General features: G+C 41.6%; 1 long non-coding RNA gene across 1 annotated transcript; it reads right to left on the bottom strand.

The window, feature by feature from the left end:
- Window positions 1–23292: 23292 nt before the first annotated feature.
- LOC129604773 (uncharacterized) lies at window positions 23293–27659 on the bottom strand. The gene is made up of 3 exons (XR_008695968.1): window positions 26205–27659; window positions 26056–26107; window positions 23293–25905 (listed from the first exon to the last, which is right to left on the bottom strand). It is a non-coding gene; the product is annotated as an uncharacterized LOC129604773 (long non-coding RNA).
- Window positions 27660–60948: the final 33289 nt, after the last annotated feature.

The raw sequence follows: 60948 nt of genomic DNA, 5'->3' as shown, positions 1-60948 counted from the left end.
CTGTCTCTAACTCGTCACTACAGCCACAATTTTTACTCTATCAACATAATTACTTCACTAAATCGTAGTCATACTTGTCTTCTTTCTAATGATGTGTCTGGAAATACCCTCAGACCTATACTTTAGTCGCTATCAACCTCAAAGCGCAGAGAGATCCCGAAATTCTCCCATAGACACTAATGATAATTTTCGGCAGACGTCTGGGGAGAAAAACAGAGGAGACATATTTTGAAATTGCCACTGTGGCTACAAGCTTTTATCCTCAAACATAAAATTCACACCATTTGCTCATTGAAGCCTTGGGACTCGTAAAATGAAATAATTTTTGTGATAACTATCATGGTTTAGCTGGAACAAGCCTGTTTATACAGGGTGAAACTCTGCTTTTACAGAGCAGAGTGAGCCTGATTTTCCCGCCTTTCGTCTCCATGGCGACGGCGCAGCTGCAGATTTCACTGACAGGTCAAACTGCTGATGCTCAGTGTAGACAGCAGTTCCATGCTTATTACTGATTACTCAACTACACTATTGGATTGTGTAGTAATTAAGCACACACTTCCTCTAAATCCTTTCAAAATAAAAGCACCAAGCCAAATAATTAGCTTTAATAGCAATATTTCAACTTTTAGATGGGTAATTATGGCTATTTAAAGATAGATTAACAGTTTAGTAATTACCCACACGTGCTTCCTCTACATCCTTTCAAAATAAAAGCACCAATGCCAATTATTAGCTTTAACTGCACTGTTTTTGCCTTTGAATGGGTAATTAAAGACTAATTGACAGTTACGCTATTACCCCCACACATTTCCTCTAAATCCTTTCAAAATAAAAGCACCAATTACAATTTATTACCTTTAATGGCAAGATTAATTAAAAAAAATTGTGGTTCTGAATACTTACCAATCGTTAATGGGACTACTTTAGAGTTCAGTAAATAGCCACTCAAACTTATTAGGGTGCTTTTATTCTGAAAGGGCTAAATCTAAATCTTTTGCTTTAATAGGGCTATTCTTGCTATTGAATGATAAATTATGACTATCTAATGACTATTTTATAGTTTAGTAATCGCCCACACACAACCTCTAAATCCTTTCAAAATAAAAGCACCAATGTAATTTATTACCTTAAATGGCAAGATTTTTGTTTCTGACTGGTAAATTTCTACTAGTTATTAAAATATTACACAGTTAGGTAATTATTTACAAATACTTTCTTCAAATCAAAAAGATAGTCAGCTTATTTATGATTGTCAACAATGCACATTGGTCAACCTTTTAATCTTTGACATCTTTTAACCTTGGTCAACTTTTGAATCATTGTCATCTCTTTAATATTGTCATAGTATGACCTTGGTCATCTTTTTAATCATCATCTTTTTAATCGCCATCTTTTGTCATCGTTTTAATCTTTGTCAACGTTTTCTCGTTTTCATCGTTTTCATCGTTTTGCCGTAGTCAACTTTTTGACGTCAGCAGCTTAATCAGCGTTTGTCATCGTTGCGGCAGCAGATCAGCTCTCCCACGTAATTTCTCGAGAAATTACTTTTTCTAGTTATTATTATTATTCTTATTATTTCGCCCCGTTTTTCGGTCGCTATCTACTTCTCAACGCTTCATCGTAGAATCATCGTTCAACGTTCTAAACGTGCGTCATCGTTAGACGATGCAGGCTATTACTTTTCACGTTTTCAGCTTTTAAACTTTTAACGTTATTCAACGTTTTTCGTCGTTTTTTTATAATGGTCGTCTATGGGAATCATCGTTCAACTTTCTGTCAACTTCACTCTTTTCATCAGCGTCTATCATCGTCATACTTTGGCGTAGAAACGTCATTTCAACGTCAAAATCATCTATCATCTTTCATCGTTCTCCGTGTAAATCAGCGTCCTCGTATCTTTTATAGTTTTCAACTTGTGAGCGTTTAAATATCGTGTGGTTTTTGTTAAATTTTCAGCTTTTCCATTAGTGTGTATTGGCTCTGCTAGAGTGCGTGATGTCACAGCTACAGTGAGAAGGTGCGCTTTTTTAAGACAGAACTTCTGTCTCTAACTCGTCACTACAGCCACAATTTTTACTCTATCAACATAATTCCTTCACTAAATCGTAGTCATACTTGTCCTCTTTCTAATGATGTGTCTGGATATACCCTCAGACCTATACTTTAGTCACTATCGACCTCAAAGTGCAGAGAGATCCTGAAATTCTCCCATTGACTCTAATGATAATTTTTGGCAGACGTCTGAGGAGAAAAACAGAGGAGACATATTTTGAAATTGCCACTGTGGCTACAAGCTTTTGTCCTTAAACATAAAATTCACACCATTTGCTCATTGAAGCCTTGGGACTCGTAAAATGAAATAATTTTTGTGATAACTATCATGGTTTAGCTGAAACAAGCCTGTTTATACAGGGTGAAACTCTGCTTTTTACAGAGCAGAGTGAGCCTGATTTTCCCGCCTTTCGTCTCCATGGCGACAGCGCAGCTGCAGATTTCACTGACAGGTCAAACTTCTGATGCTCAGTGTAGACAGCAGTTCCATGCTTGTTACTGATTACTCAACTACACTATTGGATTGTGTAGTAATTAAGCACGCACTTCCTCTAAATCCTTTCAAAATAAAAGCACCAAGCCAAATAATTAGCTTTAATAGCAATATTTCTGCTTTTAGATGGGTAATTATGACTGTTTAAATATAGATTAACAGTTTAGTAATAACCCACACATGCTTCCTCTACATCCTTTCAAAATAAAAGCACCAATGCCAATTATTAGCTTTAACTGCACTGTTTTTGCCTTTGAATGGGTAATTATGATTATTTAAAGACTAGTTGACAGTTACGCTATTACCCCCACACATTTCCTCTAAATCCTTTCAAAATAAAAGCACCAATTACAATTTTTTACTTTTAATGGCAAGATTGATTAGAAAGTTTGTGGTTCTGAATACTAACCAATCGTTAATGAGACTACTTTAGAGTTCAGTAAATAGCCACTCAAACTTATTAGGGTGCTTTTATTCTGAAAGGGCTAAATCTAAATCTTTTGCTTTAATAGGGCTATTGTTTCTATTGAATGATAAATTATGACTATCTAATGACTATTTTATAATTTAGTAATCACTCACACACAACCTCTAAATCCTTTCAAAATAAAAGCACCAATGTAATTTATTATCTTAAATGGCAAGATTTTTGTTTCTGACTGGTAAATTTTTAATAGTTATAAAACTATTACACAGTTAGGTAATTATTTACAAATACTTTCTTCAAATCAAAAAGATAGTGAGCTTATTTATGATTGTCAACAATGCACTCTGGTCAACTTTTTAATCTTTGACATCTTTTTACCTTGGTCAACTTTTGAGTCATTGTCATATTTTAATCTTGTCTTAGTATGACCTTGGTCATCTTTTTAATCATCATGTTTTTAATCGCCATCTTTTGTCATCGTTTTAATCTTTGTCATCGTTTCCTCGTTTTCATCGTTTTGCCGTAGTCAACTTTTGGATGTAGTCAACTTTTTGACGTCAGCAGCTTAATCAGCGCTTGTCATCGTTGCGGCAGCAGATCAGCTCTCCCACGTAATTTCTCGAGAAATTACTTTTTCTAGTTAGTGGGAGAGCTGAACAGCTCTCACACTATTGAGATCTTCGCTCTTTATTATTATTCTTATTATTTCGCCCCGTTTTTCGGTCGCTATCTACTTCTCAACGCTTCATCGCAGAATCATCGTTCAACGTTCTAAACGTGCGTCATCGTTAGACGATGCAGGCTATTACTTTTCACGTTTTCAGCTTTTCAACTTTTAACGTTATTCAACGTTTTCCGTCGTTTTTTTATAAGGGTCGTCTATGGGAATCATCGTTCAACTTTCTGTCAACTTCCCTCTTTTCATCAGCGTCTATCATCGTCATACTTTGGCGTAGAAACGTCATTTCAACGTCAAAAGCGTCTATCATCTTTCAACGTTCTCCGTGTAAATCAGCGTCCTCGTATCTTTTATAGTTTTCGACTTGTGAGCGTTTAAATATCGTGTGGTTTTTGTTAAATTTTCAGCTTTTCCATTAGTGTGTGTTGGCTCTGCTAGAGTGCGTGATGTCACAGCTACAGTGAGAAGGTGCGCTTTTTTAAGACAGAACTTCTGTCTCTAACTCGTCACTACAGCCACAATTATTACTCTATCAACATAAGTACTTCACTAAATCGTAGTCATACTTGTCTTCTTTCTAATGATGTGTCTGGATATACCCTCAGACCTATACTTTAGTCGCTATCAACCTCAAAGCGCAGAGAGATCCCGAAATTCTCCCATTGACTCTAATGATAATTTTCGGCAGACGTCTGTGGAGAAAAACAGAGGAGACATATTTTGAAATTGCCACTGTGGCTACAAGCTTTTGTCCTCAAACATAAAATTGACACCATTTGCTCATTGAAGCCTTGGGACTCGTAAAATGAAATAATTTTTGTGATAACTATCATGGTTTAGCTGGAACAAGCCTGTTTATACAGGGTGAAACTCTGCTTTTACACAGCAGAGTGAGCCTGATTTTCCCGCCTTTCGTCTCCATGGCGACGGCGCAGCTGCAGATTTCACTGACAGGTCAAACTGCTGATGCTCAGTGTAGACAGCAGTTCCATGCTTATTACTGATTACTCAACTACACTATTGGATTGTGTTTAGTAATTAAGCACACACTTCCTCTAAATCCTTTCAAAATAAAAGCACCAAGCCAAATAATTAGCTTTAATAGCAATATTTCAACTTTTAGATGGGTAATTTTGACTAATTAAAGATAGATTAACAGTTTAGTAATTACCCACACATGCTTCCTCTACATCCTTTCAAAGTAAAAGCACCAATGCCAATTATTAGCTTTAACTGCACTGTTTTTGCCTTTGAATGGGTAATTAAAGACTAATTGACAGTTACACTATTACCCCCACACATTTCCTCTAAATCCTTTCAAAATAAAAGCACCAATTACAATTTATTACCTTTAATGGCAAGATTGATTAAAAAAATTTGTGGTTCTGAGTACTTACCAATCGTTAATGGGACTACTTTAGAGTTCAGTAAATAACCACTCAAACTTATTAGGGTGCTTTTATTCTGAAAGGGCTAAATCTAAATCTTTTGCTTTAATAGGGCTATTCTTGCTATTGAATGATAAATTATGACTATCTAATGACTATTTTATAGTTTAGTAATCGCCCACACACAACCTCTAAATCCTTTCAAAATAAAAGCACCAATGTAATTTATTACCTAAATGGCAAGATTTTTGTTTCTGACTGGTAAATTTCTACTAGTTATTAAAATATTACACAGTTAGGTAATTATTTACAAATACTCTCTTTAAATCAAAAAGATAGTCAGCTTATTTATGATTGTCAACAATGCACATTGGTCAACCTTTTAATCTTTGACATCTTTTAACCTTGGTCAACTTTTGAATCATTGTCATCTCTTTAATATTGTCATAGTATGACCTTGGTCATCTTTTTAATCATCATCTTTTTAATCGCCATCTTTTGTCATCGTTTTAATCTTTGTCAACGTTTTCTCGTTTTCATCGTTTTCATCGTTTTGCCGTAGTCAACTTTTTGACTTCAGCAGCTTAATCAGCGTTTGTCATCGTTGCGGCAGCAGATCAGCTCTCCCACGTAATTTCTCGAGAAATTACTTTTTCTAGTTATTCTTATTATTTCGCCCCGTTTTTCGGTCGCTATCTACTTCTCAACGCTTCATCGCAGAATCATCGTTCAACGTTCTAAACGTGCGTCATCGTTAGACGATGCAGGCTATTACTTTTCACGTTTTCAGCTTTTCAACTTTTACCGTTATTCAACGTTTTCCGTCGTTTTTTTATAATGGTCGTCTATGGGAATCATCGTTCAACTTTCTGTCAACTTGCCTCTTTTCATCAGCGTCTATCATCGTCATACTTTGACGTAGAAACGTCATTTCAACGTCAAAAGCGTCTATCATCTTTCAACGTTCTCCGTGTAAATCAGCGTCCTCGTATCTTTTATAGTTTTCGACTTGTGAGCGTTTAAATATGGTGTGGTTTTTGTTAAATTTTCAGCTTTTCCATTAGTGTGTATTGGGTCAGTTAGAGTGCGTGATGTCACAGCTACAGTGAGAAAGTGCGCTTTTTTAAGACAGAACTTCTGTCTCTAACTTGTCACTACAGCCACAATTTTTACTCTATCAACTTAATTACTTCACTAAATCGTAGTCATACTTGTCTTCTTTCTAATGATGTGTCTGGATATACCCTCAGACCTATACTTTAGTCGCTATCAACCTCAAAGCGCAGAGACATCCTGAAATTCTCCCATTGACTCTAATGATAATTTTCGGCAGACGTCTGGGGAGAAAAACAGAGGAGACATATTTTGAAATTGCCACTGTGGCTACAAGCTTTTATCCTCAAACATAAAATTCACACCATTTGCTCATTGAAGCCTTGGGACTCGTAAAATAAAATAATTTTTATGATAACTATCATGGTTTAGCTGGAACAAGCTTGTTTATACAGGGTGAAACTCTGCTTTTACAGAGCAGAGTGAGCCTGATTTTCCCGCCTTTCGTCTCCATGGCGACGGCGCAGCTGCAGATTTGACTGACAGGTCAAACTGCTGATGCTCAGTGTAGACAGCAGTTCCATGCTTATTACTGATTACTCAACTACACTATTGGATTGTGTAGTAATTAAGCACACACTTCCTCTAAATCCTTTCAAAATAAAAGCACCAAGCCAAATAATTAGCTTTATTAGCAATATTTCAACTTTTAGATGGGTAATTATGACTATTTAAAGATAGATTAACAGTTTAGTAATTACCCACACGTGCTTCCTCTACATCCTTTCAAAATAAAAGCACCAATGCCATTTATTAGCTTTAACTGCACTGTTTTTGCCTTTGAATGGGTAATTATGATTATTTAAAGATTAGTTGACAGTTACGCTATTACCCCCACACATTTCCTCTAAATCCTTTCAAAATAAAAGCACCAATTACAATTTATTACCTTTAATGGCAAGATTGATTAAAAAAATTTGTGGTTCTGAATACTTACCAATCGTTAATGGGACTACTTTAGAGTTCAGTAAATAGCCACTCAAACCTATTAGGGTGCTTTTATTCTGAAAGGGCTAAATCTAAATCTTTTGCTTTAATAGGGCTATTCTTGCTATTGAATGATAAATTATGACTATCTAGTGACTATTTTATAGTTTAGTAATCGCCCACACACAACCTCTAAATCCTTTCAGAATAAAAGCACCAATGTAATTTATTACCTAAATGGCAAGATTTTTGTTTCTGACTGGTAAATTTCTACTAGTTATTAAAATATTACACAGTTAGGTAATTATTTACAAATACTTTCTTCAAATCAAAAAGATAGTCAGCTTATTTATGATTGTCAACAATGCACATTGGTCAACCTTTTAATCTTTGACATCTTTTAACCTTGGTCAACTTTTGAATCATTGTCATCTCTTTAATATTGTCATAGTATGACCTTGGTCATCTTTTTAATCATCATCTTTTTAATCGCCATCTTTTGTCATCGTTTTAATCTTTGTCAACGTTTTCTCGTTTTCATCGTTTTCATCGTTTTGCCGTAGTCAACTTTTTGACGTCAGCAGCTTAATCAGCGTTTGTCATCGTTGCGGCAGCAGATCAGCTCTCCCACGTAATTTCTCGAGAAATTACTTTTTCTAGTTAGTGGGAGAGCTGAACAGCTCTCACACTATTGAGATCTTCGCTCTTTATTATTATTCTTATTATTTCGCCCCGTTTTTCGGTCGCTATCTACTTCTCAACGCTTCATCGCAGAATCATCGTTCAACGTTCTAAACGTGCGTCATCGTTAGACGATGCAGGCTATTACTTTTCACGTTTTCAGCTTTTCAACTTTTAACATTATTCAACGTTTTCCGTCGTTTTTTTATAATGGTCGTCTATGGGAATCATCGTTCAACTTTCTGTCAACTTCCCTCTTTTCATCAGCGTCTATCATCGTCATACTTTGGCGTAGAAACGTCATTTTAACGTCAAAAGCGTCTATCATCTTTCAACGTTCTCCGTGTAAATCAGCATCCTCGTATCTTTTATAGTTTTCGACTTGTGAGCGTTTAAATATCGTGTGGTTTTTGTTAAATTTTCAGCTTTTCCATTAGTGTGTATTGGCTCTGTTAGAGTGCGTGATGTCACAGCTACAGTGAGAAGGTGCGCTTTTTTAAGACAGAACTTCTGTCTCTAACTCGTCACTACAGCCACAATTTTTACTCTATCAACATAAGTACTTCACTAAATCGTAGTCATACTTGTCTTCTTTCTAATGATGTGTCTGGATATACCCTCAGACCTATACTTTAGTCGCTATCAACCTCAAAGCGCAGAGAGATCCCGAAATTCTCCCATTGACTCTAATGATAATTTTCGGCAGACGTCTGGGGAAAAAAACAGAGGAGACATATTTTGAAATTGCGACTGTGGCTACAAGCTTTTGTCCTTAAACATAAAATTCACACCATTTGCTCATTGAAGCCTTGGGACTCGTAAAATGAAATAATTTTTGTGATAACTATCATGGTTTAGCTGGAACAAGCCTGTTTATACAGGGTGAAACTCTGCTTTTACAGAGCAGAGTGAGCCTGATTTTCCCGCCTTTCGTCTCCATGGCGACGGCGCAGCTGCAGATTTGACTGACAGGTCAAACTGCTGATGCTCAGTGTAGACAGCAGTTCCATGCTTATTACTGATTACTCAACTACACTATTGGATTGTGTATTAATTAAGCACACACTTCCTCTAAATCCTTTCAAAATAAAAGCACCAAGCCAAATAATTAGCTTTAATAGCATTATTTCAACTTTTAGATGGGTAATTATGACTATTTAAAGATAGATTAACAGTTTAGTAATTACCCACACGTGCTTCCTCTACATCCTTTCAAAATAAAAGCACCAATGCCAATTATTAGCTTTAACTGCACTGTTTTTGCCTTTGAATGGGTAATTAAAGACTAATTGACAGTTACGCTATTACCCCCACACATTTCCTCTAAATCCTTTCAAAATAAAAGCACCAATTACAATTTATTACCTTTAATGGCAAGATTGATTAAAAAAATTTGTGGTTCTGAATACTTACCAATCGTTAATGGGACTACTTTAGAGTTCAGTAAATAGCCACTCAAACTTATTAGGGTGCTTTTATTCTGAAAGGGCTAAATCTAAATCTTTTGCTTTAATAGGGCTATTCTTGCTATTGAATGATAAATTATGACTATCTAATGACTATTTTATAATTTAGTAATTGCCCACACACAACCTCTAAATCCTTTCAAAATAAAAGCACCAATGTAATTTATTACCTTAAATGGCAAGATTTTTGTTTCTGACTGGTAAATTTCTACTAGTTATTAAAATATTACACAGTTAGGTAATTATTTACAAATACTTTCTTCAAATCAAAAAGATAGTCAGCTTATTTATGATTGTCAACAATGCCCCTTGGTCAACTTTTTAATCTTTGACATCTTTTAACCGTGGTCAACTTTTGAATCATTGTCATCTCTTTAATATTGTCATAGTATGACCTTGGTCATATTTTTAATCATCATTTTTTTAATCGCCATCTTTTGTCATCGTTTTAATCTTTGTCAACGTTTTCTCGTTTTCATCGTTTTCATCGTTTTGCCGTAGTCAACTTTTTGACGTCAGCAGCTTAATCAGCGTTTGTCATCGTTGCGGCAGCAGATCAGCTCTCCCACGTAATTTCTCGAGAAATTACTTTTTCTAGTTATTCTTATTATTTCGCCCCGTTTTTCGGTCGCTTTCATCGTCTCAACGCTTCGTCGTAGAATCGCCAGTCAACTTTCTAAACGTGTGTCGTCTTTAGGGGATGGGGGCTATTACTTTTCACGTTTTCAGCTTTTCAACTTTTAACGTTATTCAACGTTTTTCGTCGTTTTTTTATAATGGTCGTCTATGGGAATCATCGTTCAACTTTTTGTCAACTTGCCTCTTTTCGTCAGCTTCTGTCATCGTCATACTTTGGCGTAGAAACGTCATTTCAACGTCAAAAGCGTCTATCATCTTTCAGCATTCTCCGTGTAAATCAGCGTCCTCGTATCTTTTATAGTTTTCGACTTGTGAGCGTTTAAATATGGTGTGGTTTTTGTTAAATTTTCAGCTTTTCCATTAGTGTGTATTGGGTCAGTTAGAGTGCGTGATGTCACAGCTACAGTGAGAAGGTGCGCCTTTTTAAGACAGAACTTCTGTCTCTAACTCGTCACTACAGCCACAATTTTTACTCTATCAACATAATTACTTCACTAAATCGTAGTCATACTTGTCTTCTTTCTAATGATGTGTCTGGATATACCCTCAGACCTATACTTTAGTCGCTATCAACCTCAAAGCGCAGAGAGATCCCGAAATTCTCCCATAGACTCTAATGATAATTTTCGGCAGACGTCTGGGGAGAAAAACAGAGGAGACATATTTTGAAATTGCCACTGTGGCTACAAGCTTTTGTCCTTAAACATAAAATTCACACCATTTGCTCATTGAAGCCTTGGGACTCGTAAAATGAAATAATTTTTGTGATAACTATCATGGTTTAGCTGGAACAAGCCTGTTTATACAGGGTGAAACTCTGCTTTTACAGAGCAGAGTGAGCCTGATTTTCCCGCCTTTTGTCTCCATGGCGACGGCGCAGCTGCAGATTTGACTGACAGGTCAAACTGCTGATGCTCAGTGTAGACAGCAGTTCCATGCTTATTACTGATTACTCAGCTACACTATTGGATTGTGTAGTAATTAAGCACACACTTCCTCTTAATCCTTTCAAAATAAAAGCACCAAGCCAAATAATTAGCTTTAATAGCAATATTTCAACTTTTAGATGGGTAATTATGACTATTTAAAGATAGAATACCAGTTTAGTAATTACCCACACGTGCTTCCTCTACATCCTTTCAAAATAAAAGCACCAATGCCAATTATTAGCTTTAACTGCACTGTTTTTGCCTTTGAATGGGTAATTATGATTATTAATGGGTAATTAAAGACTAATTGACAGTTACGCTATTACCCCCACACATTTCCTCTAAATCCTTTCAAAATAAAAGCACCAATTACAATTTATTACCTTTAATGGCAAGATTGATTAAAAAAAAATTGTGGTTCTGAATGCTTACCAATCGTTAATGGGACTACTTTAGAGTTCAGTAAATAGCCACTCAAACTTATTAGGGTGCTTTTATTCTGAAAGGGCTAAATCTAAATCTTTTGCTTTAATAGGGCTATTCTTGCTATTGAATGATAAATTATGACTATCTAATGACTATTTTATAGTTTAGTAATCGCCCACACACAACCTCTAAATCCTTTCAAAATAAAAGCACCAATGTAATTTAATACCTAAATGGCAAGATTTTTGTTTCTGACTGGTAAATTTCTACTAGTTATTAAAATATTACACAGTTAGGTAATTATTTACAAATACTTTCTTCAAATCAAAAAGATAGTCAGCTTATTTATGATTGTCAACAATGCACCTTGGTCAACTTTTTAATATTTTAAACGTGGTCAACTTTTGAATCATTGTCATCTCTTTAATATTGTCATAGTATGACCTTGGTCATCTTTTTAATCATCATCTTTTTAATCGCCATCTTTTGTCATCGTTTTAATCTTTGTCAACGTTTTCTCGTTTTCATCGTTTTCATCGTTTTGCCGTAGTCAACTTTTTGACGTCAGCAGCTTAATCAGCGTTTGTCATCGTTGCGGCAGCAGATCAGCTCTCCCACGTAATTTCTCGAGAAATTACTTTTTCTAGTTAAACTATTGTAACACTTAAAATGCAATACAATAATGAGAATACCTAATTTCACCTGGTGGACATAGCCTATATGCATGTTGCACAGATTAAAAAAAGTGAAGAAGGTGGGTATCTGTATTTCAACTTTATACATTCACACAAAGGAAAGTATGGTGATAAATTGAAGTCACTTTGTAACTTGAGAAATTTCCTGGCAAATCTGTAGATCAGGCATTAAACATCGCACAGAAACCAATCTAATATCAAATGATAACATTTTGTCCACAAAATACAATGGCATCAGTTTCATGGCAGTTGAAGGTTCTGCTACATCGGAACCAGAATGTGTGTACAAATGAAGTCTCTTGTTCTCTTAATGAGCACATTCCTCATTTTATGGCTGGTGGTCCCAGTTCTGGGAGAGACAGCTTCTCAGTGATAAATGTGACAGGCTGTCCTTTTGGCATGATAAGCAGAGGTGGAATCCTGTGAGATTTACATGTAGATCAACAAATTGAGCTCATGGTTCTTTGATATGGACATGTGAGATGTTGGCGCCAATTGGTGCCTGTTGTGATAGAAGCCAGTCTCCTGATGTGGAGAAAGATTCAGGCTCCCTTATCTATGGGGACTGGAAGGATGTAGAGGCTCTTCAATGAGGGAGTTAGGTTCACATGTAGGTCAGGTTACTTCAGTCCAGACGTGGATTGCTACACTGACATAACTGAAACTGTGGCGTTAGGGATGGTAGGGATTATGTGGCTGGAGTTATATCAATTAACTTTCATTACATTGTTGAAATCGATCCAATTGATATTGATCTCTTGTGCAAATGATTTTATGATATTATTTTTACTATTGTCGTCTTTATTGCTTCAATTGTTGCCGGTCCAGATTCCCCTAGGTTCTCAGTTCTTTTTACTGATTCTTTGGTATAAATAGATTTAAAAAATTAAACTAAAGATAAAAGATAAAACAAACAGGAAACACGCATCAACATGCAGGATAAAGATCTGCGTTTCTCTGCCTGCTACAGCCTCGGCTGCGTTGGGCTGTTAGTCTCCCTTTTACCTCTACCATATGAAGTTTGTTCAACACAACAAACAAAGTTGATCAGCTGCTTTCAGAATCATAATCGTTTTTATTCCCCAGGTTTGAACAGAGCAAACATTATTTTTATTTACAAAAGAAAATCCCATACAGTTTGCACTGTAACGTCACCAAAAATTATGAAAAAATGACAGTACACCCATGTAGTTTTAACAAATGTGCGATAAAAATATAAACAGAAAACGCTTGAAAGCGTTTCCGTTTTATAATTCTATTTATTTCGTTATTTTCCCTTTCACCTGTACCACATAACAAACAACTTGCTGCAAACAACTTGCTGCATTAATGAGTCGGAGATCTACTGAGTCCTGGCGTTCTGGCATACCACAGAGAGAGTTTATTACAATTTATTTATTTTTATTATATGATATTTTCTACAAGTTAGCAGTGGTAGTCTGTAGTGATGGGAAGTTCCGTTCTTTCAACTGACTCGGATCTTTAAGTCTCGTTCAGTAAAGTGAACGAATCATTTCGAGTCAGTCGTTCATTTTGTTCCTTTACAGTAGGTGGCGCTGTGGCCGTTGTAATAATGGCCGCGGTTCTCAAACACTATATACTATATAGACCACTACCAATTCAAACCATCTGAAAACCTAGCAAATACGCACCACATTAACGTGACTTATGTCCTGCATCTTCCCTGCCATTGTTGTTTAACAGCGCAACAGTCGCTTTTTAGTAAAGCTTTAGTTTAACTGGAGCGCTTGCTGCTCGCTACAGAGCCTGCGCTCGGCTGTCACGTGACAAGTGAACGAACGAATGATCCATAAGAACGAGTCCCCAAAGAACTGTAGTACTTAGTGCTCGCCACAGAGCCTGAGCTGTGAACGATGAACTATGAATGAGAACAATGAACTAAACCGCGCAGCCCGAGCTGCCTTTTACATGACGGCTGGTAAAGTGAAATTAAAACTTATTTTGACAATTAGTGAGACTTTTAAAGCAAAAAGTAACAATAAGTTCCCTAAAATATTTACTTATTTTATCCTAAACGTGACATTATTATTTTTATTATTATTATTATTATTATTATTATTATTATTATTATTATTATTATTATTTTATGGCAAAGTATAACACAATTAACATGTTACTAGAATTTTCAAAAGTATTTACGAACACACTTATCACTCTCTATCACTCTACATTATATACACAATTAAAATTAAACTACACACATTTACAAGATTTAAAGACCACAAAAGAATCCATAGGAACGAATCAGGAACGAACTAGAGCGCTTGCTGCTCTACAGAGCCTACGCAGTCTGGCTGTCACATGACAAATGAACTAATCCTTGAGGAACGACGCTCAGTTGAGTCAATCCTGAACGAATCATTTCTGTTTCCGGTCCTGCTGACTGAGCTTAAGCAGCTGCTGCCATGTGGCGAGAGAAGGTACTGCACATACTGAACGAGTCGTTCACTGAGGGGACTCGTTCCTCCCTAGTCATATAAGAGATTAGTTCATATTGAACGAATCGTTCACGAACGACACATGACTAGTAGTCGGCCAGACTTGTGTTAAATACCATAAGAAGAGCGTGTAAAAAAAGTCAAGTGAAAGGTTTTGACGTCCCACAGCCTACATAGGTGCAGCTGATCACGCTGCCCAATCTCCCATGGAGCTTTTTCTTTGTCTCGGAGCTAAAATATTTTACACCTATTGACCGAGTGGAGACAATATGTTAATGTCTCTGTGCCAATACGTAGTAGGGGATGGGGTTTGAAGTTTGCTTTTGCAACTGAATCAGCGTCAGATGCCGTAACTCGCGCGAAGCGAGTTCCAAATCCACTGTATTGCCTGTGTTATAAAACAACGTTTTCATTTAGTAAAAAACGTTAACATTTATCGTGCATAATAAGCACATGTAAAAACAAACAAGCTGCTGCATTAATGCATTGTTGATCTGCTGAGTCCTGACGCGCCATAGAGAAAGATTTATTACAATGTATTTATTTATATTAAATAAAATCCTCTTACAAATTTTACATGAATGTCCATAATAAATGTGTTTAAAAGCAGTGAAGTGAAAGGTTTTTAATGTCAGGAGTATAAGGAAAAAAAAACATTGGTTTAAAAAGCAAGATGTAGGGGGATAGTGGATCAGATCAGGGGACTCCGCCGGTGTGCGTACCCAGCTGATTCCTTCCGCCTCCAGACAGGCTCTTGCAGCGACATGTTTGGGGTCATTGTCCTGGAAAAACTGATGTCGTGTTTCAATATACCCCACCTAGAAATCATTCCCCAAACGTGGAGTTTGAGGGGATGTTTAGGTCGTGGTTTGGAAACCAAGTGTCCTTTCTTTGCGAAGCTCATTCTGGCAAAATGCTCCAATGACACAGTCGACTCGTTTTTCTCTGAAACGAGAAAACGGGAAACGGCTTTAAATCCATTAATGTGTCTGGTTTTGAAAACACCGTTTTCAGCTTGTTTATTTATTCGTTTTTAATACGCTGCTTTGAATAAATGCAGTTTGTCCTTTTTAAACAAGATGGTGGGGTTTCTCGTTACAATACGAAGTTACTGGGCTTACTGGGAGCCTGTCCAGACACATTAACAGGTCCTCCGGGTTTAAAACGTTCTAAAACAACGTGTTTTCTCGTCTTCCCAAATTTTATTCTGGAGGGGGAAAACAAACTGTTAAAACGTACACGGACCCGACACTAAAACACGAGGACATACTGTATAAAGACAGCAGTGACATCAGCAACTGACAACAAACACTAGCGCGTATTGACAACTTGATCCTAGTCATCTGCCTATGAATAAGTGGCTTCTCAGCACCATCGTTGGAACGTCACACCACTGTCTGCTTCAGACGGTGATGCCACTTCCCCCGATTCTCTTGTTGCCTGCATTTGACAAGCTTACATTTCCGGTTAAGCTCTACCTGGACACATCATCTGTCTCTCAAAACGAAAAATTAGCTTTAAATCCAACTCCGTGCTGTCAGGGCGTTGTAGATGGTGGACCCACATGCACAGCACAACACAGCATTTATGATGTTAAGAGGACAGTTTATTCCAGATACAGAATCCAATCCAGGCAGAGTCATACACGGGAGATCAAACGGGGTTTAAACAGGATCAGGCAGAGACGGCGTCAGGGACAGGCAAAGTCATACACGAGAGATGGGTTACAATTCCAAATCGTCGGGCGTCGGATCATGGTCAGGCAGGCAAGGTCGGTAACAGGCAGCGGTAGATAATCAAGGCAGACAAGGCAGACAGGGACTAGGCAGGCTCGGAATCAGAGGTCTAAACGGGAGGCACGATACACGGCAATACTAGACAACTAACGCTGGAAAGTGGTGATTACACGCAACAATCTGGCGGGTAACAAGTGTGAGAGGTGGAACTTAAATACGGAGCAGACTAATAGCAGATGAGATGCAGGTGTGGGTAATGAAGACCGGTACAGACAGGAAACAGCTGAATATGTGGTGTTTAACAGGAAGTCCTTTCAAAATAAAGGCGGCTATAAAGCCCGGACGTGACAGTACCCCCCCCCAGGGCGTCTACCACGGCGCCCACGGGAAGCCCCCCCCCCGACCAAGGCGGGCGGAGGGTGGCTCAGGAGGAGGGACCGGATCCCGGCGTCGTCCCAGTCGCCGCCCCAGCGACCTCCACACTGATGGAAGTCCCGGATGAGCGAGCGGTCCAGGATGTCCCGGGCCGGGACCCAGGACCTCTCAAACAGACGGTTGGGGGGACATGCAGAAGGTCTGGGGAGACCCTGGGTAGCTTCCTGGACACGTCTCTCCACCGGCCAGGTCACTGCTCCCACCAGGCAACCTGCCGGTAGGATGTGATCCGGTTTCACTGGGGCGTCTAGGTGGTCGTGGAGCCGGGAGAGAGCGTCCGGTTTGGTATTCTTTGAACCTGGGCGGTATGATAGGTGAAAGTGGAAACGGCTGAAGAACAGCGCCCAGCGGGCCTGGTGGGAGTTTAGCCTCTTAGCGGTCTTTATGTACTCCAGGTTCTTGTGGTCAGTGTAGACCAAGAATGGCTGTGCTGTCCCCTCTAGCCAGTGCCTCCATTCCTCCAATGCGGTCTTAACTGCCAGCAGCTCCCGGTTCCCGATATCATAGTTTCGCTCAGCCGAAGATAGTTTGCGGGACATAAATGCACAGGGGTGAAGCCTACCTTCGGCTGGGTCGCGCTGTGAGAGCACCGCTCCTACCCCCGAATCCGAGGCGTCGACCTCCACCACGAACTGGCACTCTGGGTCTGGCATGCGGAGCACGGGTGCGGTGGTGAAACTCCGCTTGAGGTGCTGGAATGCCGATTCTGCCTCATCTGACCACTGGAACGGAGTCTTAGGAGAGGTTAGTCTGTGCAGGGGAGCTACGCTGCTGAACCGTCTGATGAAGCAACGGTAGAAGTTGGCAAAACCCAGGAAGCGTTGCACATCCTTCCGACACTGGGGCGTCGGCCAATCTTCCACCGCCTTGGTTTTTGCCGGGTCCATTTGGATCCGGCCCTGGGACACAATGAACCCTAAAACCCTGACACGGTGCCAACGTGAAACTCACATTTTTCGGCCTTCACAAAGAGTCGGTGTTCTAGTAGCTTCTTTAGAACCTGGCGGACATGGCTCTTGTGTTCCTCCTCCGTACTGGAGAAGATCAAGATGTCATCTAGGTAAACAAACGCAAATCTATTAATCATTGGGCCTAACACTTCATTGACGAAAGACTGGAAGACGGCGGGAGCGTTGGTGGGGCCGAACGGCATCACCAGGTACTCATAGTGGCCGTTCGGGGTGTTGAATGCCGTCTTCCACTCGTCCTCTTCTCGGATGCGAACCAAGTGGTATGCGTTCCGTAGATCCAGCTTTGTGAACCACTTAGCTCCCGACAGCAGCTCAAAAGCGGAGTGGAGGAGGGGGAGAGGGTACGAGTCCCGAATGGTGATGTCGTTGAGTCCTCGATAGTCAATGCACGGTCGAAGGGTGCCATCCTTTTTACCCACGAAGAAAAACCCCGCCCTCGCTGGGGAGGATGATGGCCGGATGATGCCTGTAGCCAAAGCCGAGTCCAGGTACTCCCTCATCGCCTGTCTTTCGGCTGGGGCCAGCTGGAACAGTCTCCCCTTGGGGGGGGGTGGAACCGGGCCGTAGGTTTATGGCACAATCGTGGGTTCTGTGTGGTGGCAGGGACATGGCCTTGGACTTACTGAATACGGCGGCGAGGTCATGGTAGCAGGCCGGCACTCCTGTCAGGTCCACTCTTTCCTGACCCGTCCCAGTCGGGGGGGTCCTCCGCCTTCACCAAGGGCTGAAAACAAGTACTCCTGCAGTCCATGTCCCACTCTCTTACCTCACCGCTTCTCCAATCCAGCCTGGGGTTGTGCCTGCGAAGCCACGTGTGGCCCAACACCACCGGATGGTAGCATGCCTCCACCACCAGGAAATGGATGCGTTCCGTGTGACCGTCTGCAAACTCCATGGGGACGTCCTCTGTGTGGTGGGTCACCCTCCATAGTTTGCGACGTCTAGTGCTGTGGTTTCCACCAGAGCCGCGAGAGGGGAGATGGCGACGCCCATCCTCTCCACCAGCCTGGCGTCCATCAGGCTGGCATCGGCCCCTGAGTCGATGAGAACTGCCTGCTGGAGAGAATGAGTACTTGACGAGAGCGTGACTGTAGGCAGTGAACGGGCGGAGGCACTTCCAAACATGATTCGGCTCACCACGATCCTCCGTGCTAGTGATGAGCCAGGTCTTTTAGCGGACATTTGCTGGCGAAATGTCCGTTCTGTCCACAATACAAACACAACCCCTGGGAGCGGCGTTGTCGCTTCTCTGAATCGGTGAGACGCGCGCGTCCCAGCTGCATGGGTTCCTCTGGTGGCGGCGGCGTACCTGAGCTCTGCGAGGTGGGGGATCCATCGGCGAAACACTGACCTCTGGTGGGGATTTCCGCCCTGCCGCGGTGCGATTCCCTTGATCCTCCCTCTCCGCGGTGCTCTCGTTCGCTGCTCCCCAGTCGTCGGTCAATCTGGATAGCCAGCGCTATTAATGCGTTCAGGTCACTCGGCAGATCCCGCGCCGCCCGACAGTCCTTCACACGCCGCGAGAGGCCGCGGATGAACACGTCGCCCAAGGCGGTCGCGTCCCGTACTGGAGACGTACCCTCCGCTGCCAGGGTCCTAAACTCGATCGCGTACTTGGCCGTGGTCCTCCCTCCTTGTCGAATATTCACGAGCCTCTGCGACGCTTCCCTTCCAGGCGTGATCTCCTGGAAGATCTGCTTCAAAGCCACTGAGAAGGCTCTAAAAGACGACATGCAGGATGAATCGTTCTGCCATTCCGCAGTTGCCCACGCCTCCGCTTCCCCAGTCAGGTGCGAAACCGCATACGCCACCTTGGCTCTCTCGGTGGGAAATGCGGGAGCGTGTAGTTCATAGTGAATCTCACATTGTGTGAGAAATGCCCGACAGTCGCCGGACTCACCGGAGAAACGGGTAGGCGCTCAGAGGCGTGCGTCTGGTGCCGGAGGGAGAATCGGAAGTCGGAATCGGAAGCAAGTCGCCGCGGGCGCACTTGCTGCTGCAGTTGCTGCTGCAGTTGCTGGAACCTGGATCGGCGCGGTGCCATCGGGATTTCCTGGCGCAAGGCGGCCCACCGCCTCCACGAGTCCTGCCACCGCGTTCTCCTGACGGAGTGCACACTCCGCCAGCTTCTGGAGCGCGGAGTTTGTCTTTTCCTCCTGCTCGCTGAGTCGTTGCTCCTGGGCGGAGAGCGCAGCGCGTAGATTCTCTATGCTGTCTGGGTCCGTTTCTGGCCAGATTGTTCTGTCAGGGCGTTGTAGATGGCGGACCCACATGCACAGCACAACACAGCGTTTATGATGTTAAGAGGACAGTTTATTCCAGTTACAGAATCCAATCCAGGCAGAGTCATACACGGGAGATCAAACGGGGTTTAAACAGGATCAGGCAGAGACGGCGTCAGGGACAGGCAAAGTCATACACGAGAGATGGGTTACAATACCAAATCGTCGGGCGTTGGATCGTGGTCAGGCAGGCAAGGTTGGTAACAGGCAGCGTTAGATAATCAAGGCAGACAAGGCAGACAGGGACTAGGCAGGCTCGGAATCAGAGGTCTAAACGGGAGGCACGATACACGGCAATACTAGACAACGAACGCTGGAAAGTGGTGATTACACGCAACAATCTGGCGGGTAACAGGTGTGAGAGGTGGAACTTAAATACGGAGCAGACTAATAGCAGAAGAGATGCAGGTGTGGGTAATGAAGACCGGTACAGACAGGAAACAGCTGAATATGTGGTGTTTAACAGGAAGTCCTTTCAAAATAAAGGCGGCTATAAAGCCCGGACGTGACACGTGCCTTGTGTCGAAAAAACAACAACACTTGAATTCCGTTTATTAAAATTAAGAGTTGAAACAAAGACCAAGTTTGTTTTGTATTTTTTCCTCATGATCAACAAACCAGAAGACGAGTAAAGATATACATATAAAATACATTTATAACACAGATTGATGAATAAATATAGATTCCTATTTTATGTTATTATACTTATATTATTCTATTGGATTGGCTGGAGGAGGGACTGTGTCTCTCGGCTGGCCTGGAAACTGTGTAAAAACATCAGCAGCTTCGGGAATTGATAACACCATCACCATCGACACCTTCACCATCGACCCTGATCTCGCTTTGCCTATGACAATCCAGTGCCGTACGTTGACCAACGCCTGTACCTTGACCTCGCCTCTGCCTGCTCCTTGTCGGATTCTGATTGCTACCAGCACGTGTATGATCTTTGCCTGCCTGACCTTGTTAATTGAACTTCTTATCATAACAAAGCCAACGCTGTGCATTTGGGTCCTTCCTCCATCGTCGGTTTGTGACAAGCTGTACCATATGAAATGTGTTCCTACAAAGTTGATCAGCCGCTTTAAAAATCAGAATTGTTTTTATTCCCAAGGTTTGAACAGGGCAAACATTATTTTTATTTACAAAAAAATTAAAACGTTCACATGTGATTTGCAAATGCTGCACTAAGCTCTTTTGCTTTGACGAGTTTTGTGTCTACATTAAAGCGGGCAGAACACCGTCCGAACCAATGAATACGTTTCCAGATTGACCGGTGATGCTGCACGGGTTGCTCTCAGTTACACAGCTGTGTGAAGCAGGGAAAAGCAAGTTAGCTGTCCTTGTCGATGCCTTAACAGTGTTTTATCATCTGTGTATGGTTTTACAAGGCGTAATATGACGCTTACGTTTGATTGTTGCTCGCATTCCATATAAAAGGGGACGAGGACTGAATAGGTATACTTTTAATTGCTACGATATTCTGTCAATAAAATATAAAATGTTAAACCCCTGAGCCCCGATTTTTATGTCTTCTTTCGATTAAAAAACAAATGTTGAATGTTCTCAAATAATATAATATTACCGTGCCAGTGTTTTTTTCATTGAAAACGTGGGTGTTACCGGGTGGCCGACCTCTGGTCTAGGTCATCCTTATTCACTATTTTAAATTGTAGTAGTGTAACCTTACAGTAGTTAGTATTCCTTTTTATTTTTTAATTTTATGTTTGGGAAACGTGACATTTCAGCTACTGTGATTTTATTTGTCATTAACATTAGTTCCTACCTGCCCTTGTTGACGGGGGACAGGAAAAAGGCGTTGGATAAGAGCGGCGTAAAGAAAAAAGTGTACATGTGCCGTACTGTCTTGTGGTTCATTAAAGAAGCATACCACGTAAAGAAAATTGTAGCCCGTACCAACAGCGAGAAATCAGGGTTACAGTAGCTTGTCTGCCACAAATCGAACGCTGCACGCGGGACGGCGCACCGTTCAGCTTCTTATTTTCGGTTTTAAACTGCCATAATTTGCCATAACTTACTTACGTTCAAAACTATACTAAATACTAAAAACCAGTGGTTCATGGTCTTCGTGATCCATGCACTAAATAATACAACGTTGTCATCCCGTGATCACATGATGATGATGAGACGCTGTTTTTCCAATAATTAAAATTAAAAAATTGCTTCCACTCAGACTCGAACCCCGGATAAAAAGTCTTATGCCATGCATGTTAACCACTAGGCCATCCAAGACCTGATCATTGGTTGTTCTACAAGAGAATATATGACGTAAGCAACTACGACGTTTCAGGACCAAAAGTGGGAGACAATTGCCACCTACAGGCCAAAAGGACGCAACACACTCTTCCCGCAGTGCAAACCGGGCACTGACGCGGCAGATTTGAATCCCAAACACGGTGGGGGTAGACACTTTTACCGGCTGCCTCTGTAGTTACAATGTTGGTAGTTGCATGTTGTATTCTATCACTTCGACTGAGAGGCTCTATACAGAGAGTGTGGTCATCCAGATTTGATTAAACAATGTTTCAGTGTTCAATGGATTCTCAGATTCACTTACTTCGCCAAAGCATACTTGTTTCTGCAAGTTTATGAAATTGGTGCACAAACACACAGTCACAAAACTGATTTTGATATTCAGATAGTATATAAATAGTATTCCATAATTACTGAATCATCTAAGATACCATTACTAATGTCATAATGAAGGAGGGAGTGTCATTTGTGTGAAATTGCATCGCATATAAGTTACACAAATACCGTATTCAGAGCCCTTTACTGTACCTTCCGTTTTTTCAATAAGGTTGTCAAATTAAAATTATGAGATGAGGGGATTTGGGCATGTGAAAAACACAGACATTAGGAGTCCATAGCATAGCATCAGAGTCCATATTGGATGTCCATACCCAGCCAATCCTCTGTAGTCCTATACAGAGACATTGTGTAGTAGGATTTCCTTCATCGATCAGGGAAATGACAAAGAAGCCAACATTACATTTTTCAAGCAGCAGAGACATGAACACTTCCAAAAATTGAAAGAAAAAGCAATGCAAACAAATCTAGAAAAATCCCTGAAGGAAACCTGGATGTGGAGGGATGGATATTGCTTCAGTGTGACACACTGGAGCAGCTTCAGGGCAAATCGCTGATGGCTTTGAAAACCTCAAGTCCTGGCGTAAACTTTATTTTGCATCTGTAGAGATACCAGAAGATGACAGTTCATAATTACCTTCCATGAAATCTGATGGAGGTTGGGAGGATCTGTGAGGAGGAACAAGATAAACCCCCTAATTCCAGGTGTGAAGCTCATGTAGTCAAGAGCGTTCAGAGCTGTGGCTGCTGTAAAGTGTGCCGACATAATATGTTTCATTTTTATTTATTTATTTATTTTTACTCTTAAAAAGTATTTTCTTTCCATGCAGCGTCAAAGTAAAAAATACCCTTTTGCTTATTTGAAACTAAAGCAATCTGGAGAAGTTCATATTGTAGCATATTTTCTAAAACACACAATGAGGCAGAAAAGTAGAGGGGGAGGCAGATATTAGTACATTTATTGTGACTCACAGGCAAAAGAAGCTGTCTCTTCGAGTTAGTGTTATTTCATCTGCTGCACAGCCCTGAGCTCCCTGTGTGTTTCTGTTTGAGTACTCATGCATATGTGACTGTTTGTGTTTACATGCCCGTGTATGGATGCATTCTGTTTTACTAGCTGGCTCCTAAAGCCGCTATTAATGTTTTATTATTTCAGTCTCACGGCACTGGTTGCTACTGTGTTCTGCATTGTCCTTCTCATAAAGCAGCCACTGCCTGAAACCAGGACTGTTGCAAAAAGAACCTCAAGTTCAATATTTGGGCAAATAAGCTTGAGTTAAGAACAAACTGAACGATTCAATCTTAATTTGTCTGATGCACAAGTTAGGGGGGGAGAAGATGTTCAAACAAATGGTTTTATTGTCACAAGGAAGGCGCTGCATACCGCCAGAAAAAAATAAATACAGACACCTAAACAAAGTCGCTGCAAGGCAGGGAAAACTGAGCCTACGTCCAGTAACAAAACTACTTGGTCCTGAAAAACCCCAATATAGCAAGCTACATGATCATGGCAGAGTTACAATCAAAGCACAGTCAACTACTACTCCAATATTGACAGAGAACACTTTGTATTAACACAATGCCTTCTGTGGTCTATACAGTGAGTAACAGTTGAACAAATCAATCTGATATGCAAATATGTGACAAAGACAACTTCTACTGGCACATGTAACCAGGACTGGTTACAAAACAATTCCTACCTGTAACTACCAGGGGCCCGTTTCAAGAAGGTGGTTTTGTGGAAACTCTGAGTTTGTTAACCCCGAAATGAGGAAAACTCAGAGTTTTCGGTTTCAGAAATCGGGGTTACTTAAACCCGTAAAGCGGGGTAAGTTTAAGCCCGTTTCAAGAAGCAAGGTAATCGAAACTCAGTCAGTTACTATGGCAACTTACCCTGTGAACCTAACCTGGTCGCGAGCAGGTTTTATTCGGGAAACCCAGAGTTTCCTTCGGTCTCCGCCCCTTTTTAAAGTGAACAGTGTTTAAATACCTCGTTTGATCTTTCAGTACATTCATAGATTTCACCTGTTTCCTTCGCGCAGAGACCAAAATGTCCGTTTCTAGAGGATCCTGTAGATGAGGACGCTGTATTAATTCACACAGCATTGAATTTACGCCACAAGAGGATTTTAACGCCACAAGTTAATTTTCTGTCATATCGCAGTGCATATTTATTTTGGCGGTACCGTTTTTATCGAGACTCCATACATATATTAATAATCTTATTCACCCATACGTCAAACACATCACCCATCGTGGCCGCGCTTTTACATCCGAACAGATTCTTTGTGTTGCGTTTTTTTTTTTTTGCAAACGGTAGTTTTCTTTATAACATTGGAGATGCTGAGCACATTAGTAAAGCCACTGTATGTAGAATAGTTCGACCTCAAGCGCTTTCCTTGACACAGCCTCCTAAAGCCATTAAGAGGAGGTTCACAGGATTGCAGGTATGTGGTAATTAATTTGTTTGTTGATAAATGTGCAGGTACACTGACTACTCTTTCTAATGGTCACTGTAACTGACATTACATTGTTTACATCACCAAGATCATATGTGATGCTGCACATATCATAAACGTGAACTCATGAATATATTGTGAGTCAACCCTAAGTAACAGGCTGCACTGTGGTAAGTACATGTATGTCCTATACATTTATTTCAATGCATGCACTCACACTCACAGGAACACTTCTATGCAGCACTAAAGTAATGTGAACTTTCTTCTAGGATAGATTGATAGCTTTCTGCTGGAGATAGGGGTTACCCATGAAGGCCCACACTACTGACCCTCTCACCCAGAACCTGAAGCAGGCCCCCAGCAGCGCTTTAACGTGTCACTGCAGAACAAGAGCCCGGGTGGAAATGACCATAGGCCTGTTGAAAGCACGTCTTCAGTGCCTACATCACCTCAGGGAAACACCTCAGAGGCCTGTGACATTATTGGGACATGTGTTGTTCTCCACATTATTGCAATTATTAGAGGGGAATAACACCCTGCCCTAAAAATACAAGACCCTGAGGAGACTCATTCCATCACAGTAATCTGCAGAGTGGATGGACAGTCAGAGATGTGATTTGGCGTGATGTTTTACTAAACCATCACCACCACCACCAATAAAAGAAACTGAATAAATGCAAATTATAATTTATTTGGTTTTCTTCATTTCCTACAAATACAAAGGCAATTGTTAGATTTTATGATTCCTCTAATAATTCATACAATTCACCTTTAACTATACACTCTCCAGCTTGTGTTTGGGAATTTCAATTTCTAGATCTGTCTTTTCAATCTTGTGGTACAAGTGTGATATTTCCTTGAGATTTAGTTTATACAACTCTGTAACCGGTAACTTAAAATACAGAAGATTTATAGTTACAAGACATAGTTCCTCATTACTCTTACAGAATTGAACTCTGGTGTTTACTGAACATACCTGAACTGTGTGCATCTGTGCAGCAGAATGTGACTGACCTCCTCCTGCTGTTCTTTCACACTCTGGGGCAGAGGGGAGATGTATACTTGTATACTTACTTTAGGCTACGCAACACAAACATCAGAAATCATGTGCTGTGTATAAACTGTATTAATATTACACTTTATAATACTGCTTATCATAATTTAAGCTTTATTTAGTACGATACTCACAACATCCTGGGCTTCTGTTGTGACAGGAGGATTCATATATTACCATCAGAATCTGTTAAGACCAACAAAGAACCCAACCCAGACTCTAAGAAATTAATATATCAAAAGTAGCTTATGTAAAAAATCAAATATATAGGTAGGCCTCTTACATTTTACAAATGCACTTGTATCCTGGGGAGTGACTGGTTCTGATGAACTCCCTCCAGGAATTCCTTCAGCCTCTGCTTTCCAGTGTTCATGCCAAGGGCCTTCTCCTCTGCATGCATCAATGGTGGTGGTGCAGGTCCTCCACCAGTTGTTCTAGCCTCTGCCTTCCTTCTGTTGGCTGAGTAGAAGTCAAATGATTTAACTGTGTGAAAACATTACAGCCATGTTGACAATGCTGCTGCACTGCTATACTCTGCATGCTATTTAGTTATTTAATATGTCTAATGTTGTCAGGAAGTAGTCAGGTAGTCTACACCCATGATATGATGGTGCCTTATACCTTTTTGATTTATGTTTTTTCATATTTAATTCTTAGCCACGTTCTTTTATGCCTGCAGGATTGCGCCTACGTAAACACTGAAATTAAATTTATTTATTATTACGTGTTTTGGGTAACTTTAAAACCTAATTAGATTAATGTAATAATTGCTCTCCATAAAACGTATTGGATTATTGAATTATCATTACTTTACAAATCCCACATCAACCACAACAGGAATTTTAAAAATGCATAGACATAACACTGCACTTTTAATTCATACAAACATCAGTATTTTATGCAATTACTGAAGTAACTCCTTAGATGAGTGAAAATTTACTTTACAAGTCCTTACTTTACGAGTGAAATATAACAACAATACTAAAATTATTTAGTATTTAGTTACGCTGAACACTGTATGATTAAAATGTAAACTTACGCATTGACTCGAGCAGCTATTTTCTTCCAAGCTAATTTCATCTCTTTCGCCGCTGCAGCCGTGTTGCTTTTTCTACGGAATATAGACTCGTAGTTGCTATTTGCTTGAGGTATCATATCCATTTCCGGACGTCTTTTGTTGTCCTGTTGCCATGGTGACTCGTAGTATCTTCACTCCATTGATCAGGGCTTTGTATCGTCGCGGTGCACTCGCTTAACTCTGAGTCAGACAACTCAGAGTTGCTTAAATCAACTCTTTTCAGTTGTTTTGGAACCGAAAACTCCAGGTTTGCAAACTCAGAGTAAATTAACTCAGAGTTTAAGTTTGTTAAACCTCCTTCTTGAAACGGGCCCCAGGTGTAGCTGACCATTAAAAACATTACAACAAACCACCAGTATGAAGTGAGAGCAACATGTAACATTCCAATGCTAATGAGAATAACTGTTAAATACAAACAAACAGTCCTTTTGGTGGCACCTGGTTGGGAAGCCGGGAAATGGCGCCGCCCGAGGGACCACAAGTCCTGGAGCAGATCCTTGTCCAGAATAAGCTGGACAGCTCCCAATCGACGAGGTACCGCAGACCCTGTAAACGTCAACAAGAACGCAGGATCCAGTGCACTGTGCAAGCCGGTCCCGCATCCTCCTGCACAGGCTTCAGCTGGGAGAAATGGAACACAGGATAAACAAGTAAGGAAGCCGGTAGTGTGAGCCGGACGGCCACCGGGTTGATAACCCGGTTAACTTTAAAAGGGCCAATAAAGTGGGGAGACAGCCTCTTGGTACAGTAACAGCCTTCAAATTTAGGTTGGCAGTCGATAACCAAACCTTGTCCCCAACCTTGTACACTGGAGTGGGAACCCTTCTCCTGTTAGGGTAACAAGAGGCGTGCTCTTGGTCCCAACACACAAAAGACAGACGACTTTTAATCACTTTCATTATCATTATTAAATCGTTAATTTTGACAGCTCTAGGTCTCTAGATGTGTTGTTCAGATGGGTTCTCATCCAGCAAGCATATGGCATTCAGGCAGTCGATCCGTGAAGGGGCCTTCTCACTAGACACGCATCCCTGTGCAGCAATCAGCCAGCCTGCACCTGGAGCGAGCCCATCTAGCCATTTGGAATTGATTATATAACATAATACGAGTATTAACTTTACACATACAATCATTATACAGTCATAGCACTTAAAAGTGTCAGCTTTTAGTGATCCGTTTCCATTTTCAATTCGAAGTTCGAATCTTGGTGAGAGCAGAAGTTGTAAGTACTGAACAATCAGCGTTGTTATGTCATTTTTATATTTCGGCCTACAAGATAATAACAAATGACTAAAAGGGCTGGCTGCCTGTATTATTTAGCAGACGATTATAGTAGTAGTATTCCCAAGTTATGGCAGTTCAAAACCGAAATAAGCAGCTGTATGCTTAGACAGATCGAGTGTGCACTCCCACGTACAGTCGTAGCACTTAAAGGTGTCAACCTTTACAGCAATCAGCTTTCATTTGCAGCGCGGTATCACCTGGTTTTTAGCGTGTTGGAGCTGTGTTACATCTTTTTGGCCTATAGGTGGCGATCAGCCCCCATACTGGCCCCCTATGACGCTGTCCTATACTCATGTTATGTAGGCCCATGTAAAATTATGTATCAATGCCTCCGTGGTGTAATGGTTTGTGTTTTGTTTAACAGCCTTGATGGGTAAAATTTTTGTCCCGGGTTCGAATCTCAGTGGAGGCAGAAGTTGTAATTACTGAACATTTTTATATTTTGGCATACAAGATAATAACAAATGATTAATAGGGCTGGCTGCCTGTATTATTTAGCAGACGTTTATAGTATTTAGTATAGTAGCCTTCCAAGTTATGGCAGTTCAAAACCGAAATAAGCAGCTGTACTGTATGCTTAGACGGACCAAGTGCGCGCTTCCACGTACAGCGTTCGATTTTATTATGATATTATTCCTGCGGGAGAATCAGATGTCGCAAATAAATCTGAGCGACTCTGGATTTTGCCAACTTTGAAAGCTCCGGTAAATAAATACGTTTTACGAAGCATCCACAGACTGTGGCGTTCTCATGTGCTCTGGGAGAGCGTTCCACAGACTAGGTGCAGCTGAGCGAATTGTCCAATCTCTTTTGAGTTTTGTCTTCGGCTAAATAAGTGTTAAACAGTCCTTGCAGAACCAATATATGCAGAACAAACAACTTGCTGCATTAATGAGTCGAGGATCGGAGAGTCCTGGCGTTCTGGCATACCACAGAGAGAGTTTATTACAATTATTTTATTTTTATTACATAATATTCTCTACAAGTTAGTAGTGCCAGACTTGTGTTAAATACTATAAGAAGAGTGTTTAAAAAAAGTCAAGTGAAAGGTAGGCGCAGCTGGTCATGCTGCCCGATCTCCCATGGAGCTTTTTCTTTGTCTCGGAGCTAAAGTATTTTACACCTATTGACCGAGTGGAGACAATATGTTAATGTCTCTGTGCCAATATGGAGTAGGGGGATGGGATGTGAAGTTTGCTTTTGTGACTGAACCAACATCAGACGCCGTGTTTAGATGCATAGCGAGCCCACACAGAGGCCCCAGGCAGAGATGCAGCAGCCACAGAGACAGCACCCAAGGCCAGGGTGGGCCACCGGGGGTCAACGCTGTCCGCCCCATGAGAACCAGTCCGTAGGGAGCCCGCCAGAAGATGCCCCCGCGCGCAGAGTGGGGCCCGCCCCCAGTCCACCACCCCCATTTCTTGGTATTCTAAGAAATTGGCACTAGTGATTTCATAGTGAGACACTAGTTCTTCAAAAGAGGTAAACTTGTCTCTTGTGAAAACGTGTTTTAGATGTGTTATCCCTTTGATATGCCAAGTTGGAAAGTGTATTGCCTTTTGATTGTATGATGTCTGGATTGTTCCAGAGAGGTGTGTTTTGGCAAAGAGTAAGCGAAGACCCATTAATTTTAAGAAACTCCCACCAGGCTTGCAGAGATGCTTTTATGCTAATGTTCTGGTAACAACTATGATGTTTGATTTTGGTGCTGATAAAGGGCAGATCTGCAACTTTAATATTTCCACAAAATGTTTGTTCAATGTCTATCCAGGAGGAGTCTGCTGGCATGGGTTTTATCCATTTGTGGACATGGTTCAGTCTATTGGCAAGAAAATAGTGGTGGAAGTTAGGTAGGTCTAGGCCGCCGCAGCGTCTGGATTTTTAAGTTTTTAAACTAATTCGTGGTGGCTTGGTTTTCCACAAAAACTGTGAGATGTAGGAGTCTAATGTCTTAAACCACGCCTGGGCTGGCTGAGTTGGAATCATTGAGAATATGTAGTTAATTTTTGGCAGGATCATCATTTTTATGGTGGCAATTCTTCCCATAAGTGAAATGGGTAAGGACTGCCATCTTTTGAGGTTGGCTTCTATTTGTTTTAATAATGGATTGTAGTTTAGATCAATAAGCTCTGATAGCCTAGACGACAATTCAATGCCCAAGTATTTAATGTTCCCTGAATGGAGTGTGGTAGAGGAGATGTTAGTCACCTTAAGGTTAAGTGGTAGCACTATAGATTTGGTCCAGTTAATAGAGTACTCTGAAAGTCCTGAGAATTCATCTATGAGGCTGATAGTTGTAGGAAGAGACGTCTGTGGCTACAGAAGAAACAGTAACACATCGTCAGCATATAAACTTATTTTATGATTTACTGATTTGGTCGATATTCCAGTAATTCCCTTATGCTGTCTTATTGCTGCGGCTAGAGGTTCAATAAATATTGCAAATAGTGATGGGGACAGTGGGCACCCCTGTTTTGTCCCTCTATGCAGATTAAACCTTGGTGAGATCTGGTTGTTTGTTCTGACTGCAGCGTTTGCTGAGCTGTATAATATTTGGATCCAGTCTATAAATGTTTCCCCAATTCCGAATTTGTGCAGAGTGGCTAAAAGAAACTTCCAGTTTACTCTATCGAAAGGTTTTTCTGCATCTAAAGAGACGATGGCTGACTCTAGTTTATGGATGGTGACATAATCAATTAAATTAATTAGTCTGTTCATATTGTTTGTTGACTGTCTACCTTTAATGAAGCCTGTTTGATCAGAGTGAATTATATATGGAGTGATTTTTTCTAATCTTCTAGCAAGTGCTTTACACACTATTTTTAGATCTACATTTATTAGTGAAATTGGTCTATAACTCGATGGGAGTGTAGGGTCTTTCCCTGGTTTTTGGAGCAGGCTTATGAAGGCAGAATTCATATTTGTGGGTAATGAATGTTGTTGTTTAATTTCAGCGACCATTTTGTAAAAGCTGGGTGCCAGCATGGACCAGAACTCTTTATAAAATTCAGTTGGGAATCCATCTGGACCTGGAGCTTTTGGGCATCTCCTGCAGAGCTTCATGTAGTTCTGCCAAAGATAACAATGAGTCTAGAGTTGTAGATTGTTCTTCATTTAGCTTTGGCAGTTCTAGTTTATTCAGAAACGTCTCTATGGCTCAGGTGGGTGGATCTATTTGGGACGTATATAACTCTTGGTAAAAGTTTTTAAAAGGTATCATTTATTTCATGGGGATCACGAGTAATGTTGCCTTTCTTATTAGTTATTGAATGGATGATTTGTTTCTCTTTATTATTTTTTAATTGGTTAGCTAGAAATTTACCACATTTGTTAGCATGGTCAAAGTTCTCCCAGCGTAATTGGTCTTTCTGAAACTGAGTTTTGCAATCAATTATATTATTTAATTTCAGCTTTAGATTCTTTAGGTCTTCTAGGACATCATTGGTTGGAGAGGCAGCATATTTAATCTCTAGAGATTTTATTTTTTGCTCTAATTCTAATTCAAGTAACATGTCCTTTTTTTCTTGTGTGATGAATATGAAATAATTCTACAGTGCATAACTGCCTTCCCAGTCTCCCAAAGAACACAGGGTGAGATTTCCGGTGTATCGTTGATTTCTATAAAGGTTTTCCATTCTCTCCTGACATAACTGATGAAGTCTTGATCGTTGAGTAATCATGTATTAAACCTCCAATTCCTGGTTGATGGTGTGGCTGTCTTAATCAACGAAATGGACACTGGTGCATGATCACTGATTGTGATAGAGTGAATATTGGTGTCAGAGACATCTTGTAAGACTGAGTTATTTACTAAAATAAAATCTATACGGGAATGAGAGTGGTGAACTGGTGAGAAAAAGGTATATTCCCTGGATGTAGGATGAAGAGAACGCCATGTGTCACAGAGACCGAAGTCGTCCATGTACTGTTTTAAGGTCTGTACTGATTGCCAGTTCCTGTTGCTCACAGCTTTGCTTAGCCTGTCCAACTCTGGGTTAAATACTAAATTAAAGTCCCCTCCTACTATAAGTTTGGAACCAGAGTGAGCAGACAGTGATGTGAAGAAGCTGTGAAAGAAAGAGGGGTCGTCAGCATTAGGGCCATACACATCAGCTATGCAATATTCAGTGTTTCATATCAAGATATCAATGATTATATATCTCCCTTCTGGATCTACAATGGTATCGTTATGCGTAAAGTTAATCTTTTTATTTATCAGGATGGCGACCCCTCTTTGTTTAGAATTGTAACCGGCTAAGTAAGCATGTGGGAACTCTGCTGATGCCAGAGTGTAATTTATAATTTTGGGAATATGAGTTTCCTGTAGTAAAACAATGTCTGCTTGTAGGGATTTCAAATGATTAAATATTTTAAATCGTTTCTCCTTCTTATTGATTCCACGTACATTCCAAGTGACAATCTTCAGTGGTGTCATATCTTACTTGACTGCTGTGGATCACTAGTCTTATGTGTATGTAGTGTGACAGACTTTAGGTGTGTGGCTAACCTTAAGTACCTGTTTATTCTGAGTTGTGTGCTATCTATGTATGTGCACGTGTTTCCCCTGTGCAGTAGATGTTTGTGTGTGGCTGCTGGAGGGCTACATAGCTGGCTGACTACGTGGGAGAAGAATAGAGAAAAGAAGGATGTAAACAGTGTGGAGTGAAAGTAGGTGAAGGAAAAAGAGTAAAGGGAAGGAGAATTAAAGTGAAAGGAAAGTGAGTGATTACGTATGGTGAGCGCTTTGCAAAGTGAGTGAGTGAGTGACATTAGATTGACAATAAACATTTACATGAAACATCTGCGAGAGAACGCGTTTGAATACTGGATGTAAAGTTATACCACATAGTTGCATTGCATCTATTATTTTTTTAACAAACCTTATACATTAAACCATTGTTTTTACATACCACCTGCTAGTAGAGCCACGGAGTGTCTTCCCGGTCCCGGTAGAGCTCTCCGTTGACGTTTGTTGACGCCGATGACAGCCCTGCAGCCTTCTGCCATGAACCTCTTACGGATGGGGAACAGTACCTCATGGCTGATATGAGTTGTTTCTTGGTGCTGGGCTTGGCTTCTCTGCAAATAAAGTCTAATAAGCCATACTAGCTCTATGGGGTTCAGATCAAGGGACTCTGCCAGTGTGCGCACTCAGTTGATTCCTTCCGCCTCCAGACGGGGCTCTTGCAGCGACATATTTGGGGTCATTGTCCTGGAAAAAACGATGCCGTGTTTCAAAATACTTTCTAATATATGGCCCCAGTGTGTGTTTGATTATGGACTCCTCGAAAAATTGTCTATCCATAATCCCCTCGAAAATAATCATCGGTCCTGGTGCCCACCTAGAAATCATTCCCCAAATGTGGAGTTTGGGGGATGTTTAGGTCGCGGTTTGGAAACCAAGTGTCCTTTTCTTTGCAAGGCTCATTCTGGCAAAATGCTCTAATGCCACAGTTGACTCGTTTTTCCCCAAAACAGGAAAAGGCTTTAAAGGAGACTGATCATACGTTTCATTTTAAAAAATATTGGACTTTAATGTCTCAGTAAGGTCTCTGTACATTTTCATCCCATAAAACCCTGTAGATCGTCCACACTGCCCCTGTCAATATGTGGTTTTCCCTCCCCATCAGCAAACAGTGTGTTTTCAGGGCGTGTCGCAAGCAAAGCTGCTCGCCACACCTCTGTGCGGAAGCGCATACCTTTTTTGTTGTTTTCTTTTTTTTTAAATTGGCTTCATGGATACGAGCCACCGCACGGTTAGGATACAATAGGTGGCAGTAGTGCGACATTGAGAATGCAATCCACGGCAATCCTCCACAGAAGAAGACGACCCACTACAGGACTGCACGACATTAGCTAGCTGGTCCGGTAGCGTAGTAGAACCATGCGTCTACGATCCCGAATCTGACCCTGAAGCTGAAGAGGAGGCTGTTGAAGTCACCACATTTCGGCTGATGCAAGATGTGTCTCACTGGTAAGCAGTGAAGTGAAAGGTTTTATGTCAGGAGTATAAGAAAAAGACCATTGCTTTTAGAAGCCAGATGTTTTTTTTAATTAGTAGTACACACAAGACACATCATATGAATATTATATTTTTACATGATGGACTACTACTAGTGTAGTGTACAACATCACCATCCGCTATGCCCTCCTTGTCCTCCTTGGAAAAACTTTCTCTAGACCACAAATGAGGATTGCATAGCTTTGCTGTGAGTCTGTTCCTCCAGTAAAACCTCATGGCTGATATTTTTTATTTATTTTTTTTGTTCTGTCCAGCAGTTTAGCAAGCAGCATATATTACGCTGAAGGCCATATTGTGATGGACAGCTTTGCTTTAACAAGAAGAGTATATATAGAATATATATACTCTTCCTGATTTATGGTTTATTTAATGGTTTATTTAGCTAATCCAAAATGTGTGTGATGTTGCTGTGTTGGTGGACAGGTTAGGTTTCTGCTTTAGGGTGTGTATGCGGGAGGGGGGGGGGGGGGTAAGGGGTGCAACCAGCTGCTGAAACCAAGCAAATCTGTTAAGTAAACAATCGGAGCAAAAATAAAGAATAAAAAAAAAATAAGAAGCAGGGATGTACCTTAGGCTAACACATTCATAACTAAACAATTTTTGTACTGTGGTTTGCCTTGGAGATTAATACTAATACCAATAATAGTGCTAAGGTATGTGCACATACTCATACAAACATATACATATAATATACATACATATGTGCATTATTATACATATCCCATACTACTTAATAAAAGTCATGACATACAACACCACAAATTCCATATTCACACATTATTCATATTGGTAGTGATAAGTGTCAATAATACTTACAGTTGGATTTGGAAAGTGTCCCACTACAAGGTTAGTAAAGCTGTAGCTTAACATTATTCACCCAAAGGGTGAGGCAGACGTTGGTGCATGAACAATGCCACTTGTGGAAGCCAGGGTGATGTGAGGGGCTCGGCCACTACGCCCATCCAGCAAGCAGAGGAAGGAATCCCAGCAGCCAGGGAGCCCACACACCTTCAGTTCCAGGAGGGCAGGTGTTGCGACCCAAGCCGCCCACACAGAGCCCCCCAGGCAGAGCTGCAGCAGCCACAGAGACAGCACCCGAGGCCAGAGCGGGCCACCGGGGGTCAACGCTGTTCGCCCCATAAGAACCAGGGGCAAACACTCCCCCCGGCGGGAGGGTCGGCCTGAAAGAGTAGAGCCCGAGGACCCACGGTCCGTAGGGAGCCCGCCAGAAGATGCCCCCGCGCCCAGAGTGGGGCCCGCCCCCAGTCCACCACCCCCACACGAGCGGAGCAGGGCCTACCCCATCGGCCCGACCTCATCCCCTGGCGCCACAGCGGCCTGCAGCACAAGGCCAGCAATTGGTGGGGTCAGCAGAAAAAAGACCACCCAGGTAGACGATCATCGTACCCCGGGCGGAAAATCGGACCCCCCACACTTCAACCGCACCACACGCATAACAACTCACACAAACACAGACGCATACACCCACCCACATGTGCAACACACATCATCACATCAACATACACACACACACCATAGACTCTCTCACAACAAACTAGTCAATCATACATGAACCAATGCACTCTCAGATACATTCTCACACCCACACCATTCGCTTGATCACATTCGTGGGGAGGGCTGTCTTAAAAACTGCAGAGCTTCCCACTTGGAAGGGACGGAACCACTTCCCAGTAGCCCCGATCCCTTCATCAGCAGGACGCCCCTTGCAGACCTAAGTGGATGAATGCGGAGAAATGTAGTTGGGAAGCAGAGCACCAGGGTCCGCAGAGCCAGGTTCCTGACTGGGTCTGCTACCCATCCCACCGCCCCCAACAACCCCCAGCCAGGAAGGGAAAGCTGAGACCCAGGGACCGCAGTACTACTGCCCAGGCACCACACACAGCACAGCCAGAGCCATCCTCACCCTTCTTTCACACTTACCCATTCTCTCGCTCAAGTATGCCCATGCTCGCCCCGTTTAGTGCTACACTCAAACCCACACACATACTGTGCGGTTGTGCATTGAGGGCCAACCTCCGCCCAGGGCCCAATGAAGGTTGTAGCCTGAGTAGTTCGCCAACCCCCCCTGCAACAGGCCCGAGCAGTCACCGGAGGGTTTCGGACTGCAAGGGCAGGCACCGCCCCATCCGAGGCGCTGCCCCTCCCCTGGGGCAGCGGTCCTGGCCCTACTCCGGTACAGGACCGCCAGACCCAGAAGCCACCACACCCCCGCCGCAGGGGACCCATGCGGCCGGCCCAGAGTCCACCAGTCCCGTTGTCCTGGTTCCTTAGGTAGGCAGGCACCCCCAACCACCTGTCACCCCCCCACCGATGCGCCAGACATGACGCAGTACCCGAGCCCCACGCATCCCTACCTGGAAATGGAATCAATCAGAGTATAGTTTTGGTCATTGATTTGATGAAGCAGACAATGTGTCTAAGGTGGTATAATCTAACAAGCTGTTCAGGTACTGAGTAATGCTTATTTTTTTTGTTTTCCAGTTCATGAGGATGATTTTCTTTGCGACACAGAGGGCAGAAAGAAGTGTGTGTGATGAGTTTGTCTCTAGATCAAGCCCACTTAGATCTACTAGAAGACAAAGTGCAGGGGCTGCTGGGATTGGACAGCTTAACTGGGTTGACAGGTGTTCACATACTCTTTGCCAAAATTGCTGCACAGGTGAACATGACCAGAATGCATGTAGGAATCTATCTGCTGTGTTGTCTGTACAGTGAGGGCAAATATTTGAGTTTGTGAGACCCATTTGGAACATCCTTTGTCCTGTATAGTGAGTTCTATGAAGAATTTTGTATTGTATTAGTTGTAAATTTTGTATTTTTTGTCATTCCAGAATGTGTAATTAGTGGTGATATTGAGATCAGCTTCCCATTTAGAGATCGGAAGGCTAACTGTCTGGTCTACATTGGAAATTAAGAAAAAGATTTTGGATACTGTCCTTTTCCCTGATATATCAATAAATCGCTCTATTACTGGTGGTGGTTGCATGTGGATGGGAGTATTCTTACTTTTTGCATTAAGTATTAACTTTAGTTGTTGGTATTCTAAGAAATTGGCACTAGTGATTTCATAGTGGGACACTAGTTCTTCAAAAGTGGTAAACTTGTCTCTTGTGAAAACATGTTTCAGATGTGTTTTCCCTTTGATATGCCAAGTTGGGAAGTGTATTGCCTTTTTGTTTTGTATAATGTCTGGATTGTTCCAGAAAGGTGTGTTTTGGCAAAGAGTAAGCGAAGACCCATTAATTTTAAGAAAATCACACCAAGCTGTAAGAGATGCTTTTATGCTAATGCTCTGGTAACAACTATGATGTTTGATTTTGGTGCTGATAAAGGGCAGATTTGCAACTTTAATATTTCCACAAAATGTTTGTTTAATGTCTATCCAGGAGGAGTCTGCTGGCATGGGTTTTATCCATTTGTGGACATGGTTCAGTCTATTGGCAAGAAAATAGTGGTGGGAGTTAGGTAGTTCTAGGCCGCCGCAGCGTCTGGATTTTTGAAGAGTTTTTAAACTAATTCGTGGTGGCTTGGTTTTCCACAAAAACTGTGAGATGTAGGAGTCTAATGTCTTAAACCACGCATGGGCTGGCTGAGTTGGAATCATTGAGAATATGTAATTAATTTTTGGCAGGATCATCATTTTTATGGTGGCAATTCTTACCATAAGTGAAATGGGTAAGGACTGCCATCTTTTGTGGTTGGCTTCTATTTGTTTTAATAATGGATTATAGTTTAGATCAATAAGCTCTGATAGCCTAGACGATAATTCAATGCCCAAGTATTTAATGTTCCCTGAATGGAGTGTGGTAGAGGAGATGTTAGTCACCTTAAGGTTAAGTGGTAGCACTATGGATTTGGTCCAGTTAATAGAGTATTCTGAAAGTCCTGAGAATTCATCTATGAGGCTGAGAGTTGTAGGAAGAGACGTCTGTGGCTCCAGGAGAAACAGTAACACATCGTCAGCATATAAACTTATTTTATGATTTACTGATTTGGTCGATATTCCAGTAATTTCTTCATGCTGTCTTATTGCTGCGGCTAGAGGTTCAATAAATATTGCAAATAGTGATGGGGAAAGTGGGCAGCCCTGTCTTGTCCCTCTATGCAGATTAAACCTTGGTGAGATCTGGTTGTTTGTTCTGACTGCGGCGTTTGCTGAGCTGTATAATATTTGGATCCAGTCTATGAATGTTTCCCCAATGCCGAATTTGTGCAGAGTGGCTAAAAGAAACTTCCAGTTTACTCTATCGAAAGCTTTTTCTGCATCTAAGGAGACGATGGCTGACTCTAGTTTATGGATGGTGACATAATCAATTAAATTAATTAGTCTGTTCATATTGTTTGTTGACTGTCTACCTTTAATAAAGCCTGTTTGATCAGAGTGAATTATATATGGAGTGATTTTTTTCTAATCTTCTAGCAAGTGCTTTACACACTATTTTTAGATCTACATTTATTAGTGAAAATGGTCTATACCTCGATGGGAGTGTAGGGTCTTTTCCTGGTTTTTGGAGCAGGCTTATGAAGGCAGAATTCATATTTATGGGTAATGAATGTTGTTGTTTAATTTCAGCTACCATTTTGTAAAAGCTTGGTGCCAGCATGGGCCAGAACTCTTTATAAAATTCAGTTGGGAATCCATCTGGTCCTGAAGCTTTTTTATTTGACATCTCCTGCAGAGCTTCATGTAGTTCTGCCAAAAATAACAATGAGTCTAGAGTTGTGGATTGTTCTTCCTTTAGCTTTGGCAGTTCTAGTTTTTTCAGAAATGCCTCTATGGCAGAGGTGGATGGATCTATTTGGGACGTATATAACTCTTGGTAAACGTTTTTTAAGGTATCATTTATTTCATGGGGATCACGAGTAATATTGCCTTCCTTATTAGTTATTGAATGGATGATTTGTTTCTCTTTATTATCTTTTAATTGTTTAGCTAGAAATTTACCACATTTGTTAGCATGGTCAACGTTCTCCCAGCGTAATTGGTCTATCTTAAACTGAGTTTTGCAATCAATTATATTATTTAATTTCAGCTTTAGATTCTTTAGGTCTTTTAGGACATCATTGGTTGGAGAGGCTGCATATTTAATCTCTAGAGATTTTATTTTTTGCTCTAATTCTAATTCAAGTAACATGTCCTTTTTTTTCTTGTGTGATGAATATGAAATAATTCTACCGCGCATAACTGCCTTCCCAGTCTCCCAAAGAACACAGGGTGAGATTTCCGGTGTATCGTTGATTTCTATAAAGGTTTTCCATTCTCTCCTGACATAACTGATGAAGTCTTGATCATTGAGTAATGATGTATTAAACCTCCAATTCCTGGTTGATGGTGTGGCTGTCTTAATCAACGAAATGGACATTGGTGCATGATCACTGATTGTGATAGAGTGAATATTGGTGTCAGAGACATCTTGTAAGACTGAGTTATTTACTAAAATATAATCTATACGGGAGTGAGAGTGGTGAACTGGTGAGAAAAAGGTATATTCCCTGGATGTAGGATGAAGAGAACGCCATGTGTCACAGAGACCAAAGTCATCCATGTACTGTTTTAAGGTCTGTACTGATTGCCAGTTCCTGTTGCTCACAGCTTTGCTTAGCCTGTCCAACTCTGGGTTAAATACTAAATTAAAGTCCCCTCCTACTATAAGTTTGGAACCAGAGTGAGCAGACAGTGATGTGAAGAAGCTGTGAAAGAAAGAGGGGTCGTCAGCATTAGGGCCATACACATTAGCTATGCAATATTCAATGTTTCCTATCAAGATATTAATGATTATATATCTCCCTTCTGGATCTACAATGGTATCGTTATGCGTAAAGTTAATCTTTTTATTTATCAGGATGGCGACCCCTCTTTGTTTAGAATTGTAACCGGCTAAGTAAGCATGTGGGAACTCTGCTGATGCCAGAGTGTAATTTATAATTTTGGGAATATGAGTTTCCTGTAGTAAAACAATGTCTGCTTGTAGGGTTTTCAAATGGTTAAATATTTTAAATCGTTTCTCCTTCTTATTGATTCCACGTACATTCCAAGTGACAATCTTCAGTGGTGTCATATCTTACCTGACTGCTGTGGATCACTAGTCTTGTGTGTATGTAGTGTGACAGACTTTAGGTGTGTGGCTAACCTCAAGTACCTGTGTATTCTGAGTTGTGTGTTACCTATGTATGTGCACGTGTTTCCCCTGTGCAGTAGATGTTTGTGTGTGGCTGTTGGAGGGCTACATAGCTGGCTGACTACGTGGGAGAAGAATAGAGAAAAGGATGTAGACAGTGTGGAGTGAAAGTAGGTGAAGGAAAAAGAGTAAAGGGAAGGAAAATTAAAGTGAAAGGAAAGTGAGTGATTACGTATGGTGAGCGCTTTGCAAAGTGAGTGAGTGAGTGACATTAGAATGACAGTAAACATTTACATGAAACATCTGCGAGAGAACGAGTTTGAATACTGGATGTAAAGTTATAACACATAGTTGCATTGCATCTATTGTTTTTTTTAACAAACCTTTTATATTAAACCATTGTTTTTACATACCACCTGCTAGTACAGCCACGGAGTTGCTTCCCGGTCCCGGTAGAGCTCTCCGTTGACGTACAGTTTGTCGACGCTGATGACAGCCCTGCAGCCTTCTGCCATGAACCTCTTACGGATGGGGAACAGTCGGCGGCGGCGGTCGAGGATCTCCTTGGGGAACTGGTCGTTGACGCTGTAGTCGGTTCCCTTCAGCTGTCTGCCCCGGCTCTTAACCAGTTCCTTCGCCTTAAAGTCATGAAACTTGGCAACGATGGGTCGGGGGCGCTGGCCATCCGGTCGTCTTCCTCCAAGTCTATGCGAACGGTGGAACGCCATCTTGTCGACAACTTCCGCTGGAATCTTCATCTGTTGTTTAATGAAGTTTTTAATTGTGGTTTCCGTGTTTTCCTCCGCCTGTTCTGGAATCCCCGAGAACACCAGGTTGTCCCTCATGCTGCGGGCCTGCAGATCGATGATACCTTCTTTTATTTTTTTATTTTCGGCCGCTAGCTGAGCCACATCCTCCGTCAGGGACTGCACCGTTCCTTTCAGGGCCTCGTTCTCGGTGGCGAGAGAAATCACCTGCTGCTGGCTAAATTCCAGGGAGTCGCGGAGGGCCATAAACTCTTTGTGGAGGAGTTCCACTAGCGCCAGACGTGCGTCGAAACTTGATATTTTTTTCTCGATTGACTCCAGGATGTCCGTGATGTTTTTATCCGCCGAGCTAGCTCCAGGTGACTCAGGTGAGTCAGACGGACGGGAACGCTTGTTTGGAGCCGTCTCCTTTTTCCCCATTACCAGACGCTCGAAGCACTCGTCGATGTACTCGAAACTTTCTTCGGTGTTATCCAGAATGGTAGGGTGGTTGATTATTTTCCGTAAAATAAGGTATTTATTTAAATTGGCGGATAGTTTGTCGCGCTGTTGTTTACTATCGGTGTCGCGCCGCCTTGTTGAATTTCTCGTGCTGTTCTCGCAGAGTCTCGCGTTCTCTCACAGCATCGCGTCTGCCGGACAACAACGGACGGTTGTTTTTATATGTCAGAGCTATAAACGTGGCAAGCGGTCTATAAGATGATAGATGATCTATAAGGTAGACAGGTTTCACATTACAGACATCTGTAATGTATTCATGACAAGTTCAAAATGTAATTAAAGACTAAACTACATTTATTTAATATAAATAAATACATTGTATTAAATCTTTCTCTATGGCGCGTCAGAACGTGAGGACTCAGCAGTGTCAGGTTCTGGCTCTGTTTTCAGTTTTATTTTAAAGGCACCTTGTTGTTCAGTCATATCATCATGTTTTGGGTTCCAGTTTCCACTTCCTGTCTTTATTTTGGTAGTCTCCCGGTTTCTGTTTTCGGTTTCAGCTTTACTTCCGGTCCTCATTAGTCACACATCAGTAATCACTTCTTATATTTAACCACCACCTGTTTCCTTAGTTCCTGGCCAGATCGTCGTATGTACTCTAGTCATCACTTTCCAGCACTTAGTTATCCTGCCTGCATGTTTTTGATCCCGTTTTTGTTTCCTGACGTCTGACTCTCGCCTGTTCCTGATCTGTACTGTTGCCTGGAAGACTCTAGTATACCGAATCTGACCGCCCGACTACGAGACAGCCTGCTCCTAGACGGTACTGTAATCTGTGTTCTCCCGTTACCGAAACTCTGCCTGTTCTTGGACCTGAATCTGCCTGCCCCACTTGTACTGAAGCCTGCGATTCCCCGTGTACGACCCAGACCGTCTGTGATATCGAATACTGTATTAAAACCTGTTTAACCTGTCCTCTACTACCTGTCTGAGGTCTTTGTGCTGTGCATGTGGGTCCTCATCCGTGCGATCGTGACAAGCAGATCAACAACGCATTAATGCAGCAGCTTGTTTATTTTACATGTGCTTATTATGCACTATATGCACTCAGTTCCAAAAGCAAACTTCAAACCCCATCCCCTACTACGTATTGGCACAGAGACATTAACATATTGTCTCCACTCGGTCAATAGGTGTGAAATACTTTAGCTCCGAGACAAAGAAAAACTCCATGGGAGATCGGGCAGCGTGATCAGCTGCACCTACGTAGCTGTGAGACGCCAAAACCTTTCACTTGACTCTTTTAAAACGCTCTTCTTATGGCATTTCACACAAGTCTGGCAGACTACCACTGCTAAGTTGTAAAGAATATTATATAATAAAATAAATAAATTGTAATAAACTCTCTCTGTGGTATGCCAGAACAACGGGACTCAGTAGATCTACGACTCATTAATGCAGCAAGTTGTTTGTTCTGCATATATTGATTCTGCATGAGTAATAAGGACTGTTTTACACTTATTTAGTCGAAGACAAAACTCAAAAGAGAGACACCCATCAAGTTTTAACAAATGTGCAATAAAAATATAAAGAGAAAAAGCGTTTCCGTTTTATATTCCGTTTATGTCGTTATTACTTCTTTCACCTTTACCACATGAAGACATTGCAGAGCTACAGCCGTGTTCCTACAAAGTTAACCAGCTGTTTATTTCGTTATTTCCTCTTTCATGTCCGTCTGGTGAATGAAAGTGGGCGTGGCCATCCACGTCCCAGAGCAGGGACACTGGGGGGAAGGGGAAACACACATCAACACGCAGGACAAAGATCTGTGTTTCTCTGCCTGCTACAACCTCGGCTGCGTTGGGTTGTTAGTCTCCCTTTCCCCTGTTCCATGTAAAATGTGTTCCTACAAAGTTGATCAGCCGCTTTCAGAATCAGAATCGTTTTTATTCCCCAGGTTTAAACAGGGCAAACATTATTTTTATTTACAAAAAAAAAAAAATTAAAACGTTCATATGTGATTTGCCCGCTTTGTCCTGTAGCAAAGGTAAGTGCTGACTGTGGGGGCTGGGCGCATGAACATACAGGACAAAGACCTGTGGTCCTCTTCTACAGCCTCCTCTTTCAGCCTGTTGTAATTGCAAATGCTGCACTGAGCTCTCTTTTACTTTGATGAGTTTTGTGTCTAAATGAAAGCGGGCAGAACAACGTCCATGCGTGTGTCACGCTGAAACAGCTGGTGAACCTCTTGGGAACATGGCTCTAGCTCTTCAATGACTTTATGTGGTACAGGTGAAAGGGAAAATAACAAAATAAACGGAATATAAAACGGAAACGCTTTCAAGCGTTTTCTGTTTATATTTTTATTGCACATTTATTAAAACTGTACTGTTGTTTTTTCGTAATTTTTAGTGAAGTTACAGTTACTACAAACCGTATGGGATTTTTTTTGTAAATAAAAATAAACCTGGGGAATAAAAACGATTCTGATTCTGAAAGCAGCTGATCAACTTTATAGGAACAAATTTCATATGGTAGAAGTGAAAGGGAGACTAACAACCCAACACAGTCGAGGCTGTAGCAGGCAGAGAAACGCAGATCTTTGTCCTGCATGTTGATGCGCGTTCCCCCCTTGCTGTTGCCAGATTCAAGCAATGATTCCATCATCTTTTGCCTCAATGTCTTCTAGATACACAGAGGAGAACAGTCACCTTAATCCTTATGAACAGGTTGACTGTCTTGTAGATGATGCTGCAGCTTCTCTACATACAATGTTAGACACAGTAGCTCCTTTGAAGAAGAAGGCAGTGAATCAGAGGAGGTTAGCTCCGTGGTATAACTCAGAGATCCGCAGCTTAAAGCACAGGACAAGCCAACTTGAAAGTGAGTGGCGTTCCAACAAAATAAATGTAAACTGCATTGCATAGAAGGGCAGTCTAATAATATATAAAAAAGCACTTTGTGCTGCTAGAAAAACATATTATTCCTCCCTAAATGAGGAAAACAAAAACAACCCCAGGTTTCTTTTCAGCACTGTAGCCAGGCCAAGAGTAAGAATAAGAATAAGAATAAGAAAACCTTTAATAGTCCCGCAGTGGGGAAATTACCTCTCACAACAGCAGTACAGATGAGCAAGAATACAGGTACAGAACAGTTTGTGTTGGCACAGTACAAAGCAGTACAGTACAGTTAGAGTGAGTATGAGGTCATTGCAGGGTTATTGCACAGTAATGGGTATAAGATTTGTACCGGTAACAATATACATGATTGTTCACAGATTTACACAAATATTGTGCAGAGCAGGTTGCTATATAAACCACTGATGCAGTGGGTGAGTGACTGTGGTGGGATGTGGTCAACAGTTCTGATTGTACAGTCTGACAGCAGCAGGTAGGAAGGATCTACGATATCTCTCCTTCACACAGCGAGGGTGGATCAGTCTGCTACTGAAGCTGCTCTCCAGAGCAGACAGTGAGTCCTCCAGTGGGTGAGAGACCTGGTCCATGATGGATGTCAGTTTAGCCAGGACCCTTCTCTCACCCACCTCATGCACCGTGTCCAGAGTGCAGCCCAGGACAGAGCTGGACTTTCTGATGATCCTGTCCAGTCTCTTCCTGTCCCTCGCTGTGATGCTGCTGCCCCAGCAGACCACACCGTACAGGATGGCTGATGCCACCACAGAGTCATAGAAGGTCTTAGCTGTGTTGAGCCTACTATCCCCTTAAATCTCAGCAGCAATGACTTTATGAACTATTTCACTAATAAACTTAGAGAATAAAATTAGAGAATAGCAGTGACTTCTTCCAAATGACAGATCCATCAACTTTATCCATCCATTCATTTTTCAAGTCGCTTATTCCCTAATGCAGGGTCGCGGGGGTGCTGGAGCCTAACCCAGCTGGCTATGGGCGAGAGGCAGGGTGCACCCTGGACGGGTCGCCAGTCCATCGCAGGGCAACACACACACACACACTCTCACACCTACGGGCAATGGAGAGAGGCCAATCAACCTAATGCATGTCTTTGGACTGTTGGAGGAAGCCGGAGAACCCAGAGAGAACCCACGCAAACACGGGGAGAACATGCAAACTCCACACAACTTTAAAATTTACAAAATCCTCTGTCTTACCTAGACAGCTTTTTCCCCATAACTCATATGGAGTTAACCTTAATAATCAACTCTTCCAAGTCATCCACTTGTCTTTTAGATCCAATCCCAACCAGATTACTCAAAGAAGTTTTACCTTTAATCAGCTTGTCCATATTAAATCAAATCAACCAATCTTTACATTTGATTGTTTGTTTGTCTCTGTATCTGAAGTTGTTACAGGTATCTAGTCTAAAGAGGCTAGTGAACAAGTGCTGGGAATTCCTGGACATTCCAGACAGAACAGCGTTCATTTGCAATATCTTAGTGTAGTGCTCACCCAGCTTTAACTCTAAATTGCAAAGGGCTAACGGCATGCTAACGGCTAACGCAACACATAAAGGAGCCACAACACATGTCAACAGGACAAAAGCTCGATCCCTGCCTGTAGCCGATCGAAAGCCCATAGCTATTAGCTGTTCCCCACACAGGTGTGTGATTGCACCAACTCAGTAGCACATTTGAAAGGGACAAAGGCTTGGTCAACTGGCTGTAGCTGTTAGCAAAGCTAGCATTAGCTTGTCTCCATGTGGGTTACTACAGACCAACTAACGTATTAAGACATCACAAGTATCAAGCATGTACTTTCTACAGCGAGCTAGATCCACCGCTCCCTGCCTAAAGCCGCTTGAAGGCCAATAAATATTAGCTGTTCCCCCCCAGGTGTATGTGATTGCAGAAAAAGGCCAAAAGCTAAACCCACCGCTTCCTGCTTGTAGCCACTCGAAGACCGATAGTTATTAGCTGTTTTAGGTAATTTACAGCTGCCAGATTGAAATCGACATACTCTAACCCCCACTAGTTAACGGTTAAACAGATACATCTCAAATTTATTACAAGTGGTGACATAATATTATCAGCAAGGAATAAAGGACAGAGCAGCAGTGAGAGGTCGCCTGGTCTCCCGTAGGAGCGTCAGCCTGAGAACCCCAAAGTCCCAGACAGCAAGTCGTCCATTGGTCCGTGGGGCTCTGCCCCTCTAAGGCTGAGGCACGAGCTTATACACCCTGATCCTACATCAGGTAGACATCTGGTTTCGTTCTAATTTCTGGCCTGATACCAGTGGCCAACAATAAGTGTTTACTCAAAAGTAAATGTCTGTTTCCTGGAGTGTATCCCAGACATTCCTTAGACAACGACTCTGCCAAAATACTGGGGGTTATAGAATAGTCACTGCACCTTAACCATGACCAGGACAGATAGTGGATTACATATAAAATAATATATAATATGATACATAAATATACTACATTGTTCCCCCCAGCACAAAAAGGACAAAAGCTAGACCCACCATTCCCCGAGTGTAGCCGCTTGAAGGCTTATAGCTATAAGCTTTTCTCCACACAGGTGTGTGGCTGCAGGAACCCACATAAGCACATTTGAAGGGGACAAAGGTTTGATCGACTGGCTGTAGTCGTTAGCATAGCTAGCTATTAGCTTATTTTTATTACTTCAGTGAGCGGATGACGGACTGTAGGAATACATCCCTTTTTCAACAGGAGCCGTGAAACAAATCCAGCATTGTATGCACCCTCGTTTGAAACACATACGTATAAATGCTGAGGCAGTGTTGCCAGCACCGGTCCATTTAAAATAAAAGTAACCCACAAAGTCCTCACTTGTTGATCCCTTGGTATAGTGAATAGGCTTTGGTGTTAGTTTAAAACACTCAAGAACCGAACTATTTCTATGGGAGGACTTGGGCGCTGCCATGCTTGTCTGTTCACGGTGAGTGGGAGAGGGGAAATGGCGGAAGTCCAGTATTGGTTCGGTATCATTGTGGGGGTGGTGGCGCAGGATTTGCAGGGAGGACTGCCTTATCTGTGACAACATGGGTGTAACGGTTTCAAAATAGGAGGAGGTCTGTCTCCATTGGATAAAGATAAACTGTAGTGAGGAGTTAAAGGCATAAATTCTGTCTTAAAAAATGTGTTCTCACACTCTAGCTGTGACATTACACACTCTAGCTCACGCAATACACACTAATGGAAAAGCTGAGAATTCCTCAAAAACCACCCTATGCTTAAGCTGCTATAACTCAGAAAGTATTAAAGATATTGAAAAGATGAACAACAGATTGATAGTTAAATAGTTAGATAGATAATAGTTAATAGAAGATTATTTTGTAGTTCAAATGGTGTCTGTTGCTTAAAGTATGGGGAAGTAGTTTAAGCTGAAATAGACAAAGCTGAAGATGATTTGAAAAGTTGTTTCCATTAATTTCAATAGGAAAAAAGTTGAAAAAAGCTTAATAATTTGAAAAGTATGAAAGATATGAATGTGAAAAGTAATAGCACCCCTCTCCTTATAAAGCTGAACATTATGACAGTTGAATGGTTTCTGTAGCTGAAGTATGTGGGACTAGTTGGATGTCAAAAACATACGGAATAATAACAAATACATGCACATAAAGTATAGATAGATGTATCTGAACAGAACAGGAAGCTGTTTAAACAGATGAATATTTTCAGAACAAGATGAAGCAGTTGAATTTCAAATTAAGGTAAGTTCAAAGAGATCTACTGAAATTTAAGAAACGCTAAAATTAAGGAAGTATGTAAAGGATTGCTGAATTTGATGAAATATAGCTGAATGTATAAAAATGGGTAAATAGAGTTCAAGAGCTGAAAGAATAGTTGAAAGTGTGGAAACATTTAAAACAGCTAAGAGTAGCTGCAGAGGGAGTAGTTGAATTTTAAATTGGGAAAAGTTGGAGCATTGGAGAAAGCATGTGCAGGTAATTGCTAAACAGTAATATAGTCTCATTCACTAATCATAATTAACCAGTCAAAGCAGAAAATGTGCTATTTAGTCTAACAATTTGAATTGGTGCTTTAATTTTGAAAGGATATGAAGGAAGTGTGTGCCCAATTACTAAACTGTTAAATAGACATACAATAAAGTCATAATAAACCTTTTGAAAGCAGAAATATTGCTATATAAAGCTGAAGATCTGAATTTGTGCTTTTATTTTGAAAAGTGTGTGTGGTTAATTGCTAAGTGTAAAACAGTGTGAATGACTAGTCACAGATGATCCTTTTATAATCTAGCTCAGTGTTGTTGATTGTCATTGATATGACGGACCCACATGCACAGCTCGTATGAACTCAATATTGAAAAGGTTTAATCAGGCTCATGGTAAGGCAGGCAAAAGTCGGTACACAGATCAGCACGGCGATAATGGCAACGGCACAGACAGGGAGTGAGCAAAGACAGTCAAGATTCAGGCAGGGTTCCATACACAAGGCAGAGTCAAAAGAAACCGACTGGGAGCAGGCAGGATATGGTCAAAACCAGACACAGGGTCAATACACAAAATGACTTACTTGGCTGAAACTGATGGAAAGTAGACACGCAAACGCGAACTAACAATCTAGCAACTGGAGAGTGTGTGAGGTGGAAACTAAATACTGACCCAGATTACCGATTACTGACAGGTGTGCGTGATGACGACCGGTAGTGACAGGGAAAAACAGCTGTGGTGTGATTATGGCAGGAAGTCCTTCAAAATAAAACCAGAGATCAGAACCAAAACATGACAGACAGGAAGGCCTTTAAAATAAAACCAGAGACTAGAATCAAGACGAGACAGACAGGAAGTGCTTCAAAATAAAAAACAGAACATGACCAGAAGCCTAGACCGAGACTGTGACACTGATATATTAAATATATAACTAAATTTATCTGAAGGAAATCAACCTAGTTATATTAAGAACTGAATGCATAATCATGCCTCCAATGGAAATCAAATCTAGATCTACTCCCGAGTCAAGGACTTATATCACTGAGCCACAGGATATGAGTGGTGGATAAGAAAAAGCTAAAGCAGTTGAAAGATTTGCTAGGAAAGCTAATGATTTTGAGTTATGCTTCAATTCTGAGAGGATTTGGGTGATGTGTGTGCTTAACTAGTAAAGTTAAAACAGTGTCAGTAACTATCCAGTCAAAAGCGGAAAACATGCTAATAAGCAATTGAACAGCTTTTATAGTGAAAGATTTTGAGGGAGGGCGTGTGGGTCTTTTATTATACTGTAAAATATTCTAATTAACTATGTGTAATTAATCAGTTGAAACATCACTGATACTACCTCATGAGGTGAATGTATAGCTAATCAGATCTGCAAAGAAAAAGTTGCAAAGCTGAGCTGTGCCCAAATAAAACAAAAGTGGTTTGATTTCAATAAAAATTATAATATGTTTCACACATGACTACAGTCTTGCAAATCTATCTTCTGAACCTGGTTGAAAGACTTGTTCAAATCAGATTTTGAACCACCAATTCTTACATCGGAGTCATGCTCCTTAGCCACTCAACCACACTAGCTGCTTGAAGCTAAACCTAAGACAAATGTGAATATTTGAATACAGAACCAGGAGCAGTTTGAGTTCTGTGTTTGTTTTGCACATGACAACAGTCCTGTAAATCCTTCTTCTGAATTTTGTTGAAAGACTTTTTCTAGTCAGGTTTTAAACCAGCATTTACTGCTTCAGAGCTATGCTCTTTTGTCACTCAGCCATACTAGCTGCTTAAATCACTGCTCAGAGGAGCAGTATACATACTACTGGAAAAACTGAATATTTTTCTAATCTATAATGTAGCTAAACATTGATATATGTCTACCTATCTGGGAAATACATATATTTATATTATATTGTGATTGCATAAACATGACTCAGACAGGGATCAAACCCAGATCCCCCACTCCAGAGTGAAGATCTTAAGCCATTGAGCTACAGGATATAATAGCTGAAAGATGACGTAGCTGAAGAGCTTCCTCCGGATGGAAAGAAATGCTTAGTTTAAGATATTCATTTTATGCCAAGACTTGAGTCACAAATAAACAATAAACAAATGTGAATATTTTAATACTGAACCAGGCATCAATCATTGCAATGGTCACTTCTTCTCACATCAGTTTCTGTTAGGGTGCTAGAAATACTTACTATTATTACTACAATACAAGTATGGCTAAATATATCTATATAAGAAAAATCAGGTAGTAAAAAAGCTCTGCACTGATCAGGAATGGACATTGTAGACACTGTAATTGAAAATTGTGGCCACAGTCACGATTTCAAAATTCTAATCCTCCTTCATTTTTCTTACGTGTTACAGGTAAATGCATTAGAGTCTATGGGAGGATTTCTGGAACTGTAGAGGAAGCTGAAGCAGTTGAATTTCAAATTGAGGAAAGTTAAAAAGATTTGCTGAAAACAAGAAAAGAACTGCTGAAAATACAGGGACACACAATATATGATATGTAACAAAATCAGTGAAATCTTATAAATAAATACTTTTAAGTTCAAGAGATAAAAGAATAGCTTGAAGTTATAGAAACATTTAATACACCTGAAAGCAGCTGCAGAGGAAAGATTTGGAGCTTTGGAGGAAATTTGTGCAGGTAATTTCTAAACAGTAAAAGAGTCTTAACTAGTTATAATAAACCAATTGAAAGCAGAAATACTGCTATTTTTAGCTAAGGATTTGAATTGGTGCTTTAATTTTAAAAATACGTGGAAGAAGACGGTGTGGGTAATTGGTAAATTGGATAATAGACTCATTAACTTCTCACAATAAACCAATTGAAAGCAAAAATATTCTATATTCAGCTAAAGATTTATATTGGTGCTCTTATTTTGAAAGGGTAAAAAGTGAATGCTTTGCAGCATTCACTGTGATAATAAAGATTAGAAAATTTTAATCTCAATACAGTGAATTTACTGTGATTGACTTGACGTTCGAAGGGGCTGGGGCTGTTGCTGGAGGCGGGGCGCACCCCCTAATATAATGGTAGGGGAAACACACACACACCAGTAACATCAATCCACTAACCAACAACAAATACACACATAGGAGGGCTTAAATACTCCACCCACTACAACCATAAGGTCAAAACCATAACCATGATTACACACACTAGGACACGCTAGGAGAGAACAAATAAGGAGGACAAGTGCCTGCCTTCCGTTTACATTTGGCGCAGGTTTATATGCACGTACACACACACACACACACACACACACACACACACACACACACACACACACACACATACCTGAGGACAGCTGTGAGGCCTTGGGAGTCTGAAGGATGCTGTGTCAAGGACGTGCACACAGTGGTTGTACATAATACTCCAGCCGCCTGTTGACAGTCTTGTATCTTTGTAAGTTACACTAAATGCAGACAAAGTTGCACACACAGTGAGGGATATATAGTACATGTAAGCATGCAACACATGCTGTCCAGTCTGTCTGCAACAGCTCCTCATTGTGCCTTGAATAATGACTCCATGCATCATTAATCCTCTGACCTAGATCCAGGAATTTACTACTGTATTAAAACACACACCCACACACAAAGACAGGAGGAGGCACAAGTTCGCTACCTATACATTGCTGGGAAAGTTGAGGGAAAATAGAGCATAAACAGACGCAGTTCACAGATCGTTTGGGTTGTAAATTACCTAATCGTCAACAAGAAGTGAGAAACAAAAGCAGTGGTAATGGTCAACGTTATAGTGTACATGAAACAAAACTCCGATCACCAACGATGCCATTCTATATGGAACAAATCACTACAATAATGAACCTGAAACATCAAGTAAGTATAAAAAGAGAGGGGAGGAAAATCAGTTCTACCTGAAAATTAACTAAAGCAAAGACAAGACGGAGGTGAAAACGGGTAGAAAGAAATCTAATGGCAGACACATCATAACAGCAGTAAAGCAGCATGGAATCATGAAAGGAGTACATGGCTCAGACCACGCGGTCAGGAAGCAGATGTCTCCAAAAAGAGTGAAGTGTATATACTAAGCAGGGTAGCGGTGAAAAGAGGTAGAAGGTGTCAACCCTGGCCAAGATGGATGAAGAAGAAATCAGTGACACAACCAAATAAAACTCACAGGGATCTGCTGGATTTCCTCCATCCTCCTTCTCTATTGAAAAAAAGGGCCAGCTTTAGTACTGATTATCCAAATCCACAACTATTGTATCACCTTCCTTTTCGTTGAGCCTTTAACATATTTGGTAGTTTCACTGCTTGGTTAGCGCATAAAGTGTGGACCCGCACACATCACCAGATGCTGGGCTTTGCCAGCCTGTGAAGCTGTGTCTACTTGAAATCCATGCTTGGCTTGATTCAGGTCAGGGACTTGACTTGGCCATGGCAGAACATTCCACTTCATTGCCTAAAAACATGTTTTCACAACAGGCTGTACATCAGAGTCCATCTGCACTGCAAAGAGCTGTCCTGTGCTTAGTTTTTGGCTGAACCTTGTAGATAATTTAGTGAATCCCTAAACACAAACACAGGATTAGAACGAAACAGAAAGGAACACATGAAAACATCTCAAAAGTTTTATTTTGTCAATGGTAAATGTCATGTCTAAACATTATAAACTTACAAACACATTTTAATATGCTGTACTGTAGATGCTAAATTATGCTAAATTATGTGTTTTCATGACCTGTTCTGATGACCTGACCTGACCTGGAGCTGATGGTCCTGATGTTTATGCCTGCCTATGCACTGACTGAAGTCTAACCCTTGTAACCAGAAAACTAGCTTTATCATTTTGTGTGTGTTTTTTACAGAAGACACTACACATACTGTACTAGGAAGTGCCTACTGGAGGCCAACAAACCGACAGGATTCCTTTAAGGAAATCTTTAAACTGCTCTAAATAGAGACCCTGGCCAGAACAACAGACAGACAGGTGAGAAATAATTCAAAGGCACAACCACAAGACTGACAGACTCATGTGAGTCTACTATTGTTACTATTGCAACAACAAATCATCAGTAGGGTAAAACTAAGCCCATCTAAGCCTGATCTAAGCCCAGCTCACGTTCCCTGTTAGTGGTGATTAAGTTGAGGTAAACACACAAAGTACAGACAAAGGTAGAACAATGAGAAAGCAACTGGGTGTGGTGGAAATTCCCCATAAAGATCCAGATGAGAGAGTTGTCTTTTGTGAGATTTATTATAAAATTAGAGAAAAATAAAATTAATGGGGAAAGCAAATCAAAAACATAGATGTTGATTGTGCACATCAACAAAGCAAAAACCAGCTGGGGAGATCAGTGTACAGTACACACCACGAAGGTGTGATGCAAAGAGACCACGATCCTCAACTTGCTTCTGCCTTTGAACCGCTCTGTCCAACTAGGGTGGAACGTCTGTGTAGCCCAATCAGACTGCATGCACAAACTGATCCCTGTTGCCGTGTGTGTGTGGAGATGTTTACATTCTCAGACCTACATTGCTGACATCTGGCTATCAGAGTGGAAGGAGTGCTAAGTCTCAACAGACAGAGAGACACAACTCCCCGGCCTTGGGTTTGAGAGTTAGAGTTCAGAGTCTATCAGGCAGAGACAACCATTGAACAGTCTAGGTGAAATGTCAAATACATAAAACAGAAGTAAGACAAAACACAAGATATTAATTGCAGAACAGAAGTCATAAATCATATAATAACTGTATAGAATAGGGGAAGAAACATTTTTCCCATAACACTACCCCCTTTTGATTACACATTAATCAAACACTAAGAATAAAAATTGTCAAACACTGCATTCTTTAATAATAAAAGACCCTTGCAATAAAAAAACCCTTGCAAATGAAACAATTAGTGTATTAACTCATTAAGATTCAAAAATACACCTTAAGATAAAATGCAGGTAACCTGTATAAGCATGTGAAGAAAATAAACCAATAATCATATTTGTATCAGATTATATTTTGTGATCAGATAGCCTAAGATCATCGTCAAAGTCATTAAGTGAATTAGAGTCGCATGATGAGACCTTTAACCAGTGGGATAACGCAACAACCAAGCAAGAGAATCACAGCCATCACAATGATAAAAGAAACAGCTGTGGACATGAGAACAGATTTCCATTATCCAGACATTTCGGCTAGCGAATTCCAAGGGGAAGATTCTATACCAGAGTTAGCTGAGAATCTGAAGGCCGCGGGGCGCCTTCACCACAGTACCATTAGAATCAATGTTTTTCAGGACAACAGGCCTCTCCAAACATAACACAAATGACTCCTTTTCCTGCTAACAACATGCCTACGGCCATTCGATTCTGCCATGCCATTTGGGATGTAGGAGCCAATTGTTCAGACATGTTCATGCCATCTCGTGTAACATCAATGAAATGCCATCGATTGTACTGTAATAAAGACAATTAATGTATGTTAGCCATAAGTTTCCGGTGGGGTTCTCTTTCATATAATCTTAAGATAGTTTTTATGCTTGTACATTTGAGTCTAGAGTGAATAGGAGAATCAGGGATTAACCAGAATGTTGATGCGTACTGCTGCTTGTGTTGTCTTATAAACTCTGTCATCTGTAGATGAAGGATAAAAGCTAATTGTAGCAGTGAATAAAGTGATTGTGAGCAAATCAACCACCAAATCAACTTGAGGATATTTAAACTCAGTGTTGTTGTGAAATTTTCTTCTTCAAAAGTAGTGTGTAAACTTACATGGAAACATCATATGATTAAGGCAATTATCAAAGTAACACAAAATGAATTCTAACAGCATGGTTACAATTGATGTCTCATAACAATCTGCTTCGTCCTGTTGAAAAGTAGCGTTAGATTGTTTCAACCTGTGTGTTGGCGCATCGACAGTTCGTTGGAGTTCTTCAGGTTGTGATCAGCTCATCACAGAGTCACTTGGGATTTGTTATCACCGCTAGGTTTCCCTCCCAATGTCGTCTGAGTCAGTAGATGGAGTGGATCCAAGTCACTCTCTCTGCGACCTTCACAGCCGTGTGGGTCGTCAGAAGGACCTTGAAGGGGCCTCGCCACTGTTTGGAGTTCCAGTGCTTCCTCCTGAGCTCCTTAACGGTTGCCCAGTGCCCTGGTTGGATGTTGTATAGTGGTCCTGTCGCCTGTTTTCACCTGTTGGGAAATCTGAATTGTGGGGAAAAAGTGTTTGGGTGGCACAGCTTGCCATCAGGCCCAAAACAGACTCCATGTAGAAAGATGTGATGTTTTCTATTCCTAAAGAATCAAAGACACAGTATGAGGAACCAACAAGGTGACGTCAGAGTACCCAACAATGTCACGTGATGCCAGTACGTCTTTCTCTGCCGCAGCAACTGCTCATAGACACAGTGGAAGTTCAGCAGCAGCTGGATCGAGCTTGAAAAATAGGCTACTGGACGTACAATACTGATTTCTCATTCACTGTTTGAGTAAAAGGTCGCGTAGGGTGAGATCAGGAAGACCCAAAGTAGGTGCAGACTGAAAAGTCGGCTTGAGGTCGGTGACAGTTGTTCAGTCTCAGACGGAAAGAAGTGGATGATAAATATGTCTGCATCAGAACCCTGAGTGGGGCCTCAAACACAGTAAAGTTACGAACAAAGGTTACGAACACATTAAGAACAAATACCTAGAAAAGACATGAGCTGTTTATACGTGCATGGTTTAGGCAGGTTTCGAATTGCTTCAACTCTGTTGGGTGAGATGGATTTGCCATCAGCTGTAATTACAATGACCCAGAAAATAACCTTTGTCTGCACAAACTGTAATTTAAACAGGCTCTCTTTGTGGCCTGGCATGTGCAATGATTGGGTTAGACAGACATTCCACCCTAGTCGGACAGAGAGCTTAAAAGGCAGAAGCAACTTGAGGATCGTGGGCTCTTTGCATCACACCTTTGTGGTGTGTGCACTGAAAACAGCTAGGTTTTGGTTTGTTGATGTTCCAACAAACCAAATCCATCCATGTTTTTGATTTGCTTTCCCCATTATTTTTATTTTCCTTAATTAATCACACAAAAGAAATTTCCATCACAGTTTTGGCTTCTACGAACAGGATCCACTGCAGTTCGTCTGGACGGTGTGACCAGGGACGATAGTCCTGAGGACTAGGGTCGCTCAGTCTCCAAACCTCTACAGACATTCAGAGCTGGGAGGACTGCTCACCCGTCTGGATCGCCTATGACGAGATCCACAAACTCAAATTGAAACTGAAATCCGGTCCGGTGAGAGAGATTTCTTTGTGGTGATTGATTTGATTTGGAAAAAACTAAAATATTGGAACTTTTATTTTTAATTTGGCTGAAACATTTTAATTGTTTGGAAAAAAATCTTCTATTTGGTTGAAACACTCCATTTGATTAGGAAAAATTGATTAGATTAAAATAAAAATCACAATAATACTGTTTCTTAATTAGGTCAAAGTCTGTTCTGGGTGGTGAGACGTCGGTTGCTAAGGGATGGCCCGTGGAACCGAGCTTTCGTCAGTACTGAGGATACAGACATGTTTTTTTTTATCTGTGCGTGGTCCACGTGTGAGGAACTGAGTATAAAACGGCTTCTGAAAGATGGAGCGCGTTGGCAGAGTCAAGTATTTTCAAGATACGAGGGACCCGGGTCTTAGAGGGGCCTACTGTAACGTTAAGGAAATACTTCGAGAAAGACTCTGTCGCCAGATAAGGTTGGTTCCCTTTTTACGGAGACGTCCGATAAAAAGGCATTTTGGGAAGGTTCCAGCCGGAACACACAAAAAATAGAAGGCAGGAAACCGCCGGACTCTGAAAGACAGGTTCGAGGCAATCTGACTCTTCACCACCAGACTGTGAAATTAAAAGTAATTGAAAGTAAATATGGTTATTAGTGCGTTTCATGTTTCCATGAGTGGGAAACTGGTTATGGGTTCAAAAGGAGAATCACTTAGTGTAAAAGACATATGCACCATAAGAGAAGAATTAGAGACAAAAGAAAAGATTTTAAAAAAAGCAAAACTATCAAAAACTAAACCCCTTAAAGTCTGCCACACACACACACAGCACACACACATACAGTATCATAATGTCAAGAGCAAATGCTCCCATTGTTTCTGCTCTCTATCGTAATGCAGAACTGAGTGCGATGAGGGTAAATTCGGATCTGTACTCCTTTCCCATCGTCAGCAGAAGAACCAAAGGAGAGGAAGCGCCTGACTTACAACCAGAACGGGGTGGAAGCTCTGACACCACAGCAGCTGGAGGACACAGATCACAGCATGGATGCCTCACTGACTCCCACAAAGTCTGCAGCCATCACGTTCTGGGCTCATCAGACTCACCAGCTACTATAAGCCCTACACCAGCATGAAAGGACTGTCTCTGAAGCTTCAGAGGCCGTGAAACTGTCATACAAACGTGTGTGTCAGCAAAAGAGTAAAAAACAAGGAAAGAGAAACAGCAAAGTGAGCTCCATCTGAGAACACGTGCTCTGCCACAGACACTGGTTGAAACAACAGGAGAGGCTTCAGACGTGGTTGGCCCAATAGAGCTGAAGCTGAGGATCGAGGAAAGGTCTGTCATCAAGGAAGAACTGTTCCTGCTACGTCAGGCTCCACCCACTGACACTCACATCAGACTGATGGTTGGGGAAGGAGGAAGGTGATAGTTCCTTTTCACGTGACGTACAAGATGGAACCGCAAACACACACACACACGCAATAAAGAAACATGCTCACATACACGGTCAAATTCATGTTCATGCTTATCTGCTTGCAATGAAGAATCGCTTTTTGCTCAGAACATCCCACAGAGTGATTTTAAAATGATGACAAACAGCTAAATGACAACTGCTGCATGACTTTGCAGTCTGATGGGTTTAAACTATTTCAATTTGCAACAAATTCAGTAATAAAATCCTCCATGTTTCTAAAAAGATGTGTGCACAATCTAGGTTTGTCTGGCCAGACTGTAGAAAAACAAAACAGACTATACACTAGGAAAACAAAACCAGACTGTAGAAGAAAAGAATAAACCAGACTATAGAAGAAACAGACTGAAACAGACTATTAATGACTATTAAAAGGAAAGAAGACTATCAGAGAAAGGTAATAATAATTATTGTATGTACCAGACTATTAAAGAAAAACTTACTGGTTTACTGCCTTGTGCAACATCTAACAGCAAGACACTTAACCATTCATTTTTGCTTTCAAAAATGAAAGCGGTTCCGAGGATCGAGGCTGCTCTTCAATAGGGCCATTGAACACAGATTTGAGAGCGTCATCTGGAATGTTACTGAGCGGAGTTGGATGATGAATGATTTGCTCCGCACACTGATGTGAAAACTGTGCTGGAATGTCACTCATTTCAATATTAAACAACAAGATGGCTGATGAAAACTCTGATCTCAATGATTTACAAGCCGAATTAGAAGATGTGTTAACTTTGATATCCAATGGCCAAAGAGGGTTTCGGGGTGTGAACAGGAGGGGCCCCGACGGCCCCCCGACGCACGACGCAGCGCAGAGGGAAAGCGGGCCCTCCGATGAAACCAGGATTGTAACCAGAAACAGTTTCAAAAACTTTGAAATAAGACGATTGCTTAATATCGGGCAGACCGGCGAGGTTGATTACGGACACTTTTACAGGACTGTTATGGGGACTGTTGCTGAGATGGTGCAGCAGGCTTTAAATCAGACGCGGCAAGGTGACGTTATCCAGCTCGAGCTCAGGGGGGGCATGCTGCGATCACAAGCGGCCGCTGTTGTGTCAGTGACGGACGGCGTGGATTTTTCCCAATTTCAGGACCTGCTGGACGGCGCTGTTCAGTCCAATATGGAAGTGTTGACGGACAGCAGCTTGGAGCTGGTGACTCAGGTGGTGCGCAACCCCCGAAGGGGTGGTAAAAGGCTGTTGGCAAAGACCCTAGACTGCGAAATTGTTCAAAAGAAGCAGAGGTTCATGTACATTGTCAACAATCGGAATAATGAGCTCTGTTTTGCCATCAACCTGGCGCATCTGCTCTATCCAGGAATCACAGACGCCGAGGCTAAAGGGAGGGGGCACGATCTTCAGCAACGGGCCGGTTTAACAGTGCAGACGCCGGTGTGTTTCACGGACGTGGAGAAGTTTGAAGAGCTTGTTCAGCGTCGGATTGTAATCTTTTACAGAACAGATTTGAAGCGCCTCAACACGTTTCACACTGCAAAGCCGCAGCCTGGTAAACCTTTATACATGTTTCTTTTCGAGAATCATTATTACGGTCTAAAGAACGCCTGCGCTTTCATAGGAACGAAATACTTGTGCGGTCATTGCTACACCGGTTATGATGGGTTGCTGAATCATAAATTCGAGGGGCGTTGTAACGTGTGTCTTGATGCAGCATGCGCGGCCACGCATCCCGCAGCCGGTGGGGGCGTAGTATGTGAATATTGTAACCGCTGGTGTGCCTCGGCCTTTTGTCTTGCAAAACACAGGGAGAAGGTGTGGCGCCCTGTGGCTCAGAAGCACGCGAGCATTTGTGACATGCACAAGAAATGTCACCGCTGCAGGCTCTTGTATTACGTCTCACTGATTAAAATACCAAAGCCGCACAAATGCCCGGACGTTAAATGCTGCATCTGTGGCGGGGTCAAATATGCAGGGACGACCGAGCCTCACCGGTGCTACATACAGTCTGACGACTCCTGAAACCACCACAGACGTTATTCCAAATAAGAAGTTGTTGTTCTATGACTTTGAGACATATCCTGATGACAATGGCACGCACGTGCCCTTTTACGTCTGCGTGATGAGGGGCAATAATAGCCGCCCGTGGGGCTGTTTCGGGCCAACTGCGCTGGGGATGTCGCTGGGGATTAGCCCCCACGTTGTAATGCAGGGGTCTAAACTGGTATTGTTCACAGAGCCTCATTATAATCTCAAATTTATAGATTCCATGAGCTTTCTACCTTTCCCTCTGGCCTCCCTGCCAAAAGCTCTGGGCTTTGAGGATGCTGAAAAGGGCGTGGTACACCCTAGTTTCCAGCGGGACGTTTAATTTTAAAGCGGAGGCAAAGCGCTACTGCCAAAATGACACAGAGATTCTCATGAAAGCGTGCTTTGCATTTAGAGAGTGTTTTGTGAACGAGACAGCTCTAGACCCCTTCAAGCGAGCAACCATCGCCTCCGCGTTTATGTATGTTTTCAGAACATGTTTTCTTAAAGAAAACACTCTCGCCATTCCCTGTCCGTAAGACTACAAGTATACTGTAGCTGCAAGCGCTTCGCAAACGCCTGTGTGCAGTGGTTAGAATGGGTGATGTTCAGAGACGGAGTGTTTATCCAGCACGCTCTAAACGGAGGTGAACGGAGCTTTGGACGCTTGCGGGTGGACGGCTATTGTGAGTCAGACGGGGTGAA

Source organism: Betta splendens, chromosome 10 (genome assembly GCF_900634795.4).
Source record: "Betta splendens chromosome 10, fBetSpl5.4, whole genome shotgun sequence".
Lineage (NCBI taxonomy): Eukaryota > Metazoa > Chordata > Actinopteri > Anabantiformes > Osphronemidae > Betta > Betta splendens.
This window is presented reverse-complemented; position numbering and strand designations above follow the sequence as displayed.